Source organism: Theropithecus gelada, chromosome 1 (assembly GCF_003255815.1).
Source record: "Theropithecus gelada isolate Dixy chromosome 1, Tgel_1.0, whole genome shotgun sequence".
NCBI classification, from domain to species: domain Eukaryota; kingdom Metazoa; phylum Chordata; class Mammalia; order Primates; family Cercopithecidae; genus Theropithecus; species Theropithecus gelada.
Genome location: NC_037668.1, coordinates 204,574,659 through 204,646,165, shown reverse-complemented (window position 1 = coordinate 204,646,165; position 71,507 = coordinate 204,574,659). Strand labels below are relative to the sequence as shown.

Below are 71,507 nucleotides of genomic sequence, written 5' to 3'. Positions count from 1 at the left end.
CCTTCTTCCTCTGTAATCAAATGCCTTCCCTCATTCCAGGGCCCACTCAGCCCCCTATAGACCAAGCTTGTGCTCCCTGTGGTCAGGATGCTTGATGGAGCCATTTATAACAACTGTTCTTCCCTACATCCTTACCCATCCATATCTGTACTTTTGAAAGCCACTGGTAATCTTGGAGCACAATTAAGCCATTCATCAGCATCTGAAGCTTCTCTGACTTTTCAGTAACAAGCGGGTATCTCTTCTTCAGAACATTCTCCACCCAGCAGTGTAGGACCATGGACAGAACTTGGCCTTCAGCCTCAGAGAGACCCAGGTTGCACCACCTTTTGGTGGTGTGGCTCTAGGCCAGGTGTCTGCTTCACTCCACTGCGGAGCTGGCTTCTCTCTGGGTCTTAGCTATTGGCCCTCTCCATCTCCTCTCTGGTGCCTTGAATCAAACTCCTTTTCTGAAGACCTAGAAGGTAACTGCACTTCTGGAAGCCTTTGGAGCCCAAGAAGAGAGAGGGTTTGGGTTGAGGGGATGTGTTTTTGTTTTAGAAGTAGTGGTGGGAAAAGAATGGACTTCAGATTCAAACAGACCAGAGTTCAAATCTCTCTCTAGTCCATGCCAACAAAATTCTGGGCCATATGACACATCTCAGAACATCTCTGACATCTCCTTTATTTTACTATTATTATTATCATTTTTTTGGAGTTGTATGTTACTTTTTTATTATTATTTTTAGAAGTTCTTCGTTTTTCTCTGTCCTAACACCAGGCTCCTGTAAGGCTCTCTACCTTTACATGTTCTCTTTTCACACGCGCTTTCTTATGAAATCTTGGCTTTTAAATGACTTATCTGAATTGGCGCCTTTTAAATTCAAATCACCAGCTCCAAAATCTCACGAAGAATCCACTCCCACACTCTCATTTTCGATCAGGATGTTTTTACATTGATATTCCATAGTGACCTCAAATCTCAAACTGAAATACACTCCTCGTCACAATGACCCATTTTATTTTTGGTTTTGAGACAAGGTCTCACTATGTTGCCCAGGCTGGTCTTCAGCTCCTGGACTCACACGATCCTCCCAGCCTCCGGAGTAGCTGGGGTTACAGGCTCGTGCCACCACGCCTGCTTCCAGTTTACTCACTTGTGTTAGCGGGACCATTCCTCCGTCTGTCCCATGGTCACGTCAGCCATCTTTGCTTCATCCTTCCTCTTCATGGCTCCTACCATTCTTTCTCTTCCGTCAGGCTTTAGGCTGGGCCACCACTGTTCCTCCGGAAGGTTGTGTGGAAGTGAGTAAGTATTCCTCTCTCTGCGCCTGTTCTACCTTCTTTCAAAGACAACATTAGAATTCCTGAATTTGTAAAGTGAGGAAATGAGGCACTGATTGGTTTTCATTTGTCTGGGCCACATGATCCCCGGCACAATTAAGGGCAGTGTCTAGATATTTCAGACACGGGAAGAGGATGAGAGAGACAGACTGAGAAACAAAATTCTCTGTGCTTCTCTTTCATTCTGTCTGAGAACCAAAAGTATTACCAACCCCGCACCCCTGGTGAATGTATGTGAGAAGCCTTGGCCTCCGGCCTCTTCACATCCTCATATGTAAAGGCATGAACAAGGATGGTGGGATTTCTTCCACGCCTGGCTAGCTCTTTCCAAGAAGATGATCTCATTTGTCTTGGGTCTTGGTGAAAGGCTTATTTTTAAAATGCACATTCCATTTTCCATTATTTAATAGGCACATAATGTCTTGCAGCTTCCTTCTAAGTGATTTCATGCATGGTGATTCCATGTGTTTCTCCAGTTCCTATATGGGCCTCAGTGAATCTCTATATATTTTTTTCAACACTATGGTAATAAAAACACGTTGGGCAGTGTGTGGCTGTGGTTTCATTTCAGAAAAACTTTAGTCTAGAACATCAATGCCCTGTGACTTAGGAGCAGGGGCTGAGAGGGAGACTATCTGGCAGATGATCCTGTACTGCCTCTTCCAAACAGAGTTAGACAGGGGAGACCCTGGGGTGTAAGCATGTGTAGGGTGGGAAGGGCAGGGATAGGAGATAATGTTAAATAAAAAAAATAATCATGACATTTAGTAAAGATGGTAAGGGAGGCCGGGCATGGTGGTTCATGCCTGTAATCCCAGCACTTTGGGAGGCCGAGGCAGGCAGATCGCAAGGTTAAGAGACGGAGACCATCCTGCCCAACACGGTGAAACCCCGTCTTTACTAAAAATACAAAAATTAGCTGGACGTGGTGGCACGAACCTGTAATCCCAGCTACTTGGGAGGCTGAGGCAGGGGAATCGCTTGAACCCGGGAGGAGGAGGTTGCAGTTAGCCGAGTTAGTGTAGTGCCACTACACTCCAGCTGGTGACAGAGCGAGACTCCGTCTCAAAAAAAAAAAAGATGGTAAGGGAGATTTTATTTATTCAGAAACATCGAGATAGGTGTAGGGATCACAGCAGTGGTGTTCTGCAGTGCAAGGGAGAGACTGGTCTCAACTCTGAATACAACAAGGAAAAGTGAGAATTTATAGTGAAGGAGTAGAGTTCCAAAAGCACCTTCTGATTTTTGTGGAAAAATGCAGAAGTTAATTTAGAGAAAAAAAAACTTTATATTTAGAAAAATGGCTAAGGTGATTGACTACTTATTAATCTGAATTATATATTCTTTAGAAAGATTTATTCTGTGCAATGTGTTAGGATAAAATTTGCATTAACTCTGGTCTTTCCTATAAGAGTTGTAGCAGGCACTTAGTAAGAATTTCATCATTACAATTAATCGTATGCATATATACTTTTCTATGGGAAATAACTTTTTACTAAAAACACATTTGTGCTACCTTTAGACAACCTATATTCATGGCACAAATTGCATCTTTGCTTTCACAGATTGCAAAAGTCTGTGTAACCACTGTCCTCAGCAATTGTCACTATTACTTGGCCCAGTGCCATTGTGCAAGGGAAGGAAGGTTTTGTCTTGGCTCAGTGGTAGGAGGACTAACTCTTCCCACATGGAGACATACTAGAGAGGATATTCTGGCCTCCCTGCAGCCTCAAGTTCTCTCCTCCCTGGGAGAATAGCTACTCCACAGATCTGTATCTGCATGGAGAGGTCATGCATGTGTTCTATGCACTTTCAGCACCACCCAGGTACAGGGTTTGTCAGTCTTAGGTGCTAATCTCTCAGCTCCACATTTATCCACATATGCCCTGCTCTGTGGCACTGAGGCTGGTTCTCTGCAAAACCCATTTCTGTTTTGTAGCTGCTCCCTGTGAGGCTGTGACAGTAAGAGGCCTGAAAAGAGACTGGGAGGCTTGAGGAGGAAGAGGAGACTTGCTCCTTCTTGTCTGCCTTCTGTCCACTTACTGTTGCTATGACCATCACCCTGAATTCTCCACCCCAGCAGCAGTAGAACCTTCCTATAGCTGCAGCAAAGTCAGTTTGCAGTTTTTCTAACCCTTGTAGAGTTACCCTAAACCCACCCTCTTCAGAGCTGCTACATTGCCCTCATGACTAAACCATTCTCCACAATCCAGATTTAAGCAGCACTTCAGAGGAGTTTGCCCAGTGATGAATATATCTGATTCTTTGTTCACCAACTGGCTATTGCTATTTGTGCATTGACTCCACTGGTCAGAACCAAAGACAGCAGGAGAGGTAAGTGCAGCCAAATTCATCTAGCCTCACACTGACCTTCCTATGATCCATACTGCCAAGTGAGGTGTCTGCAAACCAAAGATACTTTGCCAACTGGCTTACTGTTAGGTACTGTGAATAGGAGAGAGGGCCTGAGAGAAGATCAGAACACAGAAAGAAGAGAGAATCTTCTCTTTCGGGTTTGACAGTGTGGTAGTTTCTGGAAGTTTGTAACACCAGCAAGAACAGGGTAACACCTGAGCAGAAGTAGGATTGATCTGGGCTCAATCCTGGGCAAAGGCAGTATCTTTTTGACAATTTCCAATCTCTGTGGTGCCTTCAACCATGCAGCAGTAGGTACAAACTCAGGAGCACAACTCTTTTTTGTGTATGGAACAGACATGAATATTGCAGCAGGGAGGGAGTCTGAGGGTGAACTGTGTAAGGCCTGCTAATGGCCCTCTAAATTATTCATGCCCTAATCCCAGAAACCTGTGAGTGCATTATGTCATCTGGAAAAAGGGATTTTGATATGTAATTAAGGTTATAGACATTAAAATAGGCAGATTTTCTGAATTTCTGAATATTCTGCATGAGTCCAGCAGTGGGGAAAACGAAAACTACTAAATGCTGCTGTGGTCCCACCTAACAAAACTTACAAGCAAGGCTCAAAAGGATCAAACTCATTTCAGATAACTGTGTCCCTGAACAAAGCTTGATAATATTTATAGGAATACAAACTATCCAGCAACCATTGTCTGGCATTCAATCACAAATCACCAGTCATGCAAACAAGCAGGAAAACACAACCCATAATGAGGGGGAAAATCAGTCAGTTGAAACTGACCCAGAACTGACACAGACAATATATTTAGTAGACAAAGACATGAAAATGGTTATTATAACTGTATTCCATGTGTTCAAGAAGCTAGAAAAAATATTGAACATGTTAAATAAAGAAATGGAAGAAATTGGCTGGCGTGCTGGCTCATGCCTGTAATCCCAGCACTTTGGGAAGCTAAGGCAGGTGGATCACCTGAGGTCAGCAGATCAAGACCAGCCTGGCCAACATGTTGAAACCTTGTCTCTATGAAAAACACAAAAATTAGCTAGGTGTGGTGCATGCCTGTAATCTCAGCTAGTTGGGAGGCTGAGGCAGGAGAATTGCTTGAACCCGGGAGGCAGAGGTTGCAGTGAGCTGACTGCACTCCAGCCTGGGCAATAGAGCGAGAATCCATCTCAAAAAAAAAAAAAAAAAGTAATAATAAATAAAAATAAAAATAAAAAAGAAAAAGAAAAAAGTAATGGAAGAGATTGAAAGACCCAAACTGAACTTCTAGAGATGAAAACCACAATGGCTTAGATAAAAAATACAGAAAATGTGATTAACAGCAGAGTAGACATTAGAGATAAAATTTAGTAAATCTGAAGACAAACTAGCCAATCAAACACAGAAGGAAAAAAGACTGAAAAATAAATTAAGAGAGCATGTTAGCTATGGAATAACTTCAAGTGGTCTAATATATATGTAATTAAATTGCCCAAAGCAGAAAGCAGAAGCAGGGGAACAAAAATATTTGAATGAATAATGACAGAATATTTTCCAAATTTAATGAAAACTATAAACTCATAAATCCAAGAAACTCAGTGGACACCAAGCATGAGAAACACAAGGAAAGTACAAAGGCACATTATAATCACATTGCTAACTACCAGGAATAAAGTAAAAATCTTAAAAGATGGTAACGGATTTCTCATAAAAAATATTGTAAGTTAAAAGAAAGTGGAGCAATGTCTTTAAAATATTGAGAGAAAAAGAACAGTCAATCTAGAAACCTGTACTCTATATCAAAGATACTATAACAAAGAAAAATAATCTCAAAAACACTGGAAAATACACTGATGTAAATGAAAACAAAAACACAACATACTAAAACTGATGAGATGCAGTGAAAGTAGCATTATAAGGGAAATTTATAGCTATAAATGCATACATTAAAAAATAAGAAAGATTTCAAATCAATAACTGAACTATACACCTCAAGGAACCAAAAAAGGGAAAAACAAAATCCAAAGATAGCAGAAGAAATAAAATAATAAACATTGGAACATTAATAAACAAAATAGAGATATAAAAACAATAGAGAAAATCAACAAAGCCAAAAGGCAGTTTTTTGAAAACATCAATGAAATTGACAAGCCATTAGCTAGACTGACCAAGGAAAAAAAGAGAGAAGACTCAATTTACTAAAATCAGAAATGAAAGGGGGGATTATAATCAATTTTATATCACCTATACAAAATAAATGAGTAGCTAGAAACACAATCTACCAAAACTGACTCATGAGGAAACAGAAAATCTGAACAGACCTCTACTCAATGAGGAGAGTGAATCAATAATGAAACAAATAAAAAATCCAGTACCAGACAGTATCACATGTGAATTCTACCAAACATTTCAGTAAGAATTAGCATCAACCACTCTCAAATTCCTCAAAAAGTTGAAGAGAGAACACTTCCTAACTCATGAGGCAAGCATTAACTTTATAACAAAGTCAGATAAAGATAATAAAAGAAAACTATGTTCCCATATCTCTGATGAATATTGATGTACAAAGCTTCAGCACAATACTAGAAAACTGAATTTAGCAGCATAACAAAAGGATTATATATCATGATCAAGTGAGGTCTACTCCTGGAATGCAAGGATAGTTCAACATATGAAAACCAATCAATGTAACACACCATATAAATAGAATGAAGATACAACCTACATTATAATAGCAATTGATGAAGAAAAAGCATCTGAGGCTGGGCATGGTGGCTCAAGCCTGTAATCCCAGCACTTTGGGAGGCCGAGATGGGCGGATCACGAGGTCAGGAGATCGAGACCATCCTGGCTAACGCGGTGAAACCCCGTCTCTACTAAAAAGATACAAAAAACTAGACGGGCGAGGTGGTGGGCGCCTGTAGTCCCAGCTACTCAGGAGACTGAGGCAGGAGAATGGCGTAAACCCGGGAGGCAGAGCTTGCAGTGAGCTGAGATCTGGCCACTGCACTCCAGCCTGGGCGACAGAGTGAGACTCCATCTCACAAAAAAAAAAAAAAAAAAAAGAAAAAACATCTGAAAAAATTCAATACCATTTCATGGTAAAAACACCCACCAAAGTAAAAATAGAAGAAACTATCTCAACATGATAAAGGCCATATATAAAAAACTTGAGGCTAACTTCATATTCCATGTTGAAAAGCTGAAACTTTTCTCCTAATATCAGAAATAAGAACACCTGCTATCACCACTTCTATTTAACACAGTACTGCAAAGTCTTAGTCAGAGGACTTAGGCAAGAAAAAGAAATAAAAGGCATCCAAATGGGCAGGAAGAAGTAAAATTATCTCTGTTTGCAGATGGCATGATCTTATATGCAGGAAACTACAACAATTCCACAAAAATCTGTCAAAAAATGAATTCAGCAAACTTGCAGGATATAAAATCAACACATGAATATCAATTGCATTTCTACACACTAGTAATGAACAATTCAAAAAGAAAATTAAAACAATTTAATTTACAAGCACATAAAAAACCCTTAGAAATAAATTTAACCAAAAAGGCAAATATTTGTACACCAAAAACCATAAAACATTGCTGAATGAAATTAAAGAAGGCATAACTGGAAAGACATCCTATGTTAATGATTGAAAGACATTAAGATATTAATATTTCCCAAAGTGATCTACAGATTCAATGCAATCCTATTAAAATCTAGGTGCAGTTTTTTTTTTTTTTTTTGTAGAGATAGAAAATCTTATCCTAAAGTTTATATGACATCTCCAAGAATTCCATATAAAATAATAAAGTCAAAACAATTCTGAAAAGGAAGAACAAAGTTGGAGGACTCATACTTCCTGATTTCAAAACTTACTATAAAGTTACTGTAATCAAAACAGTGTAGAACTGGCATGAAGACTAAAATATAGACCAATGGAATGGAATAAAGAGCCCACAAAAAAAAAAGACAAAAAACAAAACTGTCATGTGTGCAGTCATTTGATTTTGATGACTGCCAAAACCATTCACTGGGGGGAAAAGACAGTCCTTTCAACCAATAGTACTGGGATAATTGGATTATTCACATGCAAAAGAATGAAATTGGATCCTTACTGAACACTGTACACAAAAACGAACTCAAAGTGGATCAAAGGCCTAAATTTAATGGCTAAAACTATAAAACTCCTAGACAAAAACATAGGAGAAAATCTTTATGACACTGGTTTTGGCAATGGTTTTTTGGTTATAACTCCAAAAGCATAGGCAATAAAAGAAAAAAATAGATGAACTTCATCAAAATTAAAAACTTTTGTGCAACAAAAGACACTATTAAGAGAATAAAAAGACAACCCATAGAATGAGAGTAGACTTGCAAATCATATATCTGCTAAGGGATCACTATTCAGAATATAGGAACCACAGCTCAAAAATAAAAAACAAGGCAATTCCAAAATGGGCAAAAGACTTGAGTAGACATTTCTCTAAAGAAAACATACAAATGCACAATAAGCACTTGAAAAGTGCTAACATTATTTATCATTAGGGAAACAGAAATCTAAACCACAACAAGATGCCACTTCACACCCATTAGGATAGCTGTTATTGTTAAAAATAACAAGTGTTGGTGAGGGTACAAAGAAATTGGAACCCTGTGCATTGCCAGTAGGAATGTAAAATGATACAGCTAAGTGGAAAAAAATTGGTGATTCCTTGAAAAGTTAAAAAAATTATAATATGATCTAGCAGTTTCTCTGCTGGGTATGTACCTAAAAGAAAACAGGACCTTAAACAGCTACTTGTACGCCAATGTTTATAGTAACGTTATTCACAGTAGCCAAAGGGTGGAAATAACCTAAATTCCATAAACAGATGAATGGATAAACAAAACTTGGGATATCTGTACAGTGGAATACTGTTTCGCCCGAAAAAGGAAGAAAATATTGATACATGCCACAACACGATGAAACTTGAAAACATTATTCCAAGTGAAATAAGCCAGATACAAAAGGATGAATATTGTATGAGTCCACTTATTTCAGATACCTGGAATAGGCAAATTCATAGAGATAGAAAGTAGAACAGAGGTTGCCAGAGGCTGGATGGAGGAGGGACTGGGGAGTTATTGTTTAATGATCACATGGCTTCTGTTGGCATGTTGAAAACATTCTGAAAATGGATGACGGCGATGGTTGTGCAACATGGAGAATGTACTTAATACCACCAAACTGTGTATCTATAAATGGTTAAAATGGTATATTTTGTTGTACATATTTTACCACGATAAGATTTACAAAATGATTGTCGAAACTGATGATGATATTTGGGAAGATTTTACAGTGTTTTCCTTACATTTTTATGACTTAAACTCATTATAATAAATATATCACAAAACACCCCACTGTTTATAAAGCAGTTTAGAAATAGCAGGACTTATAATTGGTGGATAGAGCTCAATGAGGACTTCATGAGTTATTATTGTGCCATGATATGCCATCCAAAGTAATACATAGCTCTGTGATTTCAGCTAAGGAAAGTTCTGTTGCTGCAAATACAGTGACCAATTCCTAGCAAAAAATAAAATAAAATCAGCTTTGTAAATAACTGATTTGTTTTATATTTCTAGAAAATGAAATAATAGATCATGGTAAACGTAATATAGGGTTTATGTGGGAATCTCAACCCCACATTCTCTAACATTTCCAGGGACTTCACACCAACTGAGTGCAGCTTGGATTGGTGATGTTTTTAAAGTTGTAATAATTGTGTACAGCAGGCATGTTCTATGAATTGCACTGATTCTTTTGCTTAGCAAAAGGGCGTGCACCTGTTTTCTCTCAAAGGTTTTAACCATAATGCTCATGGCTCCTATGAGGGCCACGCTGTGTGCTTGCAATTTCTATCTGGAAGGCATAATGCCATCTCCAGAGCCAAACACCCTGGATGCTTTTGGAGCAGTGACAGAGCCAGTTTTATGTGCCAGCAAACGGCTGTTCAGTAAGCAACGCTTCACAGAGCCACAAAACACAAGCCTATTCTGACCGTTCAAAGAGACTGAAGGGGACAGGAATATATTCTGAATCCAAGATTTCCTTTCATCCACACTTTTGTTTCACAAACATTAATCAACACGTCCCGTGGGTCCGAAGCTGTGCTGGGCACCTAGGATACATGACAATGAATGTGGCTTGACCGCGTCCCCGCTGTTGAGCTGCTCCTCATTCCTGGGGGAGACCTGCAGGGGGCGAGCGCTGAGAGGCTAAGGGCAGTGCTGTGACCCAGCCAGGCTACGGGTCCGGTTCCAAATGAGAGACCTGTCAGTCCCAGTCCAGGGCTGCATCCTGAAGGGCTTGTCTAACCATGCTAGAAGTAACCAGGACTTTGCTGGCGTTCTTGGCATTTTTCTGGGAGCAATAGGGAGGCAGGAACTATTGTAAGCAGCGGGGTTACTCAGCAGCCTTCCTGTGCTGGCAGAGTGGGCATCCAGCATCCGCAGAGTGCACAAGCAGAGGCCGCTGGGGAAGACCTGGTGGAGCTGCGAGTGAGAGCAGCCCCAACTCTCCTCTACCATGTGTTGTCAAGGAGCCCAAAGAGGTCAGGGTGAAGACACAGGCATAGGAGGAAGTGACATAGAGATGGAAACATAAAGTCTCCATGCTTCCTCCCATGCCTGTGACTACAAGGAGATGTCCAGGTGGGTGACTCTCTTTTTAGAATGTAGAAGGTAGACTGGGAAGGACAAGAGAGAACGCTAAACCCATACACACAAGTCAGGTTCTGGTAAGTGTGTATAATGGAGGAGCTGAGTGTGTTGAGATGTTGAAAGGCAGGAGGAGTACAGCTTTATAATCCTTTATACATGTTTTATACTGCACGCTGGCTCACAAGGAGACTAGAACAGCAAACATGAACCAGGAGCAGTGTATAGAGTGAGATGAGAAGAACACCAAAAACTAGGTGTAAACCCAAGGAGAAAGCATGATGAGACTATGAAAGGGCAGCCAGGGAGGCAGGGGAATGCTAGGGCAGGGTCAGGCGCAGAGTAGGAATCAGTCTTATGGGGGAAGGCGTGGTCCATGGCATCTCACATTGCAGACACCCCACACAGGATGCTGGCTGACGCTGTCCCCTGAATTGGGCCATTTTCAGGGAACTGTTGAAACTATGCCCCAGATAGTTAAAGAAACCAATGACTAACAGAAACTCTTGAGTTTGCAGCATGGCAGGTAAAAAAAGAACTTGCTGAAACACTGAAACTCCCTCTGCCTACGAGATTTTTAAAAAACTGGCTGAAATCAGTTGTAACCACCACGGCCAATTGGAGTCTGTGCAGGACGAGCTTGCTGATGTCACAGCCTGAATTTCCACCACATGTTTCATACTAATTCCCCTGAAATTTGCATAGGGAACCCATGAGGAGGCATGGAGAGATAAAAACGCATGCCCAAGGACTTTCTAGACCTCTTCTTTCCTCCACCAATCACCTACTAATCTCAGAATGCACCCTCTGAATTTTTTCTAATAAAAATGCTGCTTTGGAGCCAGCACAAGAAGACAGATTTGAGCTTGACGTTCTAGTCTTCTTGTGAATCAGCTTGCAGTATAAAGCTTTTCTTTTCTCAGAAATGCGGTGTCATATAGCATTGGCTTCTAGCACACTGGGCAGTGAGCCCCTTTTGTTTGAAAACATACTGTTCACTGTTCTGACTAAGGAAGCTCTTCTGCTTCCTTATTGAAAAGTGCATTGAAAAGTGACTGCAAGGAGATCGTCCGGGTGGGTGACTCTCTTTTTAGAATGTAGAAGGTAGGCTGGGAAGGACAAGAGAGAACGCTAAACCCATACAGATAAGTCGGGTTCCGGTAAGTGTGTATAATGTAGGAGCTGAGTGTGTTGAGATGTTGAAAGACAGGAGGAGTACAGCTTTCTGAGAATCCAGGTCCTGATGTGGTCTACAGAGAATCTTCTGCATGACCACATTCTTCTCAGAACTCTGAGCTCTGTCAGAGAATCAGATGAATTCTCGGGCTTGCTGGCCCCACTTCTGCTACCTTCTCTCCATCCGTCCAGTTAGACCAGGACTGAGCCACACTTGACCTGGCCTTCTAGTGCCCAGAGGGAGAGAAAGAGGCACACAATTGCAAGGTGCACGGTGGCCCAAAGAGGTTAAGTGATATGGTTAAGTCCACACAGCTAGCCGGAGGTAAGTTCTAGACTGGAATACAGGACTCAAACTCTAAGTTCAATGCTGCTTCCATTACATGATCCTGCAGTTGCTCCATATGGTTCAGCGGTTCCCTTTCCTTGGAGAGTCCTACTGATAATGAACCAATAAACCTCCTCGGGACTATCACTGAGCTACGTTCTTCCATCAGAGGCACTGTTCAGGCGCCAAGGAGAGTCTCACCCTCTGCCTCTCCTCCCACTCAGAAAGGCACTGTGGGGCTGGGAAAATGCCCCAGGCTGGCATCAGTAGCAAGCACAGCCTACTCTTGATTCACAGCTGTGGTGACGAGGCAGCCTTCACACTGGTACTTGGCAGGCGGTCTTGGCTCTCAGCAGAATGGTTCTTTGTTTCTACTAATGATCCAGTACACTGAATTGGGCTGGCACCAATGACCTGGGTACCTCTGCCAACCAGGTCACACGCTCTGTGCTTTCTGAAGCCCTGGCTCCTCAGTGCACTGCGTAGCTCTGCACAGCACAGGGTGGAGAGAAGCCTGGAGGCAGGCTCTGTATTTCAGATAAACATGACTACGACTTGAGGTTCTCTCCAGGCACTGTCCAAAGGATTTGGTCTCAGGACCAAAATGTTATAGGTTGATATGGTATGATATGTTTCATGTTGTAGGTTGATATGGTTTGGCTCTGTGTCCCCACCCACATCTCACTTTGAATTTAATCCTTATAATCCCCATATGTCAAGGGCAGGACCAAGTGGAGATTAATTGAATCATGGGGGCAGTTTCCCCCATGCTGTTGTCATGGTAATGAGTGAGTCTCATGAGATCTGATGGTTTTATAAGTGTCTTGCATTTCCCCTGCTGGCACTTCTCTTTCCTGCTGCTTTGTGAAGAGGGTACCTTGCTTCCCCTTCACCTTCCACCATGATTATATGTTTCCTGAGACTTCTCCAGCCATGCTGAACTGTGAGTCAACTAAATCTCTTTCCTTTACCAATTAACCAGTCTCAGGTATGTCTTTATTAGAGTGTGACAGCGGACTAATGCATAGGTCTATTCAGATTTTCAGTATTCTCTGAAGGTAGTTCTGGTAATTTATCTTTTTCTAGGATTTTTTCCATTCCATCTAAGTTGTCTAATTTGTTGACATAAAGTTGTTTAAAACATTCACTTATCATTCTTTTAATTTCTGATGGGTCAGCAGTGATGCCTGCTCTTAGATTCTTGATTGTTAATTTGTGTTTTCTCTTTTTTTTCTTGGTCAGTTTAGCTAAAAGTTTATCAATTTTGCAATCTTTTTTAAGAATCACCTTTTCATTTCTTTGATGTTCTCTATTATTTTTCTCTTTGCTAGTCAATTGATTTCTGCTTTAGTCTTTATTTCTTTCCTTTTAAGGTTTAATTTGCTTCTCTCTTTCTCTAATCTTAAGATGGAAGCTTAAATTATTGTTTTAAGAACATTCGGCTTTTCTAAGTCCTGCTTTAGCTTCATCCTATTAATGTTGATGTGTATAGACATGTGGAAATACATAGTATATTTTATTTTTGTTTCATTCAGTTCAAAATCTTTCTAATTTCCATTGTAATTTTTCTCTTCAGCCCATAGTTATTTAGAAATGTGTTAATTTCTAAAATTTGAGGATTTCCCAAACTTATTTTTGTTTCTATTTTAATTCCTTTGTGGCTGGAGAACATACTCCGAGTGATTGAAATTCTTTTAAATATATTAAAAATTAGTTTTATGGTCTAGTACGTGGTCTAACCTGGAGAATGTTCCATGTGCTTTCGAAAAAATGTGCATTCATTACTTGAGGGAAGAGTGTTCTATGAATGTCAGTTAGTCAAGTTGGTTGATAGTGTTGTTCATGTCTTCTATTTCCTTGTTAATTTTCTGAATAGTTGTTCTATCAGTTATTAAAAATGGGTTATTGAACTCTCTAACTATAATTGTTAAGTCTAAATAATCTATTTCTTCTTTTAATTATATCAATTTTTGCTTCATAATTTTGAGACTCTGCTATTAGGTACCATTACACTTGCAATTATTATATATTCTTAATGAATTGACCCTTTATAATACTGTAATGTCATTTCTTGTCTCCAATTATATTTCTTGTCTTAAATTTTATTTTCTCAGATATTGATGTAGGCACTCAAGCTCTCCTATTGCCAGTATTTGCATGGTACTCTCTTTTTCATCCTTTTACTTTCAACTTTTGTCTTTTTGTGTGGAGTATCTCTTGTAGACAGTATCCAATTGAATCTTGCTTTTTTATCCATTTTGACAATCACTGCCTTTTGATTGTAGTGTTTATTCATATTTAATATAATTATCAGCATGGCTGGATTAAGGTCTGCCATTTTGTTTCTATGTCTTATTTTTAAAATCTATTCTTCCCTTACTGCTTTTGTGCTAAACATTTTTTTTTTTTAAGTATTCTACTTTGATTCCTCTGCTGTTGTACTGTATTTTTGAGTTATTTTCTTAGTGGTTACTCTGTAGATTACAATCTGCATCTTAATTTACCTGAGGTAATACTGACTTAATTCTAAGAAAATACAGAAATATTGCTTCAATACTTTGTTTCTTCCCCTCTCCTTTATATCTCTCTATTGTTATAAATCCAACAATACAGTGCAATAATTAATGCTTTATATAATCTAATGTCTTCCCTCAAACAAAATTAGAATGGAAGATAACACGTGTTTATATAGTCTTTTATATTTACCGAGAGATATCCTTTTGAGTGCTCTTCATTTCTTTCTACAGATCCACAGTCTCATCTAGTTTTATTTCCTTTCACCCTGAAATACATCCTTTAATATTCTTTCAGTGGCAGGTCAGCTAATAATTCTCTCAGTCTTTGTTTAACTGGGAATATCTTTATCATGCCTTCATTTTTGCCATTCTAGTGGAAAAATAGAATTCTTGATTGAAAGATTTTTCCTTTGGCACTTGGAATGTCATTCTACTGCCTTCTCTCGTCTATCATTTCTGATGAGAAGTCAGTTGCTAATTGCATTGTTCCCTGTTCATGATAAGTCATTTTTCTCAAGCTGCTTTTCAGATTTTCTCTTTTTTTCCCAACAGTTTGACTTTGATGTGTCTAGGTGTGTTTCTGTTTGTGTTTCGTGCGATTTTGGTGTGAAGCAATAGCGTTAGATAGCTCGCGTATACTACTGTTTAATTAATTAATTTTAATTTTTATTTTTGAGAGAGTCTCATTCTGTCACCCAGGCTGGAGTGCAGTGGCACGGTCTCGGCTCACTGCAACCTCCGCCTCCTGGGTTCAAGTGATCGTACCTCAGCCTCCCTAGTAGCTGTGATTACAGGCTGCACAACCACACCCAGCTAATTTTGTTTTGTTTTCTTTTTTTTTATTGTATTTTTAATTTTTTTGAGATGGAGTCTTGCTCTGTCGCCCAGGCTGGAGTGCAGGGGTGTCATCTTGGCTTACTGCAACCTCCACCTCCTGGGTTCAAGCGATTCTTCTGCCTCAGCCTCCCGAGTAGCTGGGACTACAGGCACGCGCCACTACACCCAGCTAATTTTTGTATTTTTAGCAGAGATGGGGTTTCATCATATTGACCAGGCTGGTCTTGAACTCCTGACCTCGTGATTTGCCTGCATTGACCTCCAAAAGTGCTGGGAATACAGGCAGGAGCCACCATGCCCAGCCACTGTTTAATTTAAAGGTAGCAGGGCATGAATTTTTTGGTGCCAAGACCTAAAGCATATATTACACAGGTGGTGATAGATATAATGTGAATGGCCATAAATCGCAATTTTCCTAAGACAGCTCCAGTTTACATCTATTGTCCTGGTGTAATAACTAATATTATTCCTTTCACACTCAAAAGCTGTTGGTTTGAATTATAAGCTACAAAATCACTCTAATTATAGTCAATCAAACTCATGCATGTAAAACATCTTCTTTTGTTTCTGGGTATCAGTATCAGACCATATAGTTCAGAAACAAATAGAAGCTAAATTCATACGCGTTTTTTGTTCTCAACTCAGGATCATATAATATTCTCTAGAGCCCTATTGAACTGTCCTTCAAGACTGATGGTTCTATAATTCTTGAATTCTTGCATTGAAGAACAGAGATAAACCGAAAGCATGTGATAGTCTCTAACTCTTTTAGACATTTAAGAAAACACTGGTTCACAACAGTGGGCCTTAGTTGCGCTGAGTGCCTGTTATGTGCCAAGTACCGTGCCAGGCACCTTCTACTTACTTACAATTTCATATATTCATCATAAGACCTCAGTGAGGCAGAAATTACCATCCTCATGAGTGGAGGAAACTAAGTCTCAGAGAGGTTAATAACTTTCCCAGGGACATATGGATGGAAAGAAAACAGGACACCAAGTTCATAAACTTCATTTCCTGGGTACCTTTCAAGCACAGGAAAAATCAGTGAGAGACAGTTATGTGCTCCTGGATATAAAGGCCGAGAAGCACCCTGTGGGAGTGACACTAGAAAAAGGAGCTCAGAAGATGAGTCCCCTTCCAAGTTTTACCTGTGAGCAGGGCTAGTGTTCACAACATCTAACAAACAATATGGCAGCAGTGTGCACCGATGAGAGTGGGCACAGGCCGAGCACAGGAGATGGCATGTCTGGGGTCGTACTGGCATGCCCCAGCACAGAACCTTGGTCCTAAGCCTGCTCCTGAGAGAGAGCGCTTGTCTTGCATCCACTGCTGTGTGAACCCAGGGAAGGGCTGGAAGGTAAAGGAGAAGATCATGGTGCCTTGGCCACTGTCAGGGACAGGGTTCTGATGAAGCGCCACTTCTTTTTTTTTTTTTTGAGACTGAGTCTCGCTCTTGTCGCCCAGGCTGCAACCTCCGCCTCCTGGGTTCAAGTGATTCTCCTGCCTCAACCTCCCAAGTAGCTGGGATTATAGGCGCCCGCCACCACGCCCAGCTAATATTTGTATTTTTAGTAGAGATGGGGTTTTGCCACGTTGGCCAGGCTGGTCTTGAACTCCTGCCCTCAGGTGATCTGCCCACCTTGGCCTCACAAAGTGCTGGGATTACAGGTGTAAGCCACCACGCTTGGCCTCCACTTCTAACTTGATCTTCATCCCAACAATTCTCCCTCCTTCCCTCTTGGCATCTCCCGCTCCCATCCTCCACCTCATCTGCCACAAGTGTACCAGCAAGAATGCGGGGCTTGGCGTGTATTGGGCCAGTATCTTCTCATGTTACCTCCCATTATTGCAGTTCAGTGGATTCTCCTGTTTAGCACTAATGAGCTATAATGAGGATTCTCTGTTCTGTTTTCCCCCATCATGTTGAGGATGAGTAAGATCAAACCTCACCAGAATCTGGACTCCTTGAGAAGAAATAACAGCATTCAGCTTTTCTGACCCAAAGTCTTCAGACACAAAGAATGTCTGGACTGGATAATGACTGTTTTAGTTACTACCTCTTGTAGGAGGAGGTAGAGATTGTCACCTTCATCCACTCTTATCAGAGACCCACTCTTGTCTAATTATCGGAACTACCTGATGTCTTCCCCGATAAGGAAGCACACTTATGATGCAGAAATGCTAAATTATGACCTCACCCCATTTCCCCCTCATCTTATTCCACACACACATTTATAAAAACATGATTTATAAAGGATGTCTGATCACAATGACTGGAGCTACATGGAAGCCAGGATTCTGTGCATTAGAACTCTGAGTGATTCTTAATGGAAGGAAGTAAGGAAAGTAGAGTGTGGGAAAGCTAGCGATGCCTGAACCTGGATGTAAGGCATAGGTGGCGCCATCAGCCACCTTAAGGCAGTGACTTTACAAAGGAGTAGCACAAAATCAGAGAGTGTAGCTGAGTTCATTTCATTCTTCCCAGATCAAGATGGAGAAGGGAGAAGGCCTGACGATGAGCGGGGAGTGAGCCCTGGGCGTAATGGTTCCACACCAGAAGTTCTGAAGGTCAAGGTCCAGAAGCCAAGATTCAGCTGGGCAGGCTGCATCTCTACAAGGCAGCCTCAGATGTTCATTGCCAAATGGATGAACTGGGGGAGTGGGGAGAGAGAGAGAGAGAGAGAGAGAGATATGAGGGGTTATTGTCCCTCCATGTCCCTTCCAGCCTCAGCCTCAGGAGTGGCCCCAATTTGCTGACATCACAGGAGATCTGCTATTTGATCATGTTGCCTGCCAACTTGGATGCCTGTCTCAACAGGAAACCATTTAAAAAAAATAAATGAATTCTCAGCACTTGACATTTTCTGGAGGTTCTGAGTCCTTTCCGAGTGAGCTCACATCAAGCACAGATGGTAAGACAGAGACGGGAAAATGTGCTTTCTCCCTGTTAAGAAGACAGCCTTGCTGAGACATCTTGGGCAGGGCAGTATTAAGTGCCTTTTCCTTGTTGATGAGGGGTCCTCTCACCTTTGGGAGAGAGGTGGCCCTCCACTACGGAGGGGCTGCAGGAAGTGGAAGCAGGTTCTGAAGCCGGTGGGTGTTACAAGTGAGCTGAAGAAGTAGCATGGAATTCCTCCTCATTTTCCCTCCTGAGTCCACCCTGCCTCCTCCTTCCCAACAGCTTGCTTATCACAGCATGGTGACTTGGGGCAACATGATTATATGAGATGGTTTTTTTCTCCCTTCTCTGTCCTCCTTCCTGGGCACAGCATATATAGTATGGGGGTTACTGTAACAAAAAGTGCACAGGCTCTTTTAGGAAAGTGACTGTAGGTGAGGCCAATTCAGCCAGGAAAAGCTCCTGTTGCTTCCGGGGATGGGTCAGGGGAGAAGGAGAGAGACTTTAAAACATGGATACTTCAACTTGGCTGCACACTGGACTCACCAAGGGGATTTAAAAAAAACAACAACAATGTTTGGGCCTCACCCCCAGAGATTCAAATTTAATCGATCTGGGGAGTGGCTGGGGTATCAGAATTTTTAAATCTCCCCAGGTGATGCTAGCATGCAGCCAGATGTAAGGATGGTAGGTTTAGAGGGAGAGAATGCAATGGTTTTCCCTGTTGTCCTGCAAAGTGATGATATGGGACAGAGCAGGAACCCATTCCAGTCCCTACACCTGTGGACACTTGGGTTGGAGATGTCCACACTTCCACCTTGAATCTGCAGCACTGGAGTACTTCCTCCATGCTGCTGGTGCTCTGGAGCCTTTGACTAGCCAGGAGGCCACTGAGTAACAAACCTTCCCACTCTCTCTTTCCACTGTGGACCAGGGACAGCCATCACACTTTTCATGTTTTTTAGTGGCATTACTTATCATTTACCTTAAAGTAAATGATAAATAAAGGTGGACCTAGGGGTCTCTCTTGTTTTCTTTCTTTCTTTTTTAAGAGACAGGGTCTTGCTATCGCTGTCATCCAGGCTAGAGTGCAGTGGCGAGATCATAGCTCACTGCATCCTCAAACCCCTGGCCTCAAGCAATCCTCCCGCCTAGGCCTTCCAAATAGCTGGGACTGCAGGTGCACACCACCATGCCCAGCTTCCTCTTATTTTCATAATAGAATAGTTTGAGTGTGCACATCTTTCTTTGGAATCTTGGAGTGATCAAAGGAGGTATAGTTATTACATGTGTCCTACATGCTGAAGGTGAAAGACAAAACTAGAGAAGAAAAATGCCCAGTTTCTGTTCTCAATGAAATAATAATGCATCCAGGGATCTGAGATACACACTTGAGAAAATTAGTGACGAGTCAACATAATTGCCAAATTATATGATATTATTATAAAGCAAAACTTCTGGTGTAATATATTAAGGCCTATGTCTCTTTCTGTAAATGGTTAAACCGAGGCGCAGAGCAGCCTAATCAATCGAAATCAGAGCACAAAATAGGGGAGGAGGTACAATCCTCTAAAACACATACTGTCATCAAGCTCTTCGTCTTCAAATATTCAATAAAATGTTATCCAAACCCAAAGTTACTACTGAATTTGGAAATGAGCTAACTGTGAGTGTGAGCATGGAAACTGGTGGAGAGGAGAAACCCCAGAGATTGGGTCGGAGCCACGGGCTGCCTGGCTTTAGTGTTGTTAGGTAGAAGAGAAAGCAGACCTAGAAAGAGAGATACAGGGAGGGAAAGAAGGAAAAGGGAGATAAAAATTACAGAAACCACTGAAGGAAGCTGCTCCACAGGTTTCCCTCTGTCTTTGGGCAGGAGAATGTCTCAAGAGCGTTCTCAAGCTTTATGTGCACAGGAATCACTAGGGTCCTGTGAAAGGCGACTTCCATTCAGCAGGTCTAGGGCAGGGCCTGGCACTCCGCATTTCCAACGCTCTCTCCTAAGTGATATCTGCCCTGCTGCTGGCCCATGGACCACCATCTGAGCAGACGGGGTCCACGGGGATCCTCTGGGGAGGGGGTGATTGAAACCCCCTGGAATCCTTCTCCCACACCTCTGACACTCGGACCCATTGTCTCCCACCCCCATCATTGCTATGATGACCCTGGTAACTGACCAGTTTTGTACTTGTCAGAGTTTGGGGGAGCATCATGGGAACCACAGGACAACCTGAGCAAGTGAGAGTGAGCAAACTGGCAGCTGGAAGGCAGGCAGGCTAAGTTACCCAAATGACAGAAGGAAGAGAAGGACAAGAAGGCAGAGTCTGCTCACTCTCTCAAGTCAAGGTGATTAATCTCTCTATGCCTCAGTTTCCACCCTGCAAAATGGGGATACTATTGGTACTTAGCTCACAGAATTATTGTAATAGCTCAATTGATTACTTAATAAGTAGTATCTCAAAAATCTTAGCTATTTTGTTGTAATCACTCCCACAGCTAGATGTCAGGCCTCGCATGAAATCATGGGTTCGGCAAACATTTATGGAGCTTGGACTCTGCCGGGCCCTGGCTGGGTCCCTGAGCAGAGGGTCTGGATTGGCCGTACCTCATTTATAGTGAGATGAATGAACTCCTTGTTCTTCGTACTGAGAGCCTGGAACACCCCTGATAGGAGAGACGGGGGAAAGGCATCCTTTTAAAGAAAATTCCTTTACCAAGCTTGTTTCCCAGCGACCAAAGGGCCTTTCACTGGAGCCTGTGGGGAAGCTGCTCCATCTGGTGGTAAACAAGGACTTTCATTAAGGATGGCGGCAGGACTCGGGCCGGCTAAAGGGGAACTTCTCTGAATGGATGGAGGTCTCCAGTCCTGTAGCAAGCCAGTGGTCACCTAAGCCAGTCAGCCGGCCGGCGGCTCCTGGAGCCAAAGCAACAGGGCCCTTGAAATCCATGGGCCTCAGAAAAAAAGCACATGTACCTAAAGTTTTGCATGAATCTGAAAGTTGTGAGTCTCGCCCTTGTAGGAAGGGGCTGTGGGTGCTGTCACAGGACAGGAGGAGTCCAGCGGCACAGGAGAGCATGCCAGCACTGAGCCGGAGGCTGGGTCTACCACATGGTGTCACCTGAGCAAGTCACTACTGTCTCTGGGCCTCAGCCTCCTCACCTTCAGAAGATGAGGTTAGGCCAATTAGCCCTGGCTTCACTTGAGAATCTCACAGGCAGCTTTAACAATACAACCCAAAGCGGGGCGGGGGACCGTCACTGAACACAGGAAATGGAAGAGAACCAACAACCAAACACGGTGACTGGGTCTTATGTGGATCCTGAGTCAACCAAGCAACTGTAAAAAGGTGGCCTGGGAGATTTGGGCATGCACTGGGCACTAGAGAACATTGAGGGTTTGCTGAGAATTTTGTTAGGCATGGAAATGGCATGATGATGATGCTAAAAACAAGTCTGTCAGCTTGAGATAGTCAGATGAATGGACAGAGTTTCTGAGATCTGCTATTAAATTATTTAGGGGAAAAAAGTGTGTGTTGCGGGAGCACAAGGAAAAAGTCAGCAAGATGATAATTTTTGAGGTTGGGTGTAAAGGTCTGGAAACACCTGGCGAATTTGTATAACTCCCAATGCTGTGTGCCACCCCTGAGATTCTAATAGAATTGGTCAATTGTGCAGCTTGGTCATCAACATTTCTTTAGGCACCCCTGGAGATTGTAATGTATAGCAAAGTTTGAGAAGTGCTGGTGTGAGGTGCATGGGAACCTATTATGATTCTTTATATCTAAGTGGAGGGTTGACATTTTTACAATAAAAAGTTAAAATAATACTGGAGTAAAGCTCCGTCCTTGGTAATTGTAAAAGTCCTCCAGGCGAATCTAATGTGAGGATCCCAGGGTGGAAGGTGTTAAGCCTATAATATTCCTCTATTATAAGAACAAGCTGAGGCACTCCCACCCCTCTTGCTGGGAAGGATTAAGCCTGGGTGGTTTAGAAAGGGAAAGAGCAATTGAGAGAAGAGAAACTAGCAAATCTCATTATTTCTAGGGTCAGCTCTGACCACCCTGTAAGTCTAATGAGTGATTCTCTTTCAGGTGGGGTCTTTCTAGGACGCACCTCTCACTAGCTACCAGTAACCCCTAGGGAAAGCCCAGTCTCCTGGCTTGATATACTAGCCCCTTTGGGGCCTGCTGATCTCTCTGTGGTTTTCTCTCATCATCTCTTAATCAACACATATTCATTGATTGTCCATAAATTATGGCTCTCCTGGAGCTTAGAGTCTAGAGGGGCTGTGCTTCAAGCAAGTAATTAGTGTTCTATTACCAAAGAAGCAGAGGGAGCTGTCATGCTGATAACCGAGGGTCACAGCCCTCACCTTTTAATTTTAATTTTATTTATTTATTTATTTATTTATTTATTTATTTAGAGATGGAGTCTCGCACTGTCACCCAGGCTGGAGTGCAGTGGCACAATCTCAGCTCACTACAACCTCCGCCTCCCAGGTTCAAGGCGTTCTCCTGTCTCAGCCTCCTGAGTGGCTAGGATTACAGGTGCATACCACCATGCTCGGCTAATTTTTTTGTATTTTTAGTAGAGGCAGAATTTCACTATGAGCTGGTCTTGAGCTCCTGACCTCATGATCCATCTGCCTCAGCCTCCCAAAGTGCTGGGATTACAGGCGTGAGCCACCGTGCCCGGCCCCTTGCCTTTTTTTTTTTTTTTTTTAAATCAAGTATTCGTACCTCGAAGTGGCCTATGGAACACAGATTAGAAAATACCAAGCAGGATCAGCTGCATAATTTGTGAGGCCCAGGGCAAAATGGAAACGCGGGGCCTCCCGCTCCTATGTTATTAAGACTTTCAAGATGAAAACGCTAGAGCATTAAACCAAGCATGAGGCACCCTTGGGGGCATCGGTCCCTTGGCACCTGCACAGAGGGCATGTCCTCGTAGTCACCCCGGTGCTGAGTTACAGGCCCTGGACATGCTTCATTCAGCCCCACCTTCCAAGCCACCTGTGAGGGGCAGGATGGCTAGGACAATAAACTGCAAACACTGAAGCTCACGGGCACATAGTCTCTCTCTATTTGTGGTGTAACAAATCTTGTTTAAGGTAACTGGGTTAATGTCTAGGGCTTACAGGGCGGGGAGGTGGGGAGGAGGAGGGACAGAGACTCTCCTGTTTCTATATGTTATGATGGGATTTAACCTGAAATTGAACCTTTCCTCAAACACAAGGCACAAACCTGCCCCACCCCATCATCCTCCCAGAGGCACTATGAATGTATAAAGAAAGGCGATGCTAAGAAACACGCTGCAGGGGAGGCTGGCACATTCTGCTCTTTAGCTAACGGCAGAGGCCCACAGGTCCGCACACATCAGACCATGGCTCTCTGTGGTCTGTCTTTGCCATTACTTTCCCCAGGCTGTTTCCCATGCGCTCACGGAGGGTGACTGAAGATGCCACCCCGAGTGCACCCTCAGCCTCGCTGGACACTTACGGCTCGCATTCTCCAGCCGGACCAGGCAGTTGAGGAAGTCATCGAAGTCCATCTGGAGCTCCTCATCCGCATACCTGAGCACGATCAGCTGTAGGAGGTGGCTGCTCAGCTGAAAGCCTGTGGAGATGAAGGAGGAGACCCAGGACCCGCTGTATCCGAGCCCCGAGGTGAGTCTGCACCTTTGAGGGAGCTCCCAGGCAGCCGAGGAGAGGCCTCAGAAGGGGGAGCCACTGTTTCACTCCTCAAAGCTGGGGTCCCCACACCCAGTGGGACTGCTGTCCTTGGTGTGAATGCAGTGTGAAAGCGTGAAGCTGCAGTGCAGGGGCGAGTGTGCGGGGGACTCTCAGGCATGCTTTTTGTGTTTAATGGCTTCCGAGTTTAGTGAGTTCATGATCTTAGTTTTGACACCCATGTCACCCATAGGGTCTGGCTGACTTTACAGGAAGCTTCGTTTGGGGGAACTTAACACTGGTGGTGTCTGAGCCCCACACTCATTCCTACACCAGCCTCCCCTCGTGTTCTATGTCTCAGGTCACTTCCAGCTGTGGCTCTAGAACGTTTCTCAGAGGGGATGCTGCTGCCCACGGTGAATGACACTGTGTGAGGGGCCCATTCCTACACACCCACGATGGGGGAAGAACGCCAGGCTACGGCCAGGAGGCCTGGATCTGAGCCCTGGCACTGCTCCAGCCATGGCATACGGGTTCAGTTCTCTGGGCTTTGGTTTCCTCATTGTCAAGTGAGGGGTTTAGACAAAGTGAAGTTCTTTCTAGATCCAATATTTAGTGCTTCTATTTTTTTTTTTTTTTTTTTTGAGATGGAATTTTGCTTTTGTTTCCCAGGCTGGAGTGCAGTGGCGTGATCTCGGCTCACTGCAACTTCCGCCTTCCAATTTCAAGCGATTCTCCTGCCTCAGTCTCCTGAGTAGCTGGGACTACAGGCGCCCACTACCATACCTGGCTAATTTTTGTATTTTTAGCAGAGACAGGATTTCACCATGTTGGACAGGCTGGTCTCAAACTCCTGACCTCGTGATCCACCCGCCTCGGCCTCCCAAAGTGCTAGGATTACAGGCGTGAGCCACCACACCTGGCCAGTGCTTTGATTTCTCATCATTGCCCCTAGAGGTGATTTCTTTCCCCCTTTCATTTTGGTCTACATGTTCGCTTTCTAGGAGGTGTTCACAGGATTGTTCAGAAATCCACCCGGAGTCTTTCTGCTTCTTTGTAATTCCAGCGGAGGAGCAGGCGGGTCAGGCGCAGAGCGCAGAGTCTCTGGAGCCTGCACGGCAGTGCTGGCAGCCGGCCTTGGCCGGAATCCTGGTGTGTGGGGCTAGAGCAGGGGGATGAGGGGCGATCCCCCCTACACCACGTCAGGGTAGGAAAGACATAGCCATACCCCTCCTCTCTGAGCGCTCCCTTTGTCCCCTGCTCAGTTCCTCCTCCTACCCTGGAAACGGAGTCACCACCCCCTAAGAAAATCAGGTGCCCTTCTCAGCCTGGCACTTTGCTCATTTGTAAATCATCTGATTTTCTTCTCCCTGACATAGGACCTGAGATGGTCCTGGCCGTGTATACTTCATCCTTTTATCAGGCCTGAGCCTGGACATGTTTCCAGATTTTGCTTTCCCTGGGAGGGAACCCACTTTAAAAGGTTCAGGAGGCCCCTGTCTGTGAGGTGTGCTTGGTGAGCAGCACAGGCGGCCTGGCGGGCGGGAGGTCTGCAGAGCACCCATGGAAACTACGGTTGTGTGTGCAGGACATGGGACCACACAGAGGCCGACGGCCATCCAGCACCAGACAAGGGTGGGAAACGCCACCTGGAGCCCAGCCTTCGGGAAAGGGAGCAGGGTGTAAACTATGATGCAGTCATTGGTTTGGATTCAGAGTCTGCTGCTGATAAAGCCCGGGACAGGGTCACAGGTGGCAGAGGGGCGTGCCGCCCACAAATCATGCACGCTGCATGCTCTGTCTCATCCACGATAACAACCATCTGAGAGCAGAAATGAGACATTTGGAATCACTGCAGCTTGCCACCAAACAGCTATGTGTTAAGTACTGGGCCAGAAAACACAGTCAGAGGCTATGAGGCCTCCAGAGGGCAGGCCAAGTTCAGTTTTAGCAGACACATTTAAAAAGTTTCTACCAGTGTTCACAGCAGTTTAAAATGAGGGCCCTGGTGTCGGCAAGTGAATCTTGGGTCTGAACCCTGGTGCTGCCACTCCAAGGGCCATGACCTTAAGAAGCACCAACTGGGCTCAGAGGCCCACCTCCTGGGCAGCAGAGAGAAGACCTGCCATCTGCTCAGGTTGCCCATGGGCAGTTCCTGGCATGCAGTCAGCCACCTGCATTCCAGTCTTTTCTTTACCTGCAGCTTTCAGTGCAGTCCGCAGTTCATAGGTAGACATGGTGCCGGACTTGTCAGCATCAAACCGAAGGAAAAGGTTCTAAAGGGTGGAGAGCAGAGGCATTGAGGAGGAGCGCACCTGAAAGGCATTGCCGATGGCAGCAAGTGGGTGACAGCCAGCCCGGGGGAGCTACCCTCCAGGGGCTGCAGAGGCCACGGTTGGACTGGGCCTTCCAAAAGAAGTGGGTCTCCCTTTTGTCTTCCTTTTCATCTTGGGTGGAAACACGGTGGTACTCCCATAAGCATCGGAATAGCATGATGCTGTTTTCCCTTCTCCCCTGTCTGAATACAACTCCTCTAGCCTGCAGTCTGCTGCACCTTTTTAAATCCCCTCCACCCTAGGCGCACAGGTTCCCCTAGAGGCCAAGCCCTGCTCCAGGTTACATACAATCCACTGCTTCAGCTTGTCCCAGAAGACTTTGAATTCATCAAACTCCAGCTTCCCATTCCCGCTGGTCTGTGCCGTGTGGGTTAAGGGAGACGTGAGCAGCGTTTCAGCCTGAGCCTCCTCGTGGGACCTCAGCTCTAGGACTGCAGACGGGGAGGGCTGATGGGCTGGCCTGGGTGACACAGGTTTGGGGCTCTGGGGAAGTGGTTTTAATGGTTAAACCACAAATCTCTGAAGAGGGGAAACGGCAGAGGTGGGATGGGGGTGCTCCCAGAAAGTTCACAAAAACCGAATTCCGTTCCCTTAGACGGGATCCCAAAGTGGCAAGAAGACCCCCAAGTTCCTTCAAAAGCTTCCCACCCCTGCCCCTGGGCAGGCTTGTGCATCTTGATTCTGATCCAATTTCAGCTTCGGGGTCCCCCAGCTTTGGGTTATTTTCTGCGAAGAAGACTATTCTACTGGCTAAGGATGTCATGTTCTTGGAGAGTCTGAACTATTAAAGATTACTCTACTGTGCTTAAAGCCCGGATCCATGTCTATTTCTGTTCAAATATTTGGAAGGATACATCCATCAGGGAAATGATGTTTTTACAGGAGATCAGGCTTAGCTTCTTGAATTTGATGTCTTTTTCTGAAATTGCACATGAAAGCTGAATTTGGTTGACTCCAATAAGATAAACCTATGTACCCATTTGCTGAAAGCCCAATAATGTGGCTAAAGCCGGGGCTGCTGGAGGCTGTGATGTGGCTACTGTCTTATGATGCTGGTGGGAGTAGAAGTTAACATGACCTTTCAGAAGGAAAATTGGCAAAATGTGAAAAAAGCAATAAAAGTGGGAATACGCCTTCATCCATTTATTCTAGTTCTAAGAATCCCGAGCAAAGAATTACATATGAAGATTTTTGTCATCACATTATTTATAGTGGCAAAAATTTGGAAGTGAAATAATGACCAATAGAAAGGCATGGTCAATACTTTAGGCTATGTCTATGTAATGGAGTATTATACGACCCTGAGGAATCATGTTTTTGCAGACTATTTAATGGCAGGATTTAACTTTGTTGGAGAAATTTGTACTCCCATACTACTGCTGGTGAAAATGTGAAATAGTCACTTTAGAAAAACAGTTGGATAGTTTTTAAAAACATTAAACACAGAATTAAACAATCCTCTTAACTAAACATATAGTTAAGAGGATGGTTACGCCACCATGTAACCATAGACTGTGGCATGGTGATGGAACCATCCTCATAACTATATACCCAAGAGAAGTGAAAACACATGCCCACCCAAAAAACTTGTACAGGAATGTTTACAGTTGCATTATTCATAATGACCAAAAACTGGCAACAACCCACATGGCCACCAATAGATGAATGAATAAACAGAACAGGGCCCATCCATACGATGCGATGTTATTTGGCTATAAGAAGGAATGAGGCATTGATACATGGATGGACTTCGAAAACATCATGCCATGTGAAAAAAGTCAGTCAGAAAGGACCACATATCGTATGATTCATTTTTTTTCTCCCTGAGACGGAGTATTGCTCTGTTGCCCAGCCTGGAGCGCAATGGCGTGATCTTGGCTCACTGTAACCTCCACTTCCCAGGTTTAAGCAGTTCTCCTGCCACAGCCTCCCAAGTAGCTGGGATTATAGGTGCCTGCCACCATGCCTGGCTATTTTTTTTTTTTTTATTTTTATTATTAGTAGAGACGGGGTTTCATCATGTTCACCAGGCTGGTCTTGAACTCCTGGCCTCAGGTGATCCACCTGTCTCGGCCTCCCAAAGTGCTGGGATTACAGGTGTGAGCCACTGCTCTCAGCCTATGATTCCTTTTATATGAAATATTCAGAATATGTAAATCGAATCTATAGAGAAAGAAAGTAGATGAGTGGTTGCCTGGGGCTGGGGGAAATGGGTACAGGGCTAACACTGTTAACAGGTAAAGGGTTTCTTGTTGGAGTGATGAAACGTTCTAACATTGTATGTCTACGCATGTGACACATATGCACATACATGCAGATACACATATGTTAAGAGTGGTTATTTATGGTGGCGAGATCATTTGTGATTATCTTTGTCATTAGGCTTTTCTGCATTTTTAAGAATTTTCTACTATAAACCTGCATCATTTCTGGAATCAGGAAACAATGAAAGCTATTTTAAAAGTTGGCTGGGAGGAGCAGGGAGCCTGGGGGGTTGGGGGGGACTCAGGCAGTGTAGTTGCTGGTCCCTCCATAGGCGCCCTGGGACCCCGATGTGGGCAGCACTTACTCTTTCGCAGCACAGCATTTAAAACATACTCAAGTTCCTCTGCAGTCACCTCCATGTCCTGTTGAAGTGGAGACAATTGCTTTTTATAGCCCTCAGCACCTTCTTTTTTAGTTTTTTTTTTGTTTTAAATCAGTTCTGAGCTTGATTTGGCTCAAGTGACAGGCCAGCCTTCAGGACCCTGCTCTGGGCAGATGTACCTATCTCCTGTGTGGCTGCAACTACATGTCTCATATGTCACATGTTTTAGGGACATGCCAGCCCAACTAGGAGAGAGCCTAACTTGAGAGATGTCTCAATCCAGGAAAGCACCTGGAAAGCTGGGCAGGGCAAGGCAGTGGTTTCCCAACTTCCCTGAGGGTCAGAACCGCTCCTAGAATTGTCCTAAGCTCCTCAGATGGTTCCTATGTTGGAGGTAGTTTGGGAAGGCCAGATTGAGTCTTCCTCTGCACCGTAGAACCACCTGGAGAGCTTTAAAACAGTCCCACATCTGGGGCTTACCCCAGGGACTCTTGAAATCAGAGGACCTGGGAACATGGTCCTATTTTTAAGACCTAGGGGTTGATTTAGAATTAAGAATAAGGGTGAATGATTTAGAATTAAGAATAAAGGTGAATTTCAGAATCATGGATCTAAGGTGCTCCAGGAAATCTCGGCAGCCCCCATCCCGGAAGCTGGTTAGAAATGGAGAGTCTCAGGTTTTTTTTTTTGATACAGGGTCTTGCTCAGTCCTCCAGATTGCAGTACAGTGCTGTGACCACAGCTGACTGCAATCTCAATTTCCCATGCTCAAGCAATCCTCCTACCTCAGCCTCCCAAGTAGCTGGGACTATAGGCAGGCACCACCATGCTGGGCTGATTATTTTTGCAGAAATGGGCTCTCCCTATGTTGCCCAGGCTGCTCTTGACCTATTGATGAGGAATCTGTGTTTTTTTCCCAGGATGCCCAGGTCACTTTACACACATGCATGTTTGAGTAGCACTGACACAGACCTCATTTTGGTCAGGGTTTTGCACTAGCCATGTGGAATGCTGTGGGGTGCTTCTAACACATGTTTGCCCTGAAGCCTCTGGGCCTGGGGAATGGGGATTTGGGATGTTTGGTGTTGGTGAGAAAATACTGCACCAGCCAGGCCTCCACTGAAAGAGGAGGAAAGAGAAATGGAGCCACGTGCCCAAGTTATCCAACTACTTGGAAGAAAAGCAGGACATGAGTTGAGGAGGGCTGAACCCTAGAGGTACTTTTTTGGTTGTTAATCAAGGTCGACTGAAACTCCTGCAGCATTCCCCGCTTCCCTCACAAACCCTGGATCTCCATCTGACAACTCCTGTCCCTCCCGCATTCACTCCTCTGAGCCTGTCAGGCGGGGTCTGACCCAGCATGCTCCAGATAGTGCCTGGAGCAGGGAGGTCACCACTGCCTTTGCCCCTCACCATGCTCTGTCCCGCCCAGGGCTGCGCTCAGCCACCTTCCTGCTGTACTTTAAGCAGTCACATGAGACACCCCTTTTCTCTATGCCATCCTGTTGTCCCCTAATCTCCCTGCCTTGCCTATTTATTGCAGTGCCTAATATACTACCATTAGACAGCACCTAGGTTTAGATATCACCACTCCAGGTGACCCCTTTCATAATTCAGGAACCCCAGTTGAGTGAAACACAGGAAGCTAATAGAGTCATTAGCATTTTGACATGAATTAGTTCATCTGCTCATTTTATTTATGGCTCCAAGGGAGCACCTGTGGGGCAGTTTCTAGAAAGACTTCCCTCCGCCATGCCTAGCAGGTGGAGGAAGAGCCTGGATCTGTGTGAGGCTCCATCCAGGGTCCCCAAAAAAGAAGCTGAACAGTGGAAAGGACTGGGATAGGGTAGGGGACAGGAAGTTGCAATTGAATAGGAACCTCCTTGAACATGATCCCCTTTACTACAGCAGACAGAGTATTCTAATGGCAGTGATTTTCAGGCAGAGTTCAAAGGAGCCACCTCTTCAAGCCTGGCTCTAGCCTCCCAAAGAAAGCACCTGGGGCCCGGTGTGGTAGCTCATGCCTGTAATCCCAGCACTTTGAGAGGCTGAGGCCAGAGGATTGCTTGAGGCTAGGAGTTTGAGACCAGCCTGAGTGACATAGTGAGACTCTTTTTCTTTTTTTTTTTTTAATCAGCCAAGCATGATGGCATGTGCCTATAATCCCGGCTACTCAGGAAGCTGAGGCGATAGGATCTCTTGAGCCCATGAGTTTGAGACTGCAGTGATTTAGGCTTATAGCACTGCACTCCAGCCAGGACAACAGAGTGATACCCTGTCTAAAACAAAACATAACTAAAAAACAAAGTGTCTGGGTCCATTCTGAGCTCCTTTGGGCTCACTAGCCCCATCCACAGCCGCAGACTGTGTAAGCCGCAGACTGTGTAAGTTGTAAACAGGGTGGTCTTTGGGCCTTCCGTGATCAGTGCTGGTCTTTGCAATAAGCTCCATCATGCCTCGGGACGATGTTGCTGACCAACCCCACAACTGCAACCGTTTGCTGGAAAGCCAGGCCCAGGCCCTCAGCCTAGTGGGGAGATGGAAGCGGGGCGTGTCCTACCTCACCAGCGACTTGTTCAAACAGAGCTCGAAACCGCAGCTCCTCCTCTGTCTCCTGGTCAGGCGGAGTTGGCTTTGGGGGCTAAAAAATAGCCGAAGAAACTTGCACAAAATGATCCACAAAAAGGAAACATGACAAAAATAGCAGGAAAGAAACCAGGAGCCTCTGTGCCCAGCCCCATGTCACTCTCCTGATGCGGTGTGCACAAGCTGTGTCCTGTAGCGTGAGGAACATTTTCTCATGAAGGCTCTTTAGAAGGTGAGACTAGAAGGACTCTAGTAGCTGGACCTGTGGTGCCCTTTTGCCTTACAGACGAGGAGGCCAAAGAACCCTGACCCCTGCCTAAGTTAGGTCCTGGCCACTGGATTTTCATGCTTCCTGCACTTCCTCTAGCTTACCTCTTACCACCCTGGACTGCAATGACTCACTTCATCATCTGTTTTGATAGCTGGTAAAATCACTGAAGGCAAGAGTCTGTTTCTAGCACTGAGCTCTGGGCTTGGTATATAGAAAGAGCTCAGTAAATGTTTTGGGTGGTTTTTGGTTTCTTTGGTTTTTTAGCACCATTAATAAGCTGTGCCCCAGCATGGAGAAGCAAATTCCCTCCTAAAAGCAGATCTCTGCTGCCCCTGGACGTGTCAGACCGTTTCCAGCTATAGCATCTCAGCGCCTCTGGAGAGTCCTCTAGCCCTTGGATGAGGGTAAAACCACCCCCACGGCTCCCCCTCCACACACACATAATGTAGGGGAGATGTAATGTGTTCCCCTGAGTCCACAGTAAAAAACATCTCCCTGCCTCTCTGGTTTTCTTTTCACTGATGAGTTTTCTTAAAATACAATTAAAAGATAATCTACCCCCTTCAGAAGTGGCAGCTTCCTCTCAGGTGCAGTTGGTAGTGTGAAAGTTATTCAACAATCAAAATGAAGTCACTAATGTTAAGAAAACCCTGACAAGTAGAGCTTGGGAAGGCCAGAAGGTCCTCATGCTTATTTGCCTGATAACAAAAGTATCACTAAAGGCTGCAAAAACCACAACCTTTCACAGAGCCCTTGCAACCATACACAGAAATACTTCTACCTCTGCGTAGCAACTGCCTGTCCAACATCAGCCTGGCCTCACCTTTGTTATTGATCTTTGTAGCCAAGGATAATTATTTCAAAACAATTATGTAATCATTCTCATTTTTTTCTTTAAAAACCTTTGTCCTCTTTTACCTCCCCAAATATGTGCATAGTTTACTGTGGCATGTATATTCCCATGGCAGTGCTTTATCCCCAAATAAATAGCTTTTCTTTTAGAGAGTGTCTCTGTGTTTGTTATTTCGGTTGACAGTAGCACAGAGGAAGACATTGAACACCCACCTCACTTCCATGCCAGGTCCTTGTGTACTAGAGGAGCACAGACTAGAAGACACACATCTTGGTCTCCAGGAGGTTAGAATCATAGATGCTTACTTGATCACATATAACCATTCCCAGAACCGCAGAGTTTTACATGACTCTGTGATTAGAAGGAAGGTTTCCAGAACCATCACCTGAATCCTATACTCCATAGCAACATCAGAAGACTCACCTCAGGAAGGTCAATGTCTACATTTCCATCCATATCCCTGTATGGGCAGAAAAACACACAGCCTCAATTGTGGATTAACTTCTCATTGGGATCTGCAGAGGTGAAGAGTCCAGAGCTGTTGGAAGGTTCTGTCCCATTGAATCCCTTATTGTTCAGTGCTGTTTACATTTCACAGAGTTTGCAGACCCCATACATTGACACCCCCACCCTTAGTCATTCAGCCCTTGCTCAGAATGCAAATAAGAGGGACAGCCATTGTGTTAGGCCATTCTTGCATGGCTATAAAGAAATAGCAGAGACTAGGTAATTTATAAAGAAAAGAGATTTGATTGGCTCACGGTTCTGCAGGCTTTACATGGAGCACAGTGCTGGCATCTGCTCTGCTTCTCAGGAGGTCTCAGGAAACTTACAATTATCACAGAAGGTGAAGGGGTAGGGGAGTTGCCACACACCCTTAAACAACCAGATCTCATGCAAACTCACTATTGTGAAGACAGCACCAAGCCAGGAGAGATCTGCCCCCATGACCCAAACACCTCCCATCAAGCCCCACCTCCAACACTGGGGATTACAATTCAACATCAGATTTGGTGGGGACACATATTCAAACTGTATCATTCTGCCGTGGCTCCTCAAATCTCATGTCCTTCTCACACTGCAAAATATAATCATGCCTTCCCAATAATCACCCAAAGTCTTAAGTCATTCCAGCATTAACTCAAAAGTCCAAAGTCCAAAGTTTCACCTGAGATAAGGCAAGTCCCATTGCCTATGAGTCTGTCAAATCAAAATCAAGTTCCAAGATATGCAAACTCCATTTTATACTTCCAAAATACTATGGGAGTATAAGCATTGGGTAAACATTCCCCTTCCAAAAGGCCAAAAGAAAGGGGCTACAGGCCCCATGCAAGTTTGAAATCCCACAGGGCAGTCATTAAATCTTAAAGCTCCAAAATGATCTCCTTTGACTCCATGCCCCACATCCAGGGAACACTGGTACAAAGGGTGGGATCCCAAGGCCTTGGGGAGCTCTGTCCCCGTAACTTTGGCTGCTGTCATGGGTTGTTGAGTGCCTGTAGCTTTTCCAGGCTCAAGGTGCAAGCTGCCAGTGGATCCACCATTCTTGGGTCTGGAGGATGATGGCCACCTTCCCAGAGTTCTGCTAAGCAGTACCCCAGTGGGGACTCTGTGCGAGGCCTCAAATCTCACATTTCCCCATCTGCATTGCCCTAGTAGAAGTTCTCTATGAGGGTTCTGTCCCTGCAGCAGGCTTTTGCCTGGGCATCCAGGCTTTTCCATACATCCTCTGAAATCTAGGTGGAGGCTGCTAAGCCTCGTTCAGTCTTGTACTTTGTGTGCCTGCAGGCTTAACACCATATGGAAGCTGCCAAGGCTTATGGCTTGCACCCTTGCACCTTCTGAAGCAGTAGCCCAAACTGTATCTGGTGCCTTTGAGCAGAGACTAGAGCTGGAGCAGCTAGGATGCAGGTAACAGTGTCCTGAAGCTGCATAGGGCAGTGCGGCCCTAGGCCTGGCCCATGAAGCCATTTTTTTCCTTGGCCTGCGATGGGAGGGACTGCTGCTGCAAAGTTCTCTAAAATGCCTTTGAGGCCTTTTCCCCCGTTGTCTTGGTTATAGCACTTGGCTCCTTTTTTGTTATGTAAATATCTCTAGCAAGTGGTTGTTCCACAGCCTGCTTGAATTCCTCTCTCGAAAAAGCTTTTGGGCCGGGCGCGGTGGCTCAAGCCTGTAATCCCAGCACTTTGGGAGGCCGAGATGGGCGGATCACGAGGTCAGGAGATCGAGACCATCCTGGCGAACACAGTGAAACCCCGTCTCTACTAAGAAATACAAAAAATAGCCGGGCGAGATGGCGGGCGCCTGTAGTCCCAGCTACTCGGGAGGCTGAGGCCGGAGAATGGCGTGAACCCGGGAGGCGGAGCCTGCAGTGAGCTGAGATCCGGCCACTGCACTCCAGCCTGGGCTACAGAGCGAGACTCCGTCTCAAAAAAAAAAAAAAAAAAAAAAAAAAAAAAAAAAAAAAAAAAAAAAAAGAAAAAGCTTTTTCTTTCTCTGCTATATAGCCAGGCTGCAAATTTTCCAAACTTTTATGCTCCACTTCCCTTTTAAATATACACATTCCAACTTTAAGTCATATCTTTGCTCCCACATCTCAGTATAGGTTGTTAGAAGCAGCCAGGTCACATCCTGAATGCTTTGCTGCTTTGAAATTTCTTCTTCCAGATACCCTAAATCATCACTATGAAGTTCAAACTTCCACAGATCCCTAGGGCATGGACACAATTCAGCCAAGATGTTTACTAAGGCATAACACACATAACCTTTGCTTCAGTTACCAATAAGTTCCTCATTTCCATCTGAGACCTCGGCAGCCTGAACTTCACTGTTCATATCACTATCAACGGTTTGGCCATAACAATTTAACCAGCCTCTAAGAAGTTCCAAACTTTTCCTCATCTTCCTGTCTTCTTTTGAGGCCTTCAAACTCTTCCAAATCTTCAAACTCTTCAAACTCTTCAAACTCTGCCTGTTATCTAGTTCCAAAGTCACTTCCACATTTTCAGTTATCTTTTAAACAATGCCCCACTCCTCTGTACCAATTTTCTGTATTAGGCTGTTCTTGTACTGCTATAAAGAAATACCTAAGACTGAGTAATTTACAAAGAAAAGAGGTTCAATTGGCTCACAATTCTGCAGGCTTTACAAGGAAGCATGGTATATTCCCTAGAAGTTAACTTGACTCCTTGATTTCTAGGGAGGCCTAGGAAGCTTACAACCATGGCAGAAGGGGGAAGAGTCACATCACATGGCAAAAGCAGGAGCAGGGGTGGGGCAGGTCCCACATACTATCAACCACATCTCACAAGCATTCACTCAGTATCATGAGGATAGCACCAAGCCATGAGGGATCTGCATCCATGACCCAAACATCTCTCACCAGGCACCACCGCCAACACTGGGGATTACAGTTCAACTTCAGATTTGATGGGGACACATATTCAAACTATATCAGCCATCACTAAGAACTTGTGAATTCTGGGTTTATGGAACTAAAAGAAGTTAAGCCAGCAGTCACTCCCTATTTCTTTGATGAACTTTAACAAAGGCAATGGATAAAGTGTTTTGTAGAATAGTAGCACCTCCAATGACCCATAAACAGTGCAGTTGCATTACACATTCACTCTCCATGAACTCTGCATCTTCAAGGAGGATGCATATCTGTTGGAGACCATTCAGCCTACTGAGTGAGAGGCATTGGGGAGGGGGTGCATTTTAAAAGATTACAAAGTTGAATCAGAACCAAAAAGACCACCTTTTTTTGTTTGTTTTTTTTTTTTTGAGACAGAGTCTCACTCTGTGGCCCAGGTAGGAGTAAAATGGCACTATCTCAGCTCACTGCAACCTCTGCCTCCTGGGTTTTAAGTGATTCTCTTGCCTCAGCCTCCCAAGTAGCTGGGATTACAGGCATGTGCCACCATGCCCAGCTAATTTTGTATTTTTAGTAGATATAGGGTTTCTCCATGTTGGCCAGGCTGGTCTCAAACTCCTGACCTCAGGTGATCCTCCTGCCTTGGCCTCCCATAGTGCTAGGATTACAGGCATGAGTCACCATGCCCAGCCTAAAGACCACCTTTTGAAGCTGCATCCCTAACTCCTGCCTCTCCTCACAGATGTAAATTCCTGATTCCACTGGTGGGGTTGGGGAGGGATGGGTGTCTCTGTGCTTATGTTAGGGAAAAAGAGGAAAAATGATGCAATCATGTTTTTTTGCTATTCACATATTTAGGGGGACTTGTAGTATTTGGATAATAGTAATATTAACAGGAGGAGCAGGCTTCAGCTTTTGATGATGCTAAAAACATTTGGAGGAATACAGTCTTATAGATTAAAACTTGAAGCACTCTCAAAGAAAAACTCATACAAAATCAAAATCAAAGGGAATACAAATAAATATTAATGTTGAATGAGGGTAGTCCTCCCTTTCCTCCTCATCCCCTGCGCATACATGACATAACACTTTTAGAACTTTTGTTTGTTTAATCAGGAGCCTGTCTGAGAGCTAAACCAATGCACACAGAGCTCAGTGTGAATTTTTGTTACCAAGTTACAGAGCTGATTCTTATACTCAGTATCATAGCAGACTAAAATATCTTGTTCAGAGCAAGATTGAGTATGGAGGTTTTTTTTTGCCATGTACAAGTCACCTGATGCATGCCAGTGACTCTGAGCTCACCCCACTAATGGGATAGAGAACAAGAGGCATGGCATTGGCATAACTTGGGTCTCTCTTGTTCTTGCCACCCGTAAGAGATGTCAATCTGCATGGATCTCATACAGGGTACTTTTGTGTGAACAGATACTAGGATACTCATCCCCACCTTGTACTAGTATCTGAGAGAAGGCTGGAGAAAAATTATCCGGTAGAGTGTTTAAAAATTTAAGACTTTTCAGCATCTATTTAGCCAAGAGAAAGAACCATGCCTTTTGTAATCAGCTTGAGAAACCCCACCAGACTTTGTAATTGAGTCTTCTCAATGCATGCCACCAATCTAATTCTATCTCACTAAACGAAAGATGAAACTAGAGTGAGTCATGTATTCACAGCTGTCTCTCTTGTTAACTCTGTGCAGATTGACTTTTTGTTGGAGACTTATCTAGCTTAAATACAGAATTAGCAGATTTTAGCATTCTCCGTAATCTTTAGAATATCGTCATTGGGAAAAGAAATGGATTCCTCTATCTTGAACCATTTTTCCCCCTGTGCCACAGAGCAACCACGGTGAATGGGCAGTAAAGGGAAACATTTTCCACAGAAGTAACTGATATAAAATAATTTCGCTAAGACACTGTGAGGAAGATGCGGTGGAATATTGGGTATGTAAAATGAGAGGCAGATTTGCCAACATTTATTTGAATTGGAGGTGAAAGAACATGTCATTCTTGAAATTTGCAGTAGCCACTGCCTTCATCATGCCCAGAAATGTCTAGCATCCCTGCATGGGGCTCTTACCCCAGAAGCTTCTTGGTAATAGGGTCTGAAATATGAAGGGCTCCACCCAAGAGTGTCCCGTGAGCATGACTCTGGGACCAGTAGAAAAGAGCAACTTTTCAATGGTTTGCTTGAGGGAGGGAGGAGCAGAGCTAGAAGGAATATGTGCCTTGCCTTGCAGATGAGTTAACAAAGTGTCCTGCAGCCTGGCGTAGTGGCTCACTCCTGTAATCCCAGCACTTTGGGAGGCCGAGGCGGGTGGATCATCTGAGGTCAGGAGTTCGAGACCAGCCTGGCCAACATGGTGAAACCCCATCTCTACTAACAATACAAAAAACATTAGCCGGGAGTGGTGGCAGGTGCCTGTAATCCCAGCTACTCTGGAGACTGAGGCAGGAGAATTGCTTGAACCTGGTAGGCGGAGGTTGCAGTGAGCTGAGATCACACCATTGCACTACAGCCTGGGTAACAAGAGTGAAACTTCATCTAAAAAAATTAATAATAAATAATAGAAAAGAAAGAAACTGTCCTGCGTTGTTTCTCAGGTACACATGGAAAACAGAAGAATGGAGTCTTGGCTCCAGCAGTTCCCGGATGACTTCTGTGTGAATAAACTACTAAAAGAAGTGGGATTCTGGAAGCCGTTCCTCTGACTCACCGGGTAATGGCTTTTTTCTCTGAAAAGATTCTCAGACAGAAATCAGCTTCCTGGTGGGGCTCAAAAGTGCTGGGAATCAGGATGTACTCCCCAGGGGGTAGCTTGAACCGGTCGGAGACTTCTCTCAGGTTGATGAACGTCTTGCTTCTGGCCCGAGAAGCGTGGTATCTGAAGAAGTCTTTGTTTAGGTGTTCGTCTTTGTCAGGGCACTGCAATGGGCAAGAAAGGGAGGGATTTCCTAGGGAAGTTCCTCTTGGCTTTTCGGACACAGTTCATGGACTCTTGGTTGAGTCTCAGGCGTGAAACCAAGGAGGAGCTGCGAATTTAGAACTCAGATGGAGAACTCTGAAATGCAATGTGGTTCCCACCTACCTCGTAAATGGCATAGCCGATTGTCAGCACATTGGCACCAAATCTCTTGAGTTTCCTTCTATCTTTCTGCATCAGGGCTACAAGGAAACTGCACTCCTCCTGCCCCTCATCTTTCTCAGTCAGAGACAATTTTATTTGTGGATTGGTCCAAAAGGTATCTGTCATTTGGGAGAGGTAGATTATTTTCCCTTTCTTAAAAAAACACCCAAAGACCACACACACACTCACACACACCTATCCACCCTCATTATATATCCTACCAAACATGAGAAAGTAATACCTTCTCTCCCTGTTCAATAAGCCCTCCTACACTACTTCTGATAATCCCTAACGAGAATGCAAAGTATCCTCTCTTTCATTTCCACCTTCTCTTCAACCATTTCCTATGCAGCTTTTTAAGGACATTTTTCTGGGTCTAGTCTGCTAAAGCTTGTTCCATCTTTTTTTTTTTTTTTTTCCACTTAGTATTTCAGAGGAGAGTGCAGTGGACTTCTGGTTGTCTCCCGGCATCTACTTGATAGTGGGCAGTTTGAGTAGGATTGATCTCGATCACGGCTCCAGCATGAATTCTGATTGGTCTACGCTAGTCCCTCTTGCCACCGAAGATTGGACAAAGCCAATCAATGCATAGCATTCACCAGGCAATATTGGTTCAAGGAATTTCCAATTAGAGGGAAATTGAGAACTTTTGTTTGATAACCCCAGGAGCTTTGCTGTTCACGTGAATGAGGGCTCAGGAAGCCCTGGATACTGCTGCCAGTCCTCCTGCGATTATAAAGAAAGCCAGACAGAGAAAGAAGTCAACACAGAAAAGAGGGCAGAACAGTGAATTACAAGCAAATGGAATCAGGGCCCTGATAGAACTGTGCCTGAAGCCCACCCTACTTTTCCTCCGAGCTCTTCAATTATGTAAGATAATAAATCCTTTCTATTGCTAAACTGGCATGAGTCATGCTTTCCATTACTTGGAAAATAACCTAAGTGGTAAAACAAAGGAGTTTCCCCAAACAATTCTTACCCAACTAAATCTTTGCAGCCTTCTTTTCCCAGTCACTTTTGAAATCTTACTATGTTTCAGGCTTTCTCTGAGGACCCGGCCCTTATCCTTTGGTGTCCTGGGTTGGAATGGACACTTGGGAGTGGCAGAGAGAATGACAGGCAGCCTACCTACCCAGGAAATTGCGGCAGCCCCCAGCCGTGGAGCCACGAACCCAACTTCCCTGATGGACCGTCACCTCCCATTTGTGGACCGCATCTTCCTCCAGGGCATCGGGAGTGAGGTTGCAGATCTCCACTTTGTCAAAGTGGGCCTTGAAGTCCTTAAATGCCATCCTGCAACAAAGTGGAGAGAAACGATGCACAGGAGGGTGATGGTGAGGGCATCATCCATTCACTCATTCATTAAATCATTCACTTATTCATTAAATCATCTTGTTCCTGTTCACAAGGAGTGGGGCGACTGTAAAGTGTGGGGAGATGGAAACATTTTTTAAAGTAAAGTAAAGGTTAAAAAGGTAAAAACTGGGGTAAAAATATAGATTTATTGTAGATGTTAAGTGCTACGGAGAAAAATCAAATTGGGTTGAAGGATGGGAGTGTAAGGGTGGGATGCTATTTTAAACAGGGAGGTAAGGGAAGCCCTTACTGATGGGGCACATTCTGAGTGGAGACCTGAACTACCAGGTACTGGGCAGAGCAGCTCTCTGGGGGTCTAGTCAGATGGACAGCAAGGCCCCAAGGCAGAGAGGTGCTTGAGGTGCTCATGGAACACCAGGAAGGCACGAGGCATCCGTAAGGAATAAGATCAAGAGATCACAGTATGTCAAGTAGATATAGGGATTTTGGCTTTGACTCTGAGAAGATGGAGAGCCACTGGAAGGCAGTAAAGGGAGGAGTCACATGCTCCATGGCTGCTGTGTTGAGAACAGACTTTGGGGACACAGGTGGAAGTAGAGAGGCAGCCAGGATGTTAGTGCTGGTGTCCAAGTGAGAGACAAGGGTGGCTTGGTCCAGGCTGGTGGCATGGGAGGTGGGAACAGTGGCCAGATTTGAGACATATTCTGAGGCAAATCTTACAGGATTTGCTAATGGACTGGGTGTGGGGAAGGAGAGAATGAAAGGAATCTGGGTGTGGGGAAGGAGAGAATGAAAGGAATCAGGATGTTTGGTTTGAGTGACTGGAAGGATGGAGATGGGGAAGGCTGTGGTGAGACAGTTTGAGAGAGAAGCTCAGGAGGTCAGGTTTGGGCACGTGAATCTGAGGTGTCTATTACACATTCAAGGGGAGATGTTAAGTGGACCGTTGAGTATGTGACTCTGGAATTCCGGGCAAAGGAGCTGAAGATGGAAACCTGAGAAATAGTGTAAAGATAGTTTTTAAAGTCATGAGACCAGACGAGACGCCTAAAGAGTCAGAATAGACAGCAAGAAGGGGGACCACGGATGGGGCCCTGGGACACCTCAGTGCTAACAGGTTAGGAAGATGAGAGGGGGCCAGGACAGGATGTTGAGAAGGCGCTCAGGTAAGAGGAGGACCACCAGGGCATGTGGTCCCCTGCAATCAAGCACATCAAGGGCTCCTGATGGATCAAAATGATCCAATTGAGCAAAGTGAGAATTGGTGGCCTCCCTGGCAACATCAGGGTCAGTGGGATGGTGGGGCACACTCATAGCTGAGTGGAGTGGAGAGAGTAAGGGAGAAGAGGAACTGGCGGGCTTTGCTATAGAGGAGAGGAGAGAGCTGGTTCGGTCACTTGAGTGGATCAAGGGAGGCTTTCTTTTCTTTGCAGGTAGGAGAAATGATAGTGTTGGAATGCTAAGGTGAATGATTCAGAAGAAGGGGGAATTCATACATAAGGGGAGAGAAGAGAACTGCAGGAGGTACATCCTAGAGCAGGTGAAGGATGGAAAGAAGCTACACAGGGTTCAGAGTCAGGATTCCAGGAGGAAGGGCTCCATGCACAGGGTGCATGATTTAACACCACCCATTACCTCGGGCAGGCTCAGCCCAGGTGTTGGGGCAGCTCCTTCAAGAGGGTCAGGGCAACGGATCACTTACATGGACGCTCTTCTTTGCGGAGCCTCCTGCTGTGAATTTCTGAGTTTCCTCTGCCCAGCTTCTCCCACCTTCTGTACCAGACCTTCCTTCCACTAGCTTGACCTCAGGTAGCCTCTCAAACTCTGGTTTCTACCTCCTGCTCATATGCACTAACTAGTGTGATGATACTAATTCCAGAACTCAGCTTTCTTCCTGCAGTTTTTGCTCCTCTCTTGTAACCCTCTAAGTCAAAGTCCCCTGTACTTCAAAATTCAAAGTTCATCTGTAATTTCTAATTTGACAGCTTGGGAATCTCTCAAGCACCCTGCACACTTCCCACAAATCTGGGGAACTTAAGCCCTCATGGTTCCTGAGACAGAGACGGCTGGCATTCACCAGCACAGGACTAGGGACTGCACCCCACTCCTTCCATTTGGGAGTAGAATGTGAGCAGTGATGCATTTACTTCTGAGTCAAGATTTTTAGAAAGTGAGAGTGTCTTCTTCAATTTTTTATTTTATTCTTCTCTTCTGCTGGCTACATGCAGATGACCATGTGACCTTAGAAGATGGCAGAGCCACACAATAGAATCACTGTATAAACAGAGTCACCCACAGAATATGAACATCCTCCCTGGACTGTCACAATGAGTGAGAAAAAAACTTCACTGTGTTTGAGACTTTATACATCTGGGGCCTATTCACTACTGCAGCTAGTGTTACCTTGAGTCTTCGGTGCCTCGAATTACGGAACTGCCATAACAAAATTCTAAAATATGTTAGCAGTTTGGCAAGAGGGAACATGGAACTGTTGGAGCTGGAAAATGGGGATATCTACATTATGCAGTGGCAAAACATGGGTAAATTTGTTGCATGTTGTTATGGACTGAATGTTTGTGGCCTCCCCTAAATCTGTATGTTGAATCCTAACCCTCAAAGTAATAGTGTTAGCAGATGGGGCCTTTGGAAGGTGACTAGGTTGCGAGGGTGGAGCCCTCATGGATGGGGTTAGTGCCATTGTAAAGGAGGCCCTAGAGAGCCACCTTGCCCTCTTTCTACTGCGTGAGGACACAGTGAGAAGGCTCCATCTGTAAATCAGAAATAGGGCCCTCCCTAGACATCGGTTCTGCCTGTGTCATCATCTTGGACTTCCTGGTATCTAGAACTGTGAGAAATAAATTCCTGTTCTTTATAAGCCACCCAGTCTATGGTATTTTGTTATAGCCACCCAAATAGACTAAGATAACTAAAAATACAGAAGGCAGAACAAATCACTACTGAGGCTGTGTTCTACGGGAAAAGAATGAAAAAGGCTGGAATAGTTATGGTTTTGGGTTGTTGTATTTTAAAAGCTGTTACAAGGAAGAGATGAGTTCAGGCAAGAATTGACTGGTTGGAGCACATGAAAGGGAATAGAGCCAGAAACCAGAAATTATTTCTTGCAGGGTTAGAAGGGCCAACTTCTAGATCCCAAACAGGAAGAAATAAGCCTGAAAAAGATTTTAGAGATGAAGGCCCAACACAAATATTCAATTAAACAAAGAGATTCAGGCCAAGGCAAAGTCCAGAGTAGAAATGTTTCCTTCCCACGTAGATCAATATCTTTAGATGCTTTCAGGGCAGCTGCCTTCAAAGGTACCTCTCACCAAAGTGGGTGTGGAGGGAATGGACCCCGTGAGCAGCAGAGCTGCCTGTCTTCAAATTCACTGTGTAAACCTGGATGACACAGAGCACCAAGGAGGTATGTCAGGCTGGAGACCAGACACTCTTCCTCTGTTGGACTGCAGCAACCCCCTGAAGACTCTTCAACAAACCGAGAGCTGGGGTGAGCCCCCACCAAAACAGGAGGGAGATTAAATTTCCCTCTAATCTGGGTGTATATGAGGGGTCTGAGACAGATGAATTTGATTTGCCAAAAACGGAGAGAGAAGGCTGGGCGAGGTGGCTCATACCTGTAATTCCAGCATTTTGAAAGGTCGAGGTGGGTGGTTTCTCTGAGGTCAGGGGTTCGAGACTAGCCTGGCCAACATGGTGAAACTCCATCTCTACCAAAGACACAAAATGAGTCGGGTGTGGTGGCGCATGCCTGTACTCTCAGCTACTTGGCAGGCTGAGGCAGGAGTATCACTTGAACATGGGAGGGGGAGGTTACAGTGAGATGAGATCGCACCACTGCACTCCAGCCTGGGCAATAAGAGCAAAACTCTGCCTCAAAAAAAAAAAAAAAAAAAAAAAAAAAATGGAGAGACGGAGAGTGAGAGAGAGAGAGAAACATGGTGCTCCTTTCGCCCCTGGGCCATGGGACTTGCTCATATCTGCAGTTAACACAGGAACAAGCACTGTACCAGAATTCGCCATCATCCAGAGCAGTGTGACACAGACGCTTCTGTTCAGCTGGACCAACAGAACGCCACTCCGGAGAACTAGGAGTAAACAAAATTGGTGTTCAGGCAGAGGTCATGAAGAGCAACAACGGCCTTGATGTGGAACCCACAGTGTGTGGTTATGGAGGAAATAAGTCCTGCTCAGTGACTACTCACTGGGTCCCAGAAATGCACCCAGGGATGCAGCGGCCAGTGAGCCACTGGCCCCCAAATAAGAGGGCTGGCCAGAAAGTACATCTCCAAGTGCTGCTGATTGATAAAATACCCCTGAGGATGATTTGAACCACCGACATGGAAGATTATCTTGGGACAGTCGCAAGGCATTGCATGCCCGTGGGGTAGCAGAAGAGCCCGGCTGGAAGCCACAAGTCCACTGACTTTCGTGCTTGGCCTCCAACTTGCCATGTGACCTGGAGCAGTGCTTGGCCTCTCCTTAGTGGATAAGCTGACACTTGGAAAGGTGATAATGCCTTACACTTGCCCATGCTTGATATTGTCTGTACTGGGCACCTTCTGTATGTGACCTCGCTAGCAAGCCAGGTGGGGTTCTGTGAGCTATGTGTGCCCATCCTGCAGACAAAAGGGCTCAGGTAGGCCCATGGACACATGCTCAGGGAAGAGTGGGGGTGGGAGTGGCTGCCCGTCACTCTCCAAACTCAGGATTTGTGACTCCAAGTTCATTGCATTTTCTGTGACCCCCATAGTCACCTCCAAATAGTTCAAAGTATGTCACCACTGTTGTGGTGCTACAGCCAATGTAGCAGCTCCCTCTCATCCTGTGATCTTGACTCAAAATCAGCGGAGTGCTCCAGAGATCCAAGGGGAGGATCAGCAGGGACCTGTCTCCAGGTGCTCGGGCCAGGATCAGAAGAGTGGAACTGGCAGCCATTATTTGCTTTTGGAGCCATTATCTTAAGTGGCTTACACCCAGGTAATTGGCCTGACAGGCTGGCCATGTGGCGCCTTCAACCCTACTCACATGTCGCCAGCAGCACAGCGAAGTCAGGGGGTCAGGATGGCTCCTGCCCCGTGCATCATCCATGGAGGCTGCATGAGTGGAAGACGAACTTCATTCCAGCCTTGGCTCCCAGTCAGAATGCACTTTCTTTATTTCTACCTCTGTGAGTCCCAGAAAATGGGAGAAACTGGCCCATTTTCCCTTTATAGGCTACTATCTCAAAGCTGAGGGGCACTGCACATCTTACAACATGATGTAGTCTCACTAATTTTGGTTTCAATATTTCTCTGTGCTTTCCTTTTCTGCCAGGAGAGGGAGGCCAATCTCTTCCCTCCTCAACCCATCTCAGCTCATCTCTGCCAATGCTTCTTGGTTCTCAGAAGGCGGCAGCCAAGGCCAGAGCAGAGGATGGTGGGATGAGAACCTCCACGGGGGCGATGACAGCCTGGAGAGCACACGCCTGTGTGCTCTGCCCTCACACTGGGGTCTGGCTTACAGAGCAGCAGCTGCACCATGCCTGGTGACCTGGTAGCTGTGTCTGGACTGAAGACAAACCCTGGCTCAGTTTTAACCAAGTTCTAGACTAGCTTCAGATTTCCCCAGAAGCTCAGGGGCCATCGGTGTGGCAAGAAAGGCCTTCAGGAGCCCAACAAGCAGAGGAGGAGCAATAGCTTCAGGCGGACCCTGCCACGCACCCACCCAAATATCCCTGGTTCCCAGTCACCTGGGCCGCTTCCCAAGGGACCAGAGCTGGGGGAGCTGTGGGGACACACACAGAAAAGGCAGACCTTTCTTGATAACTGGGAGACCAATACTCCAGTTAACAGCTCTGTAATAAATGAAAATCCAATTCCACTTCCTCTATTTTTTTCCTTTTTTTTTTTTTTTTTTTTTTTAAGAGATGGGGTCTTACTCTGTTGCCCATGCTGGAGTGCAGTGGCGCAATCATAGCTCACTGCAGCCTCAACCTCTCATACTCAAGTGATCCTTCTACCTTGGCTTCCTGATGTGTTGGGATTATAGGCACGAGCCACCACGCTCAGTCCCACTTCTATTTCTCTGCTGGCCTATTGGTCCTCTGCCATGGTTAGTGACCATCAGAGAGAATCCTATAGTTACACACTAGGTAATATTTCAGGGATTCCCATACTCTAAACACACACACACACACACACAAAAAAAACACACAGGCGCGCATGCACATGCACACTGCTTACTGGAGCTACTCACAACTACAGATAAAGCTTTTCACCATATCACTGGGTTATAAACATCACCATGGGAGGTAACACATTTATGTATTGACATAAATACAATTCATGAAAGTTAGAGTACTGCTGTAAGTCTTTCTTGAGAATCAAGCTTGATGCAAGGTGGGCCTGAGGGCTGAAAGGGGAGAAAGAAGGGGCACCCCAGAATCAGGACAGGACCCTGAGTCAGAGCCCAGGAGGGTGGTAGACAGGTCACTCCTTCACATGTCTGCACAAGCCAGCTCTGGCCCCACATGCCCCGGGAACCAGCCAGAGAGGCGGGATAGGGTGACTGACCTGTCGCTCCATGACCCGTTCCACTCAACCTGGCCCCAAGGGTTCCGGACTCGGATGAGCTCAATTCTCTGACCTCGGAAGTTTACCTAGAAGAGAAAAGCATGAGGGAAGTGTGAGATGATAAATATGGTGGACGTTTGGCCACATTCATCCATGAGCTCCAGGTGGACCAGCTCCATCCAGGACTGGTTGTTGAAAAGTCTCTTGCCTAAAACGCTGCTGAAGGTATGTAAAAGTTCGCCAGTTCTTAACCAGCCCTTGGAACCTTCTAATTCCTATTGAATAATTGCTACTATTGCCAAAGATACTATATTAGGCACCAAAATGCTTATGCCACATCTGGGAAGTAAAGTGGAATTGTAATTAACAAGAAATTAGTCCATGTGAATCTAGAAATGGATGGGTTTCTCTCTAGACTGGGATCTCCCTAGAGGCAGGAGCCAAGTCTTAGGCGTCTTCAACATCTAGTAGAGTGAATGGTAAAAAGTAGTCCTCAAAGATGCTCATGGAACTATTACTGAACTTTCTTCATCCTAGCATCCCATGCACAGATGAATGATAAGAAAATAAGCACATGCTGGGAATTTAAACACAACAATAAACAAAAAGAGCTTTTACATCTTCGAAACCCAATATTCTCCTTGTTTCAGGTATCTATGAGGATTCCTGCTGTTTACCTCAACCATCCTTGAGCCAGTGTACCCTCAGGCTCTGCCTGGGAGCAGGGACAAGGGTCAATGCATTTGAGAAGGGTTTTGGAGGAGAGAGAGTGAAAGTAAAAGACTTCTAGTTATCGACTAACCAGAAGCTGTAGCAGTCAGAACATTTTATCCTCATGCATTTGGCATAAATTATATTTTGGATGTATAAAAATTCAAGTAACATCAACTCTTCAGAGTCCAAGATGTGGCTTGTGGCTCACCATTTAAGGAGCTCATTTAATTTGAAAGGTTCAGGGCAGGTGAGTTCCTTGTAGGGGCAGAGGAAGCAAAATCAAGCAAACTAAGATGATGGGGGGTTTCTGTTGTTATGTGGAATACATAGAAGATCTAAGCTAGAAAATCACATGCCCACTTGAGTGACCGACCTGCAAGTCATGTATGGACGGGGAAGGAAGACAAAGGAACCAACACAAATAGCTAACATTCTAAAGAATCCCAAAGAGTCCAACTGCATCTCACACCTTGGCTCCAGTGAGGAGGAAGGACAGGGCCTCCTTTCTGTGTTCTTTACTGCCCATACATTCAGCGGATGTCATTCAACATGTGGGTGGCTACAGAAGACCAGGGGCACCTGTGCCTTTTGAGTGCTGGGTTTGAGACTGGTCCAGGGGAGGTATGGAGTGGGCAAGGCAGGCTTCTGGGCTTTGCTGAGCTTGAGTCTGGGAAAGTGATACCTTTGGCTTCGTGTCTTCCTCTTTCATCCTATTCTTTATTTCTCTTCCCCTTGTGCCCCTCAAGGATCTCTCCTCCTAACCAACCACTCCCTTGAAGTCAGGGTGGTGCTGTGTGGAGTCTGGGTGTTCTCAGGATCAGTTCCACCTGGGCTACAGCTACAGAGAATGGGATTTGTGGTGATTAATTTTATGTGTCAACTTGACTGGGCCATGGGGTGCCCAGATATTTGCTTCAAGGTTATTCTGGTTGTGTCTGCAAGGGTGCTTCTGGGTGACACGAGATTTAAGTTGATTGAGTAAAACAGATTGCCCTCCCTGGTATAGGTGGGCCTCATCTCATCTGTGAAGACCTGACTAGAACAAAAATGCAGAGGAAGGGGGAATTCCCTCTCTCTGCCTGGGTTCCTGAGCTGGGACATCAATCTCTCCTGCCCTCAGACTGGGACTTTTACCATTGGTGTTCCTGGTTGCTAGGCCTTCCTTTTAGACTCAGACCGGAACTATGCCACTGGCTTTCTTGGGCCTCCAGCTTGCAGACAGCAGATCACGGGACCTCTCACTCTTCACAGTTGCATGAGCCAACGCCTTACAATAAATCGTATTACTGTTGATCCTGGAACAATGTGGGGGGTTGGGGCGCCAACCCTCCTGCATTGTCAAAAAATCTCGTATTCCCTAAAACTTAACTCCAAATAGCCTACCATTGACCAGAAGTCTTATTGATAACATAAAGAACCAATTAACACATGTTCTATAATTATTTATATTGTATACTGTATTCTTACAATAAACAAGCCAGAGAAAAGAAGTGTTATCAAGAAAATCATAGGGAAGAGGAAATACATTTACTATTTATTAAGTGGAAGTGGATCGTTGTAAAGGTCTTCATCCTTATTATCTTCATATTGAGTAGGCTGAGGAGGAAGAGGAGGAGTTGGTCTTGCTGTCTCAGGGATGGCAGAAATTGAAGAAAATCCCCACATAGGTTCAAGCCTGTGTTGTTCAAGGGTCAACTGTGTGATGTAGATAGATAGATAGATAGATAGATAGATAGATAGATAGATAGATAGATAGATAGATAGATAGATAGATAGATATGTGTGTGTGCTTAATTGTATGTACGTATATTTGGTTCCATAGTGATTCTATTTCTCTGAAGAATCCTGATTAACACAGGACTGATGCAGAATTGGGAAAGAAAGGAAATTAAAAATAAACAAAGAACAGGCACTTCCACCTGCTAAACGAGTTTTGTGCTGCGGTGGAATCACACGGTTTCTCTCTTTCCTGGCTTGCCATTTTGAATTCCAGCCTGCCTCTTTAGGTGTCCCTGAAATGTCTGAAAGGCAGACATTTAAACTGCAACACACTGAATAAATGCCTAAGGGACTAGCATTATCATGCGTCTCCCCTCACCCTGCGGTTAGAATTCAAGTCACCTACCTGGTCAATTCCCGTTACACTGTAGGCGTGACCCTTAATAAGACCGAACGGCGTCCGGGCCTCAGATTCTGCAGCACTTCTGGTCTAAAACATGGCAAGAGCAGAGTCACACGCACCCTCTAAGTCAAGCCTCCCCTGCTGGATCAGACCCGGCTACAGGCCTGGCCTGGTCACAACCTCCAGCCCCTTCTGCTGCCCCAGGTGCAGGCCATGTGCGTGGGCTATGCATGGGACTCCCCTAGGATGTTTAGCAGTGAAATGCAGCAAGTTCCAGTCTCTTCCCAGGATGGGGAGGCGCTCGTTCCCAGTGTGGACTCCAGTGAACAGTTCACTATTGTGTCCCCAAACAGAACAACTTGTCACCTTCATGTAGTATAGTGTGAGAGAGAAGACACAATCACATACATCCCAGAGACGAAAAGAAGCATATAACAATAGGACACACAGCTCTGCGTCACAAACCTGAAAGTGCAGAGGAACTGGCTAATTCATTAGCGAAAAACAGACCCCATGGCTAATCTAAGAGGAAACAGAAAACTAGAACTGATTAAAAAAAAAAAAATACACAGTGTCATAGCAGTCCATAAAAAACAACAAAAAAATTTTAAAAAGATGAGATAAAATTATAAATGTGTGTGTTAAAATACCATTAGACTTCTATCTGCTATTTTTTCATAGTATATGAAATGAAAAAAAAAAACTTCAGAAAACTAGACAGAAAGATTGCATTTCAGTAAAATCAAACCAACTGACCTTGATGTTTGTGTGTGGACGTGTGTGCCTGTCTGTACGAGCAGAGAGAGAGCTGGGAAGGGTACAGGCCAGGTGATCCCAGTCCCAGGGTGGAGCTGGAGAACAGAGGCAGCTGAGAAACGGGTGGGAAAGAGGTAAAAATGCACCTGTATGGGTCTCAAGATTGTTCCATCTGATAACAGCAAGTACATCTTACCTTTGTCATTTGACAACCATTAAATAAAAACTTGTGTTTTATTTGTTATTTGTTTATTAGAGACAGGGTCTTGCTCTGTCACCCAGGCTGGAGAGCAGTGACACGATCATAGTTCACTGCAGCCTCAAACTCCTCGGCTCAAGGGATCCTCCTGCCTCAGACTCCAGACACACACCACCATGCCTGGTTAAAATTTGTGTTTTAATTAGCAGGAATAAACACTGCCCCCCAAGAGTTATGCCCCTTCTTAGGTGTGGCTGGGGTACCTGGTGCAGACTGCAGCCCCAGCATACTGCCTGGAATGGGAGCTCATGAGCGACTTACATCAATGAAGCAGCCCAGCAGGGAGCCTCTCTTCAAAGCCTTCTCTAGAATCTCATAGAAGTTCTCGGGGGCCTCTTTCATTTGGAAGGTCTCTGCCACACCCCCGGTGAAGTCTTCCATGGCCTCGATGGCGCTGCCTCCCTTCAGAGCTTCATAGCTCCCATTTAGCCTGCAAGGGTGGCAGGAGAGAGAGGAGACAGTCAGGGACCTAGGGAGGCCACCGGGGGCACCCTGCAGTCAGAGCTTTTCTAACTAAGCCAGAAGCATCTCCCAGGGTTTGTCCTGGCTGGGTGGTGTGGAAGGAAGATGGGAAGCAAGCATCAGGGTTTGCTTGGACCTTTGAGGAAGCCAAAGATCCTGAGCTTCCTGCAAGGGAGGCAGTGTGGTGTGGTGGTGTAGAGCAGCAGCCCTGGTGCCTGAGTGGCTGCAGGTTCAAATCCTAGTTCTACGACTTACCATCTGAATGACCAGGTCACTCAGTGCCTTAGTTTTCTTATATGCAAAATGAGGGAGAGTTGTGCTCTCCCTTTTAGGACTGCTGTGAGGTTCAAATGCTGTGTTTCACTCTGCAGTCTCCCATGGAATGGAGCAGGGCCTGACTATGTGGACAGAGAGAGGTCCTTTCTCTTCTCTGGTCTCATATACCCCTAACCATTTTCTTTCATAGTCATCTCTTTTATTCATAGGCATTTTACATGTAAGTGCTCTGCTTGATTGTTAAATAAGCTTTTCGATGTAGAATTTTAGAATCTGGTGGGAGGTGATTGAATTAGGGAGGTGGGTCTTTCCTGCACTGTTCTTGTGATAGTGAATGAGTCTCATCAGATCTGATGGTTTTAAAAACGGCAATTTCCCTGCCCAAGCCCTCTTTGCCTGCCACCTTCCACGTAAGATGTGACTTGCTCCTCCTTGCCTTCTGCCATGATTGTGAATCCTTCCCAGCCACGTGGAACTGTGAATCCAATTGAACATCTTTCTTTTGTAAATTGCCCAGTCTTGGGTATGTTTTTATCAGTAGTGTAAAAACAGACTTAATAATTAACAGCTTATTTGGGCTCCCTTAGTTTCTACCTAATGTCTTTTTTCTGTTCCAGAATCCCACTCAGGACCCCACATTGCACTGAGTCCTCACGTATCCTCAGGCTTTTCGTGGCTGTGACAGTTTCTAAGACTGTCCTTGTTTTTGATGACCTTGACGGTTTTGAGGAGTCCTGGGCAGGCAAACTGCAGGATTAGAATTTGTCTAATGTTTTTTCTCGTGATAAGACTAGGGCTATTAAAGAAATGATAAATGCTTAAGGTGATGAGTGTCTCAATTACCCTGATTTGATAATCACACATTGTGCGCTTGTAATCAGAATATCAAATGTGCACCATCAATATGTACGCTATTACGCATCCATAAAAATAAAAAATGAAAAGTTTTTAAAAACTAAAAAAAATAGCTGGGTGTGGTGGTTGGTGCCTGTAATCCCAGCATTTTCGGAGGCTGAGGCAGGAGAATCACTTGAGTCCAGGAGTTCCAGGCTGCAGTGAGCTATTACGGTGCCGCTGCACTCTAGCCTGGGTGAGAGAGCAAGATGCTGTCTCTAAAAAGAAGTTAATAATAATTTTTTTTAAAAAAGAGTAGAGCTATTGGTTAGTGGAAGGAAGACCAGAGAGGTAAAGCTCCCTTCTCATCTCATCATATCAAGGGCACCTGCTGTCCACATGCCTTACCACGGCTGATGCTGGCCTTGATCACCTGGCTAAGGTAGTGTTAGTCAGGTTTCTCCACTGGAAAGTTGCTCCTTCTCTCCCCTTTCCATACTGAACTCTTTGGAAGGAATCATTATGTGCAGCCCGCATGAAAAAATTAGGGAGTTATGCTCCACCTCTCAAGGATGGAATATAAACATAATCTTTTGGAATTATTCTACACAGGATATTTGTTCCTTCTTCCGCATTTATTTATACGATCATTTACTCAAAGTAGTATGGACCCATTGATATTTATTTTCTACTTGGGTTTATTTTGTGTTTTTTTTGTTTTGTTTTGTTTTTGTTTTTGAGATGGAGTCTTGCTCTGTTGCCCAGGCTGGAGTGCAATGGCGTGATCTTGGCTTACTGCAACCTCCACCTCCTGGGTTCAAGTGGTTCTCCTGTCTCAGCCTCCCAAGTAGCTGGGATTACGGGCGCCCACCACCATGCCCGGCTAATTAGTGTATTTTTAGTAGAAACGGAGTTTCACCATGTTGGCCAGGCTGGTCTTGAACTCCTGACCTCAGGAGATCCACCTACCTCGGCCTCCCAAAGTGCTGGGATTACAGGTGTGAGCCACGGCACCCGGCCTCTACTTGGGTTCATAATCCAGTACTGCTTTGTCTGTTTTGTTGGTTGAATTCTTCTAGCTTTGGCTGTTTGGAGCTCCTTCAGCATGCTCTTGTGTCCTTTTGGCATAGCCTTATTTGTGTGTGTGTGTGTGTCTTGCATGTATTCTCACTTTCTGGGACTATAAGATGACCTAGGCTCATTTTACATATGTATGCATGTATGTATGTATGTGTGTATATATATGTATGTATGTGTGTATGCCCCAGTCCTAGAATTTGTCTTATCTCCAAGAAGCTCTAGTTCCTTTGATTGAAGAATGATCTTAGAAACCAAGACTTGAGACATAGGTGTGCTTGTTGCTACAGGATTGTCATTGCTTCTAGCTCCTCTCACTGACAAAGCAAGGAAATATATATGTGTATGATAACCCAAGTATAGATCAATATATATGTGTATGATAACCCATGTATAGATCCATGTATCTCTACGTAACCATCTCTATTAAGCTATATCTAAGTTAATTCTGGACTCTCCAACTCTAATCTGCATGGATCATTCTGGCCTCCTCCCCTTGCCTATCTGTAACCTCTCAATCCAATAGAGAGAAACTCGGTTCCTGCCGTCTGCCCTCCATTCACTCGATTGTTCAACTCAGTATGTGTGTATAATTAGATCAATTTTTCATTTGTATTCCTTTGAGAAACCACTTTAGCAACTAGAGCACAGCACTCACGTACAATTTCTTTTCCTTTTAATCTTACAGATTCCACTAATTTCCAAAGTTACTTAGGTCAGCACCTTTCTTTCCAACCCCTTAGGTGAGGTTATTTCATACATTTGAAATTGGCTTTCATAGTTAGGGAGGCCAAGAAATCTCACAATCTGCCATTTGCAAACTGGGGAACCAGGAAAGCTGGTGGTATCATTCAGTTTGAGTCTGAAGGCCTGAGAATCAGGGGGTTGATGATGTAGTCCAAGTTTGAGTACAAAGGTTTGAGAACCAGGAGCTCCAATGTCCGAGGGCAGGGGCAGGGGAATATGGATGTCCCAGCTGAAGTGGGGGAGGGAATTCACCCTTCCTTTGTCTTTTTCTTTTATTTGGATCTTTAACAATTTGAATAATGCTCATCCACATTGGCGGCAGCAATCTTCTTTACTCAGTCTACAGATTCAAAAGCTATTTTCTCCAGAAACATCCTCACAGAAACAGCCAGAAATAATGCTTCACCAGCTATCTGGGCATCCCTTAGCCCAATCAAGTTGACACATAAAACTAACCATAACACCATCTATACATCTTTTTTTTTTTTTTTTTTTTTTTTTGTGAACTGTTCTGCCAACCATTTTTGGCCTTTTTAAAGGACCCTAATAAACCTTTTTTATGTTTAGAAACTAGATGATGCACAGTTTCTGTTGCCTTGCTTGCGTCCTGTTGTGTGGGGCACTCACCAGAGGGCAGAGCTGGGCTTGGATTCCACCCACTGGACTCAGAAACAGTGCCCTGTGTCCCCTTAGGCCTGTCTAGTGGCACTGATGGTGTTTGCACAGACCTGGGCGGGACAGAGGGCAAGCGTGGGCATCTTTGGTTCTTCTTTGATGGTTTTAATTCTGTCCTGCTGAATTCAGGATTAATTTAACCACAGTATGCCTTCATTCTATTTTTGCCACTTTCATGCCCCACTTGGAGGTAGAAGCAAGACCATCCTTGCTTCTGTCTCTGGGGATAGGATTCTCATGGCTTGAAGATCCAGGCTGAACCTGAAAGTGGCTCCCAGGAGCTCTGCCATCATCTGTGGATCGAATTCAGGCTGCTGTGGCCTTTCACTAACAAGCTAGTGGGCTGCAAATTGACAGCCTGAGGAAACTGAGGCCATTTGGCTGGTGATTAAAAATGAATGTCTTGGTTCCACTTATATGAGGTTCCTAGACTAGTCAAATCATAAAAGCAGAAAGTAGAGTGGTGTAGCCAGGGGCTGGGGGAAGGGAGGAATAGGAAGTTATTGGTTTATAGGGACAAAATTTCAGTTTTGCAAGATGAAAAAGTTCTGGAGATAGATGGTGGTGATGGCTGCACAACAACGTGGATGTACTTAACGCCACTGAACTGCACACTTAAAAATGGTAAAATTTATGTCACATACATTTTATCACAATTTTTTAAAAATAAAAAAGAAGCATCCTGTAGGATGGACAATCGATGTCTCTATATCCATGTGGGTGACAGCCCAGATGTTTGAGCCATGCCAGTGTCTGAGAGAAGTCTGGAGCACTAAGTGCTGTCGGCACAGCCAGAATTCCCCTCCGCTTGCCTTCCCAGCTCTTCCAAAGGTCAGATTCACGACCCAGGGAGACAAAGGGTCATGAATGTAGCCACCGTTCCCAAAGATGGGCACATCTAGGCCATGACAGGAAACCCACCTCCATCCCCTCTTGAGCCCTGAGAAGGTTGGGTCCTGCCGAGCCTCACCTGCAAACCCAGAGCCCTGTTTTTTTCCCAGCCCTTAGATGCCCAAAGGCCAGTGGAGAGACTCCTGTCGGGAGGCTGCCCGAGCTGGAGAAGCTGTCACTCACTTGGCGTAGGCTTTTTCCAGCAAGGCGCTCCAGAACTCATTGTGGTCAGCAGAGTGGAGGAAAACCAAGCGGTCCCTGAAGGTGGGCAGGCGGTCATCGATCACCACATCCAGCCACTCACTGTGCTGCCAGAACTGTTGCCCAGGAAAAAGACAGAAATGATGGGAGTCAGCTACATGGGAGCTCCAGGCCCTGTTTGTAAATGTTGATCCTGTTGCTTTTTTCCCCTCTGACCAAGATACCCATAGACAGCTTTGAAAATCACACACAGGTTCCATGGTAGGGCATCTGGGCTTCGTCCGCTAAGTTACAAGCTGAGCATTGTACCCAGTACCAACCACTGACATCAGTTCAAAGACTCAAGGTCAACCCATCAAGGCTGTGGGCGAGGGGAAGGCAGAACAGGAGTCACAAGTAGACACTCTACGGTGCTCTGAATTAGTTTTTCTTCTTCACAAGAAAGTTGTTTTTGTGGGGGAGGGAGAATGTATTGTGGTGTTTGAGTTTGCTGTTTTGCAGCCCAGTTCTCCATTATTCTCTCCCACCCAGTTTCAGGGTCTAGCTCCAATTTGCCTTAAACTTGCTTCCTCCTTACCCATAAGTGGAGCCCCTAAGATTGATTTGTTGGCCATTCACACAGGAGACAGGTGGACTCAGTATCTCCTGTGTGCCAGGTGAGGAGGCGTGAGGAGAATGTGGCTGTATGTGAATGCATATGTGTGCACACATGTGTATACACGAGCATGCAGGCAGGCATGACAGGTATGTGCACTCTTTGTAGTTTATTTATACATTGCATGTGTGCAAGCATGTTTGCTCACATGTGTGCAAGTGTGTGCATGCAAGCACATGCATGTTTGCGCGTGTGTATGTATGCACACATGTGTTTGCAAGTGGTTCTACACATGTGTGTGCTTGAGCACATGTATGCATGTGTGTGAGCTTGTGTGTGGTCTGCTGGGAACAGGAAGGAAGGTTGGAACGAGTCAAGGACCATGTGTAGTTTCTCTGTGTATCCTGCAGTGACCCACCTCCTCCCTGTTCCTTCTGGTTCAGTTGGCCTGAAAGCAATCCTAAGGTAACTTCTAAGAGTAAGAAGATAGAGGTTGAAAGAGGAGGGTAGGCACAGTGCTTTTGGGAGCCATTTATTTACAGCTTTGCTGTGTCATCCTGAGCATCTTGCTGCATCAGTGATTCAATCCCAATCAGAAGAGTTGGCCACGGTGTGGCTGAGGGTGTGTGTGTGTGTGTGTGTGTGTGTGTGTGTGTGTGTGTTTTAAGGAAGATTCCTGTCACCTGCTCCAGCTGGACCTCCCCTCCGGGGCTTCCCGCTCTTGGGGCTATCCACAGCTTCAGGTGGGACTGAGGCACAGTTGGGTTAGGTGTTTAAAGTCCAGGCCTGGGCCCTGGGCTTCCTGAGCAGGGGAGGGGTGGGAAGGAGCCTCAGTGCTGGCTTTCCTTGCAGAGGGGCTGGCTCAGGAGGCCTGAGTCAAGAGAGATGTATCCACCAGCCCCGAGAGCTCCGCTAACTTCCTAGCACCCACACACCTGTACTGTGGCTGAGGGGTGGAAGAGGAGTGTGAAGGAGGTGGATTTATTTCCAGTGCTCTGCTTCCTAGGAGGCCAAGGAGGGGAGCGGGCAGAGTATGGTTATTGTGGGACTGACAGGCACCAACAGGTTCATTCCTCCCCACCACCTGATCCCTGGCAGCACAAAAGGATGCTGGATCCCAAACCCCCGAGTTAGAGGTCTGGCTTGGCTACTTATTGTTTTGTAACCCTGGATCAACCACTTCCACTCCCTGGGACTCAGTGTCCTTGGGGGTCAATGAAAGGACTGGGTCAGGGGATTGCCAAGGCTCCTCCCAGCTGTGACATTTAAGGGACAAGAACACTGGTCCCTTGGGAGCCCAAGATCAGATGGCAATGGTTCCGGTTTAGAGGCAGTAGTTCCGCTGGATTTTCTGAGCTTAACCACCCCCAACACTGCCACTCTGGTGTGCTCAAGAGGACTGGAGAAAGACCAGCTCCTGGGGGTGCCATCAAGCCAAGACTGTGGTCTCAGCAGAAGTCACAGGAGGGGAGGGGAGACAGCCAGGCGGTGGCAGGTCTGTGAGAGAGCAGGGGTAGAGTTTCCCTGGGACCCAAAGTGTCTCTGTCCACCTCCCCCCACCCCCCACCCCCGACCCCTGCCGGCGCAGGCCCGACCCCTGGGAATTGCATGCTCCTGAGCGACACGTGGTCGGCTCGCTGTCTGTGCCTTTGAAATGCTTCTGTGCCATTGGTGACAGGGCTTGAGAGTACCTCTGTTTATCAGAATGCAGGCCTCAGGGACAGAAGAAACGGGCTGGCCCTGAGTGGTGGCCTGTGAGTCAGGAGAAGGTGACACTGTCTGGGGTGCAAGGTCAAGGAATGCCTACTTGGTGCCTGGCTCTGTGCCAGCTCCTATGTGTGATGCCATTTAGCTCTACGGGCAGCCTGCGGGGAACAGTCAGTCTCTCCTTTCTTCAGATGAGTGTAGAAAGGCTTAGTGTCACTAAGAAAACTGCCTGAGGTCACCCACCTGAGTAAGTACAAGGGGCAAGTTTCAGTATCTGGTCGAACCCTATATAAGGACAAGGGTAGAGGAGAGCGTGGAGAGATAGAAAGTGGAGGTGAAGGAGCAGGAAACCATCTCCGGGGGGCAAGCCTCACCCAATGTGCCCCTCGGTTGAGGGTCTGCGGGTCACACGGGACTCCAGCAGATGCTGTCTGTATTTTTCTCAGTTTTTATTTGTTAAAATCCCTCGAGATGTCCAAATTCACATTTCTTCCATAAGGAGAACCTCTGTGTTTATGAGAAATCAACCAGTTTCCTGGAGGCATAATCAGTTTAGTCAATTTGTGCTTAAAGCACAGGAAATTCCAAATAATAAAACCCTTAACATATGGACCCCAGATCTGCCAAAACATCACTTACAGTTTTACATGTATGTTCCATAAGGATTTGCCGTGCAATGCCGTTAATGTTCTTCGGAGGCATTTAGCTGTTATTCCGTGATAAAATGTGGCTTCAGCATGGTTTAGGGCCATATGTCACACAGATCTGATGACATTTTTTTCCAGGGTTACTAGACAGTGTGAAAATGCACCTGGCATCATGCTGGACCCCAGAGAGGTAAACCCACTTGCCAAGAGCTCCCTCTTACCTGGAAATGGAATATCCCGGCATAACCAGGGCCAAAGCTTTGGTCCTGGGGGATGACTCTGGCCAGCGCTTTTTGATTAAGCGTAAGGGAGGCGATGGCGGCTAATAGCCAGCAGTCTCCTGCAAAATGAAAGCCATAAATCACAATTTTCATTGCTATTTCATAGCAAATAGGAAAACTCGGTGTCAGAAGGGGACATGAGGAGTTTCAGATGTGGCCACATCTTTTCTACCTGTTTAAAAATAGACAGGACACCAACAAATACCTGTCTCCTCCCCTTCTGCCTCCCTTGCCTGCTCTTCTCTTGCCCAGTCTATCATAAACAGCGGTTGCCTTCTTGGCACTGTTATAGGATATGCTTACTTGGGTTTGAGACATATGGCTGCATGATGCCTCAGCTCTGTGAATTCCAGCAACTCCCTTTCCAGAGGACTGAGGCTGCATACATCAGTGTCAGCATGGGCTGGGCGAGCAGACATTTCATAACTGCCGCCCAAGTAGTGAGGCAGTACTGGGGAGGGTGGTTAGAAATCGCCTCTGCAGCCCCAACCCAGACTCAGCTTAATTACACAGATAGTGGTATGTCCGTGGTGGCTCCATTTGCTTTAAATTACCTTGCATTTTCAAGATTTATTGACTGACCTGCTGAACTTCCCAGCTGTGTCTTTATGTTAACACACATCTGGAGGAAAACTAAAAAGTGAAGTCAAACATCAAACCCTATTTTATCTATGCTATCTGTGCTGTACCAGACTCCTGGATGCATTCCTTTGCCCACACTGAGCGTGGGCTGTGTCTGCTGTGTGCCTGACAGTGTCTCAGATGTTGTCCGTGTAAGCAGATATCTGGGAAGATCCATTTATCCAAATCAGCTTTATCCAGATTCATTTGTTTTCAGTAGACAACACCAATGTCATCGGAACCTAAGAGCCCATCACACTCAGCTTGGCAGTTTCTGAGTTCACATTTCTGGAAAGCACCATGTACCACTGGGCTTAGGACATTGTAATATGGCCCTTTCTGGCTGTTTACACAGGCAAGAGAGACTCGCCAGGGCCGAACATCGGGAAAGCTACTTCCGAATCGCCCTGGTTCTGGCTTTCTGGGAGATGTCACCAGCAGAGTACAAGCCACCCCCAGCCTTAGCTGGGGCATAGAAGGATTGGTTTCTAATGCATCTGTTGGTCTGCTTTGGGAGATGCCACTAGAAAGTGACATGACTGGAGCCTGCAGGATCATTTGTTCAGCAAACTTTACCAAGTGCCTCTAGGGTGGCAGACCTTGTGCCATGCAGAAGATACAAAGATAAGGAGAGACTTGGTGTCTGCTTTCAGCTTCAGGGCGGGGGCCAGCAGGAGTCTGATAGAGTAACCTCTGCTGTGGGCTGACCTTTCCCAGTTCTCCACCCAGTTTCAGCTTTGCCCAGTTGAGGAAAATGAGTGTTTCCTGGCCTGAGAACTCAACACCTCACATGTATTCAGCCAGAAATGCCCTGAGCTTTTCAGGGGGAGATTGAGAAGCCAATGTTATTTATGCAATTTAAAAGAGAGACAAAAACTCCACAACAAAACAAGATTGCTTTTTCCTCTCTTGGGCCTGGGCAGATGGATGGGGCTGGCCACCCAGCTGTGCCTGGGAGAAGTGCCCTCTGCGGGTCAGTGTGTTGCTCGGCTGTCTGGGTGGTGCAGAGCAGAGGGCACTATGGGAGGAGCAGGCTGGAGTGAAGTGGCACCATCTTGGCTCAATGCAGGGGAGAACCCTGTGCCTCTCGGGTTCTCAGGGACCCCATACTGCGGTTGCTCTCCTGATCCAGCAACCCAACCTCCCTCTTGCCATGCTCCATCCCCTCACACTCACCCAGCTCCCCTCTACCTCCGCCGGCAGATAACAGCATGCCTTGATGCTATTCTAGGTGTGTTCTAATTCTTTTTTTTTTTTTTTTTTTTTGATAGAGATGTGGTCTTGCTATGTTGCCCAGGCTAGTCTAAAACTCCTGGGCTCAAGAGATCTTCCCACCTCAGCCTCCCAAAGCACTGGGATTACAGGTGTGAACACTGCACCCGGCCAGATGTTCTAGTTCTTATTGTGGGTGGCAAAAGATCACGGCTGTTCATTTTCTTTTATTCTTTATAACGTATATATGCCATGGACAGTACTTTGGGTGTAGTAAGTGTTTCAAAATAATATTTAGAATCAACTATCCACTAAGGTAAAATATAAGGTTGTAACTCCAAATATATGTTTATGCCAACGTGACAAACCAAAACTTTGAAAAACAAGGAGCCAGGAGAATGATTTTCTATTAGATAGCAATGGAGGACTACGGGGTCGAGGAGAAGGGAGGCAGAACAGGAGTGGGAGAGGTAGGTAGTGTCAGGGACGATCTCCTGGAGAAGGACCACCTGAACATAAACATTGTGAAAAGTCTACATTGTATCTAGAATATGGCACACATGGGGGATTGGTTCCAGGACCCCGGTGTATACCAAAATATGTGCATACTCAAGTCCCACAGTAAGCCCTGTGGAATCTGCCCATCAAGTCAGCCCTCTGTGTATGCGGGTTTCAAACCCTGGAATAGTATATTTCCTTCCTTCCTTCCTCTTTTCCTCACTCCCTCCCTCCCTGCCTCTCCCTTCCTTCTGTCCTTCCTTTTTTTCCTTTTTGTTTGTTTGAGACAGTGTCTTAGTCTGTTGTCCAGGCTGGAGTGTGGTAGCACGATCTCAGCTCACTGCAGCCTCAACTTCCCAGGCTCAAGGAATCCTCCCACCTCAGCCTCCCAAGTAGCTGGGACTATGGTCACGCACCACCAAGCCTGGCTAATTTTTCCATTTTAATTTTTAGTAGAGATGAGGCCTCACTATGTTGCCCAGACTGGTTTTGAACTGCTGGGCTCAAGCGATTCTCCTGCCTCAGCCTCCCAAAGTGCTGAGATTACAGGTGTTAGCCATCACACTCGGCCTGGAATATTATATTTTCTATCTGTGTTTGGTTGAAAAAAATCCACTTAGAAGTGGTACTGCACAGTTCAAACTCAAGTTGTTAAAGGCTCAACTGTAATTCTGTCTGTCATCCACCATCTATCTATACCTATCCATCCATGTATTTACCCACCTACCTTCCTATCATTATTTACTATCATCTATCTATTATTATCTATTTATTTTGTACGGTCTATCAGTCAATCAATCAACCTATCAATCTTTTTATCTATCTAATTATGCACCCATTTTCTACCTATCATCTATTTCTTATCTATGTTTCTATCTATCCATCTGCTTCTCTCTCTCTCAATTGTCTCTCTGTCTAGCTAATTAACTATTATCAGTCTAGGTTTGTGACTTTGGATCTTGTGTTTAGGATAGCTCAGTTGCTCAGCCTGGAGGTTCCAGCATGGCCTTTCTTAACCAATAGACCACAGTGGCAACCTCAGCTATAATTAAGTCAGGGTCCACACAAGCTTGCAGTGGTTTACTCTCTCGGCTGATTTCACTGGTGTTTTTTAAAAGAAAGTCTCTCTCTCTCTCTCTCTCTCTCTCTCTCTCTCTCTCTTGCTCTTTCATAGATAGACTAAAGGTAAACCCAGCCCATTTGGATTAAATCCTAAAATGCAAGACCCAATTTGAGTGACTTGAGGCGCACTCAGGTCCATTGCAGGAGGCAGACTGGATTGCTGGGGAGCGGCTCCCCAGGGTGTGCTCCTCAAGAGGCAGTGTGTATAATGGTTAGCAGCAAGGGCTCTACTGCTGGAAGGTCTGGGTTCACATCCTGATTGCCTGTCTGCCACCTCTGTGACCTTGGACAAGTTACTGAGCCTTCCTCAGCCTCCGTTTTCTCATCTGTGACGTTAGGAGGGTGGGTTGGGAAGATGGAATGAGGCCATGTGTGCTAGGGAGAGTGCCTGGCAGGTGACTGAGTTCATGTGTGCAGGTGTTAGCTACCGTGGTGGTGTAGGAGAGCCCGACCAATGCTGCTGGGTGTCACTCTCCTCTGGAAACTCTGGGGCTGTGAGCCCCACATCACAGGCACGTCTGACTCTAGAGGAACAGGGGTACAGGGGCTTGAGGCCACTGGACTCCATTCAGAGGGAACGAGGAAGCAGAGGCTGAAGCAGTGTTGTTCCCCCAACCCCGTGCCTCTTGGGTCCTCAGGGACCCCATGCTGCAGTTGCTCACCTGTCCCAGCCACCCAACCTCCCTCTCGCCATGCTCCATCCACTCACACTCACCAAGCTCTCCCTGGCAGATATCAGTCCTGGTGGCTCCTCCAAGAATGAATTCCGGGTTTTTCACGATTTCCTGAAGGAATGAGAGTGTTATTAGACTGAGACCTGCCATACTGCAAGCCACCATGAAAGGCGGGCTCAGGGTCTCTGCTTTCTTGGTGCAGAGGGCTTTTGTCATGCTTGATTCTTTTCCCTGAGGAGGGTCACGGGAATGGAAAAGGCTGCCACCTCTCTATGCTCTGGACAAGCCTGGGCTCATCTTTGGTAATCTCCTCCCCTGGGGAGTCCTGCCTACTGAGCAGCACTCAGCACCAACCACTAGCCCAAGAGACTCAGGCCACACCTGGCCACAAAGTGGGACATCAGCCACACGCTGAGGATTCCTGTGCTCACTCAGGCACTGGGCTAGGAGTCCAGGGCTACCCCAGCTGTGAGCTCTGTGACCTCTGTGGGCTTCAACGAGCTGAGTAATGCATGCACCACAGGCTGGGGCCTTGGACTAAACACACTCCCCACCCACCCAGCTTCTCCAGTTTTTAATTTAATCCTTCCCCGCCAGTGGATTCCAAATATATATAGGTTTAGAGACAGAGTCTTGCTCTATCACCCAGGCTGGAGTGCAGTAACGTGATCATAGCTCATTACAGCCTTGACCTTCTGGGCTCAATCAATCCTCCCACCTCAGCCTCCCAAGTAACTGGGACTACAGGCATGAGTCACCACGCCCAGTTAATTTATAATTTTTTTTTTTTTGTAGAGATGGGGGTCTCGCTATGTTGCCCAGGCTGGTCTCAAACTCCTGGCCTCAAGTGATCCTCTTGCCTTGGCATCCCAAGGTATTAAGGTAACAGACACATGCCACCCTGCCCAGTGTTTCTTTTTTTTAGATATGCAGTTAGGTGAAATTATATGTATCTATACCATATAAAGAGAGATATCCACGCATCTCTCATATGGTTTCACCGAAGTGGATTATATATACATATATATATTATTCTATATTGCACATAAGCACATACATTATATTAATCTAATCGTTAATACATATTAATATATACATATACAATATGGAGGGATATTTCATGAACAAAAAAGGGTAGAAAATAATCTTACGAAATGCATATATTTTTCCACCATTTGGGTTGCTGGGCTTCATTCCTGGCATTGGATGGCAGCAAAGAGAGAGGGAAAGCCCCCGCCCTCTTGGAGGTGCCCTGGATGCGGTGGACCGTGCTCGCGGAAGCCCCGCCCCTCCCATCTCCTGCCCCGCCCCTCCCCCAGCCGGCCTCAGGCCTGGCCTCACCCATGGTGCCCACTGTGCCTGCAGCTGCCACCACCTCCCAGAAGTGGTTGTTTTGTTCAGGAGAGTTTTGCAAATTGCATCTGAGGAGGAGACAAACCATAAACCAGGAGAGAAAAGAGCGAGGATGGAGAGGGAAGGGGTGGGATGGGGCAAGGCTAGCTACCGCAGTCTGCAGGGGAGGCGTCTCTAGGGGAAGCAGAGGAGCACAGACCTAAACAAAGGGAAGGAGGGAGGAAGCCGGGCCGGTCCCGGAAGAGGAAACAGCCAATCCTGTGACAGCGAGGCACGTTCTGGCTCACCCTGCAGGTGTGGTGAGTTAACTGGGCCGGGGCCTGCAGAGGAGTGAAGGATTTTTCCCCCCTCTCCCCACTTTTCCAGGCACCAGGACTGAGGAGGGGCCTGGGCTGGAGGTGGAAGGTTCCAGCAGTGTCTGGGCGGACGCCGCGTGGGGAGCTCAAGCTGCGCCACTTTCCCCGAGAGACCTCTACTTTGAATTGTCTTCCTCAGGCTTCTCAGGACCCTGCTTCTCCTCTGATCTTGTGTCCCTAAGAATCACAGGCAGGATAGAAATTTCTCTGAAGTCAAGGGAATTATCAGGACCAAGAGCAGAAGCTTCAAGTGCTGGTGCTCTCTCTGCATCTCCCAGGATGTGACAGCCTGGAGGAGTGACAGACACCAGGGGTGCCTGCCCAGGGAGAGCTATGTGCGGCATTAGTGTCTAGAATATTCAAGAAAGCTTGGCCGGGAGAATTTCTGAAAAACACGGTGTGTTTTTAGATGCACCAGGCCCAGCAGAAGTAAGGACCTCCTAAATGCTGGCCTCTCCTCTGCCAGGTCTCACACGTCTTTGCATTCCCACCCCCAGCTCCAGGTAGCCTTGGAGCCTTTTCATTAAATGACTCTGATCTCCACGGTGGCTGGAAAGGGAGTGAAGGTGGGGGGCAGCGCTCAGTTCTGGGGTCCTGGTAGACCTCTCTCATCTGTAGGAGGTACACTGCTGTTCTTCCTCCTGCACCTCAGCTAGCGCAGGAGTTTGCGGGTGGCTCTGAGCTGAGCCCATAAGGACAATGCAAACCAGGACCATGTTAGTGGGCCTCAGTAGAGTCCTAGCAATAGCCTGCCCCACTCAGCAGTGGGTCTCAGGGTGGACCATTTAACTTCTCACGGCTGCATCCTCATCTGTCGCCAGCTTAGACATTCTGGACTTGTTGCAGAATGTGCCTGCCCAAAGGGAACCCCAGGATTCCCCCAAGCCCTCCCTGTCTTGATTGCCCAGTCCCTGCCAGGGGATTGCCCTGGCGAGCAATGCCCCCACTGCCACTGCTACTCACTCCTCAAGTGGACATAAAATGGACTCCAAAAGCCACAGATGCCTGCCCAGCAGGCTGTACCGGCTCCTGGGGCAGGGCTGTTCCCGGATGCCCGCCTCCTTCCCATCCTTCCTGTCCCTCCCCTCCCCCAGCCTTCTGCAGGCCTGGCCCAGCCAACCGCACCAACTGTGCCTGCAGCTGCTGCCGCCTCCAGCTCCTGTCTTGCAATTGGTTGTTTTGTTCAGGAGAGGTTTGTTTTTGTTTTTGTTTTAAACCAAATCGCACCCAACGAGGAGAAAAATACAAAAGGAGAAAACTCAGAAACTCTCTCCAAGTAAACACAAATTAGTCATCGGGTATAAACTGGGGAGCTGACTGGATGTGTGACCGATTCCTCTGCGGGTCACTGTTTCTGGGAATTGGTGTGCACCCGGGCCAGTCGCAGGGGGTTCTGCGGACGCATGTGTGGAACGGCAGCTAGGCCGTGGGCCTGGGAGTGGTGTGTATGTAACGGCCCACATGCCCACATGTGCGAGGTGCCTGTGACTTGCCTTGGTGTGTGTGCCCAGGTGGGGTACACGTCTGTGCCTGTGCATGCTCCACATGTGTGCTGGTTGCCTGTGCACTGGGGAGCATTGTCTACGCGTGAGTGTCCTGCACGTGCATGTCGATCCTGGATGTACATTTGTTCCTGTGAAATGTTGTTTGGGAGGCCATGAGAATGGGGTTACCTGAAGTTACAGTCCTATTATAGGACGATCATAGGTGTCTCAATTGCAGGGGCCTTGACAAACCTGAAGTGAGCCCAGACTGCTGCCTGGAGATGCCTGAATCCCTGAGGGAGGCACGCAGACCCCTCCCTCGCCCTCCCCCGCCCCACTGCCCTACCACCAGGTGGTTTTCCTGGAGCACTAAGGGCCGGTCACCCTGGAATGTTTGCTTTCAGGGACTGTTCTGTTTACTTTGTACATCATCGCGGCTCAGCTGAAGACACAGACTTTCCTCTATTAAGCACACTGAATAATTTACAAAGGGAAAAGCCTTTCTTTCTTTCTTTCCTTCCTTCCTTCCTTTCCTTTCCTTTCCTTTCTTCCTTTCTTTTTTCTCTTTCTTTCTCCTTCCTTCCTCCCTTCCTCCCTTCCTCCCTTCCCTTCCTTCCCTTTCTCTCTCTCTCTCTTCCTCTCCTCTCTTTTTCTCTTTCTTTCTCTCTTTCTTTTTCATTCATCCTTTCTTTCACATGGCCTTCCAGTGAAGAAAAGCCACATTTCTAGCAAGGTCTGGAGATGCCAGACGCTGCTGTTCATAGCTGTCTGCTCATCCCTGTCATGTGCCTGGCACTATGGAGGCCATGGGGCCTTTGGGGCTGTCCCAGAACAACTGACAACCCCTCCTGGGGGTCAGGGGAGCAGCACAGGGAACAGCAAGCCCACCGTGCAGGAGAGGCTGTGGTCACGTCCCACGCTGTGCACAGATCTGCCAGGGGGTTGTTCACACGGGCTAGAGGGGTGTGGGCACTTTCAGGGAGGTGTCCTGGATTTACACTGAGAATTGGGAGAGGAATTGCCTGGCCAAAAACAGATGGGTACAGACAAGGAGAGCTGGACTGCATGGTGGCTGCTCCCCATCAGGCTGGGAGATCCCACCCGATACTCCCTCCTCTTCTTTCTGTGCACCCGCTTACACTCAGGTACACAGCTCCTTGCATGAGACCTGGGGGTGATGTCACCTTCTCTCCAGGTTGAGCCTATCACCTCTCTGCCTCCCAGCCCCTCCCGGCCAGTTCCCTGAGTCACCCCCTCAGTGCACTCCTTGCCCTGGGCTCCCTGGAGGGCAAGCCTGGCTGTCCACTGCCCTCCAATGTCCCCTTGGCTTTGTGCTCTGCCCACCCTCCCCAAGCACAGCTGTGTTTGACAAGAAGGTGGTGCTGGGGAGGAGGGCCCTCAGCCCCACGGTCCCACGGGCTGCTGAGACATGCACCGCGTAGTGCTGAGCCCCACTGCAAACGATGCCCAAGCCACAGAGGTCTGCAGGGAACTTGGTAACGCTTGTGATTTCCCTATGGCCCGCTGCCCCCGACCCCCTGTGACTCATGCTGCAGAGAGAATCTCCATGCTCATCCTCAGCCCTTTTGCTCCTGATTTTACAGAAATCTGTAAGATACAACGTAAAGCCCCTAACTCCCCTAATTAAGAAACAGATAGGGGTGCGGGAATGAGGACCAGACCAAAGGGACAATCTCAGTTGCAGACAAAGGAAAAGGCAGAACAGATTCTGAAAATGAGTCCGTGGGAACAACGGCAACATAGTAGACCTGGGTTAAGATCAGGAAAGGGTCTGCCCTGGGTGGAGACAGTGGGATGAGGAAGGGACAGAGGGCTGGTACAGGGGCATGGGCTGGGTGGCAGGTCAGGGTGCATCTTGGCAGGCGCTTGTGTGTATCAAGGGCCCTGGCCTATGAATGAAGGCCTCACCCAGCATTTGGGGCAATGCCAGAGGAGATAACACTAAGGAAGACAGCCCCTTGGAGCGGAGATCTGGGACTCTAGAGTCACTGGGCAGGCCTTGGTGGCCCTGGTCCCAGGAGGGGAGACTCTAAAGGGGGAGACAAAGATGCCGTCCATGCTGGCTTGTGTGCCCAGCTTTTATCTTGGAGAATTCTAACTTTAACAAAAAGGAGGTGAGTTGCAGAGTACAGATTATACTTTAAACTAGGTGACATCAAGACAGACTTCGAGGATGGGGACCCTCCTAGAGTTAGGAGGCAGTGGTGTTAGGTTGCAATGACAGCAGTAGAAATAACAAGGACTGGCACTGATTCTTTACACACCAGGCTCTTTGCTAAGTGTGCTACTCATGCTAACGCAGCTGACCCTCATGAGGACCCCGTAAGTTGCGTTATTGTCCCCATTTTAAGGAAGAGAAAAAGTGCTTCCAACTTTTTCATATCAAGCGCCTGTAGAGAACATGAACATTTATACAACACCCTGGATCAAACAGAAAGAGCTGCTGCTTCCAGTCAGGGGCTCTGCTCACCGGGAGCCCAGGAAATCAGTTTCTCTGGAACTCTATTTCTCAGGACTCCTGACATCAACTGCAGGGAAATTTCCGCCCATAGTTAAAAATGCACCCATAGCCTGCAGCCTGGGCAGCTGCCCACGCGCCCATTTGTTCATGTGTTGAGGCCAGAAATAAGCCCAGGGAGACCTAACAGTCACGGGCAGAGGGTCAGAGGTCACTGTTTTATGTCTTGTAACTTCTGCTTTTTTATTTTGGAAATGTCCTTTTTCTTACTTAGCAAAGCATGATCTACTAATCCTGTCTGTAAAGTGCAACCCCACATGATCTGCCAGTGCCCTGACCTCACACTGCAATTGGCCATACGCAGAGAACCAAAACCAATCACAGCGTGGCTTTGGGTTGTGGTGTGGTGAGGAAGGTGCCTGGGAGCTTTCACTCCAACTCTGATAGGGCCACTGAATGCTCACTGTGATTTCCTCACGAACATGGCACCTTGTGGGATCAACTACCCGGCGGGTGAAGATCAAGGCACCTGTGTGCCTATGCCTGCAGTCACTCCGCCACCCCTGCCCCACACATATGTATATGCATATCCACGCACGTGTGCACACAGTCACACACATGCACACACAGTCAAATTCCTACACACACAAGTGCATGCACACACACGCACCCCACACTGCCTACCGCAGGAAACAACAATAAAACGCTTACCACTTCGGAAACAGCCGCTTAGGTTTACCTTGGCCCTGCCCATGAAGAGCCCAGAGGTTTTGTGAATGTGCATTAAAAAAAACCTTAAATCATCAACATTATTTTAATGTTGGGAGATAGAGAGGAGGTAGTTATGGTGAGTCCTCTGCTACTCATATGTAAGATGAGACTCAGAGCTCATCATCATAATGATAATAATAGTATCAGTGATAGTAATAATGTGACAATAGCTGTAATGTACTGGAAACCTTCTGTGTGCTAGACATTGGCCTGCGTTAGTCATTACTGTTTCCATTTTACAGGTGAGGAGACTGGGGCTCAGGGAAATTAAGTGATATGACTATATGCATAAGACAAATTGGCAGGATAAGACGGGCACTCAGGATCTCACCTGTAGGACCAGCATCGCTTGTACTGCCCCTCCTTGCCCAAAAGCCACCTGACCCCACGGTAGCCACTCCCAGGCCCGTACCCACCCGGAGGGAATGGAAGCCAGCCCAGCTGGCGCCGGGTCAGAGGTAGAGCCCTGACTAATCCAGCACCGCAAATATTGACATGGTGTTTCAGGCACAAGCTGGCACCTCTTGGGACCCAGTGACCAGCTAGTACCTCTTGGGGAGACACCTCCAGACTGTCAGAGGTGGGGCACTGTTCACCCTGATCTCTGGGAATGGGGGATGCATGATTCTGGGGAGAAGATTCCTGCTTCCCTTGTATTCCATCTGTCACACAGTTGCTGAGACCTTGCTGAGCTAAACATCCATCCACACTGAGCACCCTCAGCTCTGGGCCAGAAGCCACAGAGCACTGTACATACGTGATCTCAGTGTTACCACACACACAGGGTGGGGGCCTGTCCTTGTGAATAAGGTTTCGATTCGTGCCTATCACCTGCTGACAAGACCCGCTCTGACTCCAGGTCCTCAGCCTCGGTGGGAGTCAGAGAGCTTGAGGCAGGGGAGGGAGTACAGCCAGATACCCCAGGCCCCCACCGCAGAGTATCCCAGGCCTGTATATCATTTTCTGCCTCCAAACTTCGAAGCTTTCCACAGTAGACTGGGGTGACGCACCTCAGTTGCACTGAGCGTAGCCGGCCCCTCCCAGCTCCCGTTTCCACTTCCTGCGCGAGCTTCTGAGCCTCAGCGTCATCTGTGCTCCTTCCCCTGCTCGCCCCACTCACCCCTGGTCGTTTCCACACAAAGGGGACCTGCGGCCTCTCGCTGTAGAACAGGGAGGAATTGCTGGCTGGAAAGTCTGCATCCTCAAAAAGGGTGCCTCTCTGCAGGCACTCCTGCCTCAGTTGCTCAAAGCTCTGGCCTGAGGAGTGGGTGGTCCGGGCGTCCTTGGGAACCGGGTGTGCCTGGGGCCCTGGGGCCCGGTAGAGGTAAGGCATAGCTGCTCCCTGGAAGGCCGGCTTGGGCCCGGCAGTGGATGGAAAAGGAAGTGAAGGAGCGAGCTGTGTGTGCCGGTCAAGAAGGAACAGCTCAGAGGGCTCCTGGGCTGAGTGGCCCTCACCTCCACCTGTTTTCTGGGCACCTCCCTGTTAGACTGAGATGGGACACGCCCTGATGGAAAACAGCAGAGACAGCCCTCTGTCCACTCTGTGCTCCTGCAGACCCAGAGGCAGCTCTGGGGCCTGGCACGTTCCACTCAGAGGCGGCACCTCTGCGTAGTGCACTCAGGGGGCCTAGTGGGAGAGAGAGGATTGCTTCAGAAGGAAAAAGAGCAAGAAACCCAACCGGTCCAGGAGGTGGCTTTATGGAGAAGTGCACGGTGTGGCCTTGAGTCACATCTCCTACATCAGAGAATGGCAGAATTTTGTAGTCGGAAGGGAGCTTGGTGAATGAAAACAGGATGTATTATGTGAACACAGCTGGCACAGCTCCTGCACAGGCAATCCCATAGTGAGTAAGAGCTGGGGT

At 46.3% G+C, this 71,507-nt stretch overlaps 1 protein-coding gene across 3 annotated transcripts; it reads right to left on the bottom strand.

Moving 5' to 3' along the window:
• Positions 1 to 17,693: 17,693 nt before the first annotated feature.
• CAPN9 (calpain 9) lies at positions 17,694 to 71,091 on the bottom strand. Of its 3 annotated transcripts, XM_025400787.1 has the most exons (20): positions 70,766 to 71,091; positions 63,244 to 63,313; positions 59,016 to 59,134; positions 55,828 to 55,961; positions 50,944 to 51,112; positions 49,671 to 49,754; positions 46,832 to 46,917; positions 44,288 to 44,365; positions 40,078 to 40,238; positions 38,907 to 39,064; positions 38,535 to 38,743; positions 32,866 to 32,902; positions 31,293 to 31,373; positions 28,715 to 28,772; positions 27,000 to 27,064; positions 26,434 to 26,502; positions 26,007 to 26,085; positions 23,640 to 23,756; positions 20,747 to 20,805; positions 17,697 to 17,896 (listed from the first exon to the last, which is right to left on the bottom strand). In XM_025400787.1, the coding sequence occupies exons 1-20, from the start codon at positions 70,976 to 70,978 to the stop codon at positions 17,870 to 17,872; spliced, it is 2,073 nt and encodes a 690-aa protein (XP_025256572.1). In that variant the 5' UTR covers positions 70,979 to 71,091; the 3' UTR covers positions 17,697 to 17,869. The 3 variants fall into 3 exon arrangements, with proteins under 3 accessions (XP_025256574.1, XP_025256572.1, XP_025256573.1); XM_025400788.1 differs by lacking the exon at positions 44,288 to 44,365; XM_025400789.1 differs by lacking the exons at positions 59,016 to 59,134; positions 63,244 to 63,313 and having other exon boundaries at positions 17,694 to 17,896.
• Positions 71,092 to 71,507: the final 416 nt, after the last annotated feature.

Bases quoted from the DNA above. Each gene is read 5' to 3' on its own strand.
- CAPN9 (XM_025400787.1), bottom strand. From the start codon at position 70,978: ATGCCTTACCTCTACCGGGCCCCAGGGCCCCAGGCACACCCGGTTCCC. The intron at 26,086-26,433 runs GTATGTAACCTG...TCCACCCTTTAG, and splicing joins ACAAGCTGAAGCAGTGGATT to AACCTTTTCCTTCGGTTTGA. The intron at 23,757-26,006 runs GTAAAGAAAAGA...TCATCTCCACAG, and splicing joins GACTGCACTGAAAGCTGCAG to GCTTTCAGCTGAGCAGCCAC.